This window comes from Drosophila yakuba, chromosome X (assembly GCF_016746365.2).
Source record: "Drosophila yakuba strain Tai18E2 chromosome X, Prin_Dyak_Tai18E2_2.1, whole genome shotgun sequence".
NCBI lineage: Eukaryota > Metazoa > Arthropoda > Insecta > Diptera > Drosophilidae > Drosophila > Drosophila yakuba.
In genome coordinates, this window is record NC_052526.2 from 21,997,635 (window position 1) to 22,069,723 (window position 72,089).

At 40.2% G+C, this 72,089-nt stretch overlaps 1 protein-coding gene across 1 annotated transcript; it reads right to left on the reverse strand.

The window, feature by feature from the left end:
• Positions 1-20,804: 20,804 nt before the first annotated feature.
• On the reverse strand, positions 20,805-35,186 carry LOC120320467. Its single transcript, XM_039370186.2, has 2 exons — positions 34,850-35,186; positions 20,805-22,748 (listed from the first exon to the last, which is right to left on the reverse strand). The coding sequence occupies exon 2, from the start codon at positions 22,211-22,213 to the stop codon at positions 21,665-21,667; it is 549 nt and encodes a 182-aa protein (XP_039226120.1). The 5' UTR covers positions 22,214-22,748; positions 34,850-35,186; the 3' UTR covers positions 20,805-21,664.
• Between the last annotated feature and the right edge of the window lie 36,903 nt (positions 35,187-72,089).

Below are 72,089 nucleotides of genomic sequence, written 5' to 3' on the forward strand. Positions count from 1 at the left end.
TTTCTTTGTCACTACTTGCTCATCCTCTCCAGAGTACTAAGATCAGAGAACATACCTAAGTTAATTGATTATATTTTCAAATTAGGAATTAGCACCCCAGTTGCAACAGTTGGAGGAATGTGCCTACTTCTGTTTGGAGGCCAAAATGGCGTTTGAACGACCAAGTACGTGGCAGGTGAAAATTAAAATTAAATTTTTAAGAATCGACTGTGTTTAATGAAAAATTTTCTTTGCGCTGAATGCGACCAAAATATTAGCAATATATGCATTGACTTCTATAAAAGCCAGCCTGCATTTCGTAACTGTTTTATTTGCAAATCAATAGAAAAGAGGATGTAGCCCAAATGGCTGAGGAATTGGGAATTAGGAATTAGTAACCCAGTTGCAACAGTTTGAGGAAGGTGCCTACTTCTGTTTGGAGGCCAAAATGGCGTTTGAACGACCAAGTACGTGGCAGGTGAAAATTAAAATTAAATTTAAAAAAGGAATAATTGGAAAATTTTATGAATATGTAAATATGTTGTCATCTAAATCGCAACAAAACAATATTGACAACCAAACCTCATTTAAGAATGTTGTAAAATGTCAATCAAATTTAAATTGAAGCAAGAGAGATCGATATAGTCGAGTTTCTCGACTGTCAGACCCCTTACTAAGCTAAAGCGATCGAGAAAGTAAAACATTCTTTTAACAATCCATAAAAAGAGTTTTCAATGAAGAATCACACAGACACTAACTTCGCGCCCAAATTTAAGCACAGTGTAGCCCTGGGATTCCCACGCAGTTGGCCACACTAAGCATAATAATTGATTCGTGCAGCCCTGGAATATCGATAACACGTTATCGGCCACACTAAACATACCAGCTGACCAAGGCAACTGGACGTTCTCGACAGCGCGTCGGAAGGTGCCCACAATCCAATAGTACGACCTGGGCACACTAGCTGTGGGCTATATAATCAGCGCAAAAATCCAATCTAAGCTTAGTCACGTTTGTACGGCAGTCGAGGAACATTAGAAGTAGCAGTTGTGAAGATATGTAATCGTATCGATGATATATTATATCTGCATGTCTAATCTAATCTTTTTATCTTTAATAGTTTCCGAAATCTCGACGTTCATGCGAACATGGCGAGATCGACTTGGCTATTGCTCCTGATTTTTATAAAAGGATTTAAATTCTATAAGAACTAAAATAAAAAAAAATTAAAAATTAGTTCCACACAATCACTTTTTAAATTAGATCACTTCGGATAAGCTTTTACAAACTATTTCAAAGTGTGTGGCTTAAATAATTGGAATCGCCGATGCTCAGATCAGCCCGGTAGTCATTAATTTTTTTTATTTCGAAAGTTGCAGATCGGCAGAATTTTTCGACATCCTCAGAATAAGAAATTCGACATTTATAAAATAAATATTATAATAGGAAAGAACTTCTGGGATATTTTTCTAATAGTTTTCTTTGTAAATGTAACAAGAAATCTCTTAATAATTTCATCAAACATTTTATGAGAAATGATGTTTTATATAATGATAAATTAATACTTGAAATGTTAATGTTAAAAAGTCTAATTTAAAAAAAAATTAAATGCAAAATATTTAAGAAAATCTATTTGGTTTATTATTTGAGTCGGTGCTATACAACTCTTTTGTTTAACTCATTTTTTTTTTTTTTTCAGGTCCTAAAATCGTTCGTACACACTCTACATCCACCGAAATTATAAACCTTTCAAGCAGGCCAAAAATAAAGACGTATCACTTACATTCTGAAATCCGACAACTCAAGCGAGGCGGCATGGTTACTCGCGTGGCAGTTGTCGCCAGAGTAATAAAATTAGGTTGGTTTTTACTGAACACAAAGATACCGTGAACATAAATAAATTCAGGTATCGTTAACTGCTGTGGAGTATTATTATATATTTCGTCCGTAAATAATTCTTGATAGAACTCTTTCCGTCCGGTAGTTAACATAACGCGTATTTTAATTATTAATGATTCTATAGTTGAGTCAGATAATGAATCTAGCCATATGAATCGGAAACGGGTATCCCGAAGTATTGCATTAGCGATTATAATACGTATATTCAATGAAATCGTTTTGTCAAGTAAATAAGGACTGGCAATCGTAACTATCTCAAAAGTGTTATGATTACTTGACATAGCCAATGTTGTCAATTTTGACAACAAATCTGATTTACGAAAAGTAATTTGTATCTGTAATTCTGACATGTACTGCTATTTGATTTATTCACATATTGCGGAATCATTAATGAAAACTTGGAGACTCCCGTCGGAACATGAACAGAGAGTAATTGATTGGAAAAGCATATAATGCTACATGTAGATTTTCCAATTGATTATCTGGTATATGTATAACTAACGTACGCGATGTATCCCTCCTAAAATTGAATATTTTAACATTTAAATATGATCTTAATAACAGCGTTAGTAATTTAACACTATATGAATAATCAAATATATTTACATTTTCGTTATCTGCTATAATTTGCAACCCGTTGCTTTTTGTAATTTGACTGTTATGCATAACGATCATGGATGTTCCCAAACATTCGAGAGCATCGTTTAAAGGTACATTAATATTACTTTTATATGAATTGTGTATGATATAGTAAGTGTTCAAACTGAATATTAAAACAAAAGCATAAATACTCAAGCATTTGTAACAACTCTGGTCTACTGAGCCATTCAAATGACTCTGATAAGCTTCATGTTCAACTAAATTAATTATCACCGTACTTCTAAATAAATTAAGGCGAAAATCATGTGCGGGACATTCAATATAATGAAATGTGAGCAACACACGTGCGATGCTAAATATCGATTCTTGACATAACCGATGCAAGAATAATTCAGTAATATGACTGCCATCAAGCAATACTGGTGATTGCATCATGGCAGGAAATATAGTATTTGAAGTATTATAGCAGTCATCAATAAGTTGAGCTCGATGCATTAATATTAAAGTAGGTTGAATTTTTGCAAAGAATGTTCTGACAGATACTTCTAATTGCTCAATATGATTTTTCGGAAATAGTCGAAATACGTCATATTCATGGAATTGTATTTGAAAATGATTTTTTGTTAAATCTTCAACGTAGATTTCCGGACATATTATCTTGGTATCTACTGAAATTCTGAAGTTTATAATGTCATCGATCAATACGTCATCAGCGTAAAGAACGCTTTAATTCGCATTTATATTGTCACTTTCATTTGAACTTAAATAAGTAGATAACGTGCTTTTGACGTCTTGTTTTTTGTCATCTCTGTTTTTCGCAATGTGCGGTTTTCCATTTCTATTATTCACTCTTTTAGCATCATTAGCCATTTTTTTGATGCTAATTATTCTATCTATCAGGTTTGGAGTGAGTTGGGGTTACTCATGACGGCGTTTCCAGTTTATAAATCGTTGCCCTGTGCGGATTAGATTGTGCTGTAGTAGTATTTTTCACTTTTTTTTTTTAACATAATATTGAAGGCCTCGTCTCATAGAATCGAAAGCCTATGACACTGGCACGTAGAGTGGATGTCCTCCCAATCCTCGAGAGTGCTCTTCAAATATATAAGCTGCGTTACGTGTTCCTCAAATATCATGTCTTCGAACTGCATCAAGAAGAGCTCAAGAATTTAAAAATCGGACTGAATCTATGTATCTTATTTTATATCTTCTTGTAGCATTGATTTTGATAGTCTGCGTAATTGCTCTTTATTGCAAGGTATGGGACTTAAGTCCCCCTTTTATTTATTAATAAATAAATGGATATCATATTTAGACAAATTATGGAACACTACAGGAACGAAAGGGTCATTTAATCTAAACTTGGGCTTACAATACTTATGAATAGGACCTAGGTACATATACTCCAGAAAATTGGTCGAAGAATTTGTTCAGATCGTTCGCATTTATCTCTTTCTCACAGGCACAACAATTACCATTTTGAAGCTGTTCATCAAATTAGTCATCCATCGGTTTCTTGGAGTTGGCCCAATATTTGTAATACAGACTCAACGTTTTTTCTTTAAGAGTTTTACAAATATTTGTATACATTTGTTAAATATAACTTCATAAAATGTTGTTTTATTCACCTTTGTAGGTCCATATCTCATTAAGATTAGTATAATCTTTATGGGCAACATAAATAGATACTGCACATGCCGTATGCTTTTGTACTTGCGTGGTTGACGAGGAAGCAGAAGAATTCAAGCATGTTTTGTAATTTTCAAGAACAGCCTCAATGTCTGCATAAATTACCACTGGAAGAGATAATTTTTTGTGATATCCTTTAAACGATGTTGTCGTATTAGGATCAGGATAAAATGAGGACACTTTTCCGCATTGTTTGTTCTGAGTAGTGCTTTTCACGTGATAACACTGAAGACAGTTCTCACAAAAATATCCTCCCGGTTTTCCTTTAGAAAATTGTGAAGAGCATAATGTATAAAGATTTGTTATATACGCATAATGCATAATGTTTTGGGTAATATATATTAATGTGGTTCCGTTTTCTTTCTTTTGTTTTAATCGTGGGACCAAACAATTTTTTCACCTGCTTCATCAATTTCATAAATATTTATGCTAAAGTTGACATTGTTTTTCTCAAAATGCCGAACTCCTATTTTTTCGATTGGAAATTTAATTCCCGAAAAATCAAAGGTCATTCCGCCATACACAATAGTTTCATCATTAATATTAATGTTATAGCTTTGAGGCTTTGTCATCCTTTCTCTAGAATATTTCCTTTGCTGGGGGGTTGTAAAAGTCCTATTTTCATGGTTTTGATTAGCTATAAATGCTAGTATGCACCACTTGAAACAAAATACGTCGGCATTCTGCACGTTTATAAGCGCATCACGGGCTCTTATTTTTTTATCCGCTGGCAGGATTATAGTATAGTTTTCCAGTTGTATTATAGTAGTTTCAAAATACTTGAAATGTTAATGTTAAAAAGTCTAATTTAAAAAAAAATTAAATGCAAAATATTTAAGAAAATCTATTTGGTTTATTATTTGAGTCGGTGCTATACAACTTATAATATCTTAACATAATATTGAAGGCCTCGTCTCTTAGAATCGAAAGCCTATGACACTGGCACGTAGAGTGGATGTCCTCCCAATCCTCGAGAGTGCTCTTCAAATATATAAGCTGCGTTACGTGTTCCTCAAATATCATGTCTTCGAACTGCATCAAGAAGAGCTCAAGAATTTAAAAATCGGAATGAATCAATGTATCTCATTTGATATCTGTAGTAATGGCTCTGTATCAAGAGCTCAAGAATTTTAAAATCGGAATGAATCAATGTATCTTATTTTATATCTGTAGTAATGACGCTGCTGGGGGTTGTTGCGGCTGAGAACTGGATTGTTCTGACTTGAATTGAAAACGAAGAGGCGAGGGTTGTGGTTTCTCCAAAAGATAGTCTTTACTCAGTGGTTATATATGTGTATAAAAAAGGTTGCTCCAAAATCGTGTCTTCGTGTTCTTGTAGAAAAAAAAAGTAAGTAAAAAAAAGAAAAGGTGTGGCCAGCGGTCCCTTTTTCAAAAGAGAGTGGGTGGATTCCCTTCTCCATTTAGAGACGCGTGGAACTGGCACACGGGAGCTGGAGTAAACATCCCGCCCGCCTTGCAATGCCACAGATTGCAAAAGAATCCGCGATGCATCAGTAGGTGTATGTTCCGGAGAGCATCCATCCTAGAACCGTGCTCTGTGCTATGATCCATGACACCAGGTTGGATGAGCGTGAGATACACATCCGCACCTAGCACGACGGAGGTACCAGCCGGCCTGTGGAAACTGGGGTCCTACAGGATGAGGTTGGTGAACACTGTTTTGGCGGCGTCAGGCAGCTCTCGGGCAGAAGTCCGCATTCGCAGCTGCTCCTCGACGTGGAACACCACCTCAATCCGTGGCGTCTCTGTATGAATCGGGATGAGAGTGGCTCTGCACACCCTCTCATCACCGACTCCCAGGATAGGGAGGGCCATGGCCTCGGCCAGTGATCCGTCAATGCGGCTCGAAGTAAAGCACTCATCTACCATGGCTCGCACATCAAAGCGCTTGTCCCCGATGTCGAACCGCAGATTGACGGATGGCCGTTGCAGTGTGGGAGAGCACTGCCGAGAGGCGGGGTTGCTCGATGTTGGCCTTCGGCTCTGGCGTCTCGATGGGCCTGTCCGCGCTAGCAGACCGCTCTCGCTTTTCCCGCCGATGGAAATGTAGCAAGGTGTGATGAGCGTCCCCACATACTCGGCAGCGACACTCACTCCGGCACGAGCCTCCGGAATGCTGGTGCGCCAAGCAGTTCGGGCAATATTTATTGATGAGGACCGCACGGAGCCGCCGCTCTGCATCTAGCCGGAGAAACCGCGAACACGTCCAAAGCGGGTGAATCCCCTGACAGACTCGGCATCGGAACGATCGAGTTCCTCGAGAACATCTGTCGATGACCTGGCGATGTTGGTTGCGATGGGACGGCATGGCTGGCGCAAAGAGATGAGAAAAGCAGAGCGAAAAAGAACGACTGGAGGATAGAACAAAAAAAATAATAATTAGTGGATACGCTTTACTCTCACAGTTATGGACATTGAACGCATAGACATTGGACATGTTTGTCTACGGGAAGGAAAACTAATTTGGAAATTGGCTGTTTGAGGATACCACGGGCCGTGCGGACGTCTACGACGAGAACTTTGTCATCAGAGCCAGGATAAACCCTTTGAACACGCCCTAACCTCCATCCATACGATGGAACGTGGTCTTCCTTGATAATTACTAATGAATTTATTATTATCATTCACGTTTATGTTTATTATAATCCAGCCCTTCAGCCAATTAGTGAAAACGCATTTATTTTATTCTTGTTTGACACTTCATTTATTAAGCCACCGAACCGCACTCATTAGTAGTCTCCAAGCGAATAGAACGATAACTTTATAATAAGCTCTCCAAGATCTCCCATCACTATCGCATACACACAGATTTGCATAAGTGTGTATCAAAAATCACACTGATACAAACTGATTTAAAATTAAATGAAATAAAAAATTACTTTCAGACGAGTGCGTTTCTAATGGCTGTATTTTTATTCTTTTCCTTTTTCTCTGGGGCTACTTTTATTGAACCAGCATTTGCTGCAAAGAATTGGGGAAACCCAGTAAAACCCAATCAGTTCAATCAAATAATTTACACTTTTCAAATTTTACAAGTTTCAATTAAATAAACATAGTAATAGTTAGTCTAACAATTGTTTTGGTTTGGTTATGAGTAGCTGGAATATACGGGAACGACGGTTTTTTAACGGTTTTATGATTATATGATTTTTTATATATACGTATACACGACCCTATAACCAGTTTGTTTGATATTTCTAAATATTTCTCAACTAATAATCCAACCACCAGTTACCTTCCCAGAAAATTGAGGACATAGTAAGGTGCATAGCCTTGAACAGCAATCTCACCCCCACCCTTGCGATCATCCTTATGACTGCTTGTGCGCGCAGGTACACCCCCTTCCAAGATTGCTTGTGCGCACCCCCTTCCAAGATTGCTTGTGCGCGAAGAAGTGCAATTGTAATTTTGAGAGTTTTTATGAAAAGTCGTATTTTTAATTTCAGAATCGTGAAAAGCATACCATTGGAAAGGGCTTGAAAAATCCTTTCCAATGACAATAGATCTGAAGTCATAGCGACTTTCAGCTTGAGGCTATCCACGTTTTAAATGTATGCCTTGCAAAATGTTACTTATAAAGTAACAATGACTAGTAGTCACCAATAATTTCATGATCCCTGACTGCGGTCATCCGAAATAATTCCCTACAGAGATATGTATTTCAGATTATCTGTGATCTGTCTCCATTTTCATTATGCTAGGAGACCCCATAAAATAAAATATTTGTGACTCTTTGAACCTTTTATCGAGAAAGCCAAGCGGCTATTTACCTACATCCAAACCCATAGCTCGCCCTCCTTTTCTGACTTCTCCATTGCAGTCTGTGCAGTCTGCAGTCTGTGAAGGCTCCTTAAAATCGAGAACCAATCAGGTGGATTCTAAGAGTAGACACCCCCTGTAGATGTCAAACTCTCTAATCCTCGTGTATAAAAATGGATCCCCTTAAATTGCTCAGGATCAGGTCTTATAATACCTCAGCACTGCATACCAATGGATCTTACTGTAGAGTTTGTTGACTCAGTAAATGGAATAAATGTTCCATTAACTCAAGACTCTGATGTCGAAATAATTGAAGGCTCGAAGGAAGGTTATGTGGAGGCTATCGACACAGAGGATTCGATAGATCGCTTCTTTAGAGGAGTATTTCACCCTTCTATGTCATCTACCCCCACTACACAAATTGGAAGTGAATTTGCGTCTCTTGAGTGGAGCGATTTTCCTTTTAGAGCGACAACGCAGGACGTTTTAAATGATCTTATACGAGGCAATACGAGACGATCAAGAAATGCAATGTGCACAGCATTTCGATATGGATATACTGCACACAGATCCTATAATCTATGAGTTTCCTCATGATGATCATATCTTTGATCAGTTCATCGAGCCAAGTCAACCCAACATTTATTTACGAATAATGAAGGATGAAGATGACCATTCATTACTAGACGTTGTATTTGATCTAGGTTTTTAATTTGTCTATATTATACAGAAATTTATTAAATAAAACTATTTTACAAAATTAAATTCTCAAACTTGTTTTATCTTTATTTGATAACTTTCCATTGATTTACGCATACTCTTTAATTCTGCATCGTGCATCAGCAAGAGATGAACATTGTAATTATATCGCAACCAGAATTTTCGTTCATGGGGACAGAAAAAGCAACAATAATAAGAAGAAGAACAATAATAATAAGAAGAAGCTGAAAAAGACACCTTATGGAACTAAGGTAGCTCTTTATTTAGCAGACAAGGACGAAAAAGATGTTTGAATTTTTCTACCTAAGAGTTATGTAAACAAATTCTGTACTAAGGCACCTTTTAGGAAATTAAATGAGAATGGTGTTACCCATATGGTATATAAGGGGAAGGATGTAAATAGATATAGTTCTGCACGAATTGAATTTTTATCAGTAAATAAATAAGTAAATGAAATTTTCCAATATAAAGGTTTGAGTTTTCTAAATCCAACATCAGTCTTTAAAAAACTTTAAAAGAACCTTAACGAAAATGGACTCCAAACAAATTGAGCTCTTCTTGATGCAGTTCGAAGACATGATATTTGAGGAGCACGTAACGCAGCTTACATATTTGAAGAGCACTCTGGAGGACTTGGAGGATAAAGAACCATTCTAAATCCATTCTAAATATGGATTCCACTACAAGCTTTGTCCCTGGAGTGATGATGACGTTTCGGAAGGACCCGATACGTGCCAGTGTCATAGGCTTCCGATTCTGAGAGACGAGGCCTTCAATATTATGTTAAAATATTATAAGTTAAACAAAAGAGTTGTATAGCACCGACTCAAATAATAAACCAAATAGATTTCCTTAAATATTTTGCATTTAATTTTTTTTTAAATTAGACTTTTTAACATTAACATTTCAAGTATTAATGTATCATTATATAAAAAGTCATTTCTCTTAAGATGTTTGATGAAATTTGTTGGAGCAGTAGAATTAGAATTAATTGAAAGGAAATAGTTGGTAAAGCATTGGCTCAGACAGTAAGACTACTAAAGTTTATGTTAAGCACAATACTGCAGAAAAAGTAATTTTTTAAGCATTAATATTATATTTAAGCGATATTTGCGCGTTGTACAGATCTAAATTAGGGTGCTCATCTGGCATCTCTGTGACTATCGTCTAACTCTAGCTAAAACTGTGCTAAAAACTCTAGCTAATTTGTGGGGAGTTTTAAGACTCCTCACACACTTTGCAGCTCAAGTGGTCAGGCTATACATAACATATGCATGCCTTCTGCATAAATATGTATATGTATATGCATGCCTTCTGCATGCTTATTGTTATATATGTTAATTCAAATATACATCTCACCACTCTGTTGAAATTACTCTACTTATCCTCTTAATATCTACGATATACAACACTAACCCTAGTATACCAAAAATCATTCCTGATCAGCAAAGCAAAATAAAAAAGTCAGTTGTTGTCTCACCCTAAAGCAGAACGCGTCGTTTCTAATATGCACACATACACAACAATTATTGGCGACGAGTAAAAAAAAACAGAAATTCGTGTCGGTAGTCTATTGCAAGAGATCGAACGAAAAAACAATGGAGAATCAAAGTAATTTACAAGAGTTGTTGGCTCAACAGCAACAATTACTTCAGCAGCAACAACAATGGATGCAAGCATTTCTTGAAAGGGAACGTAACTTTCCCGTAGCAGGAGAACAAATCGTTGTGTGTCCGCCGTTCCCAAGTTTTAGTAAGGATAGCCAAAATTGGGAGACGTATTTACAACAGCTAACGCAACATTTTAAAGCGTACTCAGTTCTAGCCGAAGAGAAGAAAAAAGCCTATTTTCTTTCTTGGGTAGGTACACATGTTTTCGAACTAGTGAAAAATCTATTCGGCATGTTGTCGCTGCTCGTTATGAATTTTTCAAACGGCAAATGCGGGACTCACAAACACACAAGGAGTGGGTAGCTGATCTACGTGGCATAGCTCGCGAATGCCAATTTGTATGCCAATCAGAAGGGTGTACATTAAACTATGTAAATGAGATGATCCGCGATCAAATAATAGTGCATACGCCATACGACGCAATTCGCACAGCAGCTTTGCAAAAGCTTCAGCCATCGCTAGAAGATGTAATTTCTATTGCCGAAACATACGAGGCAACAATGAAAACAGTAGCTGTTATCAAAGAAAGTGACATGAAATCAGTAGACATGAACGCAGTTTACGTACACAAAAACAATCACAAACACCGTAACAGTGGGGATGGAAAAGGAGGCAAGATCGCGCTCAAATCTTGCTCCGGCTGTGGAAACTCACACATGCGCGAAAAATGTAAATTTCGTGATGCCATTTGCCATACATGTGGAAGAAAGGGACACATAGCTGTTGTATGCATGTCAAAACAGTGCAAAATGAAGATGGAAAATAGTGACAAAAAGAACCAAAACAAAAACACCGATACTATCCAAACGGTATACACTGTGGAAAAATTAGCTAGGTTTGAAATCAATAAAACCATGATTGATGTTCAAATTCTAATTACAATCGTTCCGTTTCAAATGGATTCAGGTGCAACTGTGTCGGTGATGAATTTGCAAACATACCGCCAAGTTGGCAGCCCTAAATTAGCAAAATGTATTCGTATTTTGCATGCGTTTGGCCAAAGCGAAATTCCAGTTTTGGGTGAACTGCACACTGAGGCAAAGTGTGGCAACAAATCAGCAAACGTAACGATCATCGTGGCAAACGTGGAAAATTCAAACAATCTTTTTGGTTTGGATTTGTTCAAAACATTCAATTTCGAAATTCAGCAAATTTCAAATGTAAGCGAAGCACAGCTGTCTCAAATGACTGACCTTTGCACCAAATATAAGGAAGTATTTGAACCTGCTATCGGAACTATAAAAAACTTTAAGGCAAGCATATACTTAAAGCCAAATTCGGTTCCAAAATTCTACAAAAGCCGACAGATTCCGTTTGCACAAATGGACAAATTTAAAGAGGAAGCGCAGCGTCTCACAAATGCAGGTATTTGGAAACCCATTAAATTCAGCAATTGGGCATCTCCGATAGTACTAGCACCCAAGCCGGGTGGAGCACTACGTATTTGTGGCGACTTTAAACAAGGTGTCAATTCCCAATTGGACATCGAGCAATACCCATTGCCAACGCGAGAAACTCTATTTCATGCCATTCGCCATGGAAAACATTTTTCCAAAATCGATCTGAAGGACGCATACCTACAAATGGAACTGGATGATGCAACGAAGAAAATTATGGTTGTCAACACGCCGTTAGGACTTTTCCAGTACCAACGTTTACCGTATGGAATAGCCAGCGCTCCAGCTATATTCCAACGGCATCTCGAGCAACTTCTAAATGGCATAGAAGGTTGTGGGAATTACCTCGACGACATAATTATCTCAGCGCCTACGACTGAGCAACACCTTGCTCGCCTTGAAAGAATTTTAGGTATTCTACAAGAGAATGGTATAAAATGTAAGAAAGAAAAATGTTTCTTCCTCAAAGAAGAAATCGAATATTTGGGGAGAAGAGTGAGCAGTAAGGGCATCCTTCCGGATACCTCAGGACTAGAAGCTGTCAAGGAATTGAAGCCGCCCACTAATCTACAACAGTTAGATGCGTTTATGGGTAAAGTAAACTATTATTGCAATTTTATCCCAAATTATTCACAAGTAGCAGCTCCGCTGAATCAGCTGCGCAGAAAAAACACACTATTCAAGTTTGGAACAGACCAGCAACGGGCATTCACAGCACTTAAAACACATATTTTAAACGCTACAGAGCTAGTACATTTTAACGAGGACCTTCCGCTCGTTTTAGCTACCGACGCTTCTTCATTCGGTATAGGAGTCGTGTTGTCACACCTGCATCCGGGTAACAGAGAAAAGCCAATCGCTTTTGCATCTAAAACTCTAGATGTGCACCAAGTCAGGTACAGCCAAATAGAAAAGGAAGCACTTTCTATTATATTTGGAGTACAAAAGTTTCATCAGTATACGGTAGAAAATTTATCCTAATCACTGATCATAAGCCTTTAGTTACGATATTTTCACCAAGCAAGCATCTACCAACGATGACTTCAAACCGACTCCAGCGCTGGGCTATAATTCTGATGGCCTATCAGTACGATATAAAATATCGTTCGACAACCGCACATGGAAATGCAGACGCACTCTCACGTCTTCCAGTCAACTCTGATGATAAATTTGATCAGGAGGAGGCATGCTATAACATAGTCGAAGTATCTTGCCCGATAAATGTCGATGTAGTCAAGCGAAACATTGAACACGATTATATTCTAAAGGAAGTTTATAAATACGTTTACAATGGCTGGCCTGAACAGGTAGAAAGAGAATTAATGCCATATTTTAACCGAAGATTTGCCTTCACGTTCAACAGCAGCCTTCTTTGCCTTCATTCTGAAGTAAACCGAGTTATTATTCCAAGCAAGCTACGTAAAACGATTCTTAATTTCCTACATGATGGTCATTGGGGAATCGTACGTATGAAACAACTAGCACGTCAACATGTGTGGTGGCCAGGGATCGACGAGGATATCAACCAATTAGCAAAAGATTGTAACATCTGCAAAGTGGCTAATCCAGCTCCTGCAAAAGAGTTTTTTAGCTGGCCAAACACTACATCCGCCTGGGAAAGAATACATATCGACTTTGCGGGTCCGATTTTTAATTCAATGTGGTTAATTTGCGTTGACGCTTACTCTCAGTTCCCATTTATAACGCAAATGTCGTCCACCACAACAGAAAATACTATTTCAGCACTCACAACAATATTTGCCATCGAAGGTTATCCGAAAACCTTAGTTAGCGATAATGGTCCCCAGCTAACAGCAGAAAGTTTCAAGGTATTTTGCAAGAACTTTGGAATAAACCACATCACCACTGCACCATTTCATCCAGCATCAAATGGTCTTGCTGAGCGATTCGTACAATCATTCAAAACAGCAGTGGGCAAAAATATCAGAGATGGGTTATCTGTCAGAGCAGCCGTTACGAAATATTTAAGTTCGTATCGTTTTACACCAAATGCAGAAGGTAAATCTCCAGCAGAACTTCTACACGGTCGCCCAGTTCGCACTATTTTAAGCCAACTATTAGAGAAGAAATCTGATAGTAAGCCACTAGCATCTACGAAGTATTTTCCAAGCCAGAAAGTATTTGCTCGAAACTACGCAAGAGGGGAAAAGTGGATAGAAGCTGTCATCGACCGGCCTGTAGGACATATGCTATTCATCCTTCGTACCAAAACAGGTGTCATCAAGCGTCACATCAATCAAATCAAGCCAAGATTTGGTCCAGATGCCATCAAGGATTCTAAGGAAGAAAACACTACATATTGGTGGGCACCTGATCTCCCAAATCAGCCCACAACTCAGCTGGAAGCTCAGTCAGCGGCTACACAACAAGAAGATCCGATATCCGAACCGTCACAGGATGTTCAGCCAAGCCGAGTTTCTGAAGAGTCACAGCCCAACGTTCAGAAGAATCCTCAGCCTCGCCGTTCAGGTATTCCGATTCGTAGAAGCTCTCGGACACGCCAAGAAGTCAACCGCTATCAGACCACGAACTTCAGGAAGCGCCATACTAACAAAAAAATGCCATTAAATTAAGGGGAGAGATGTGTTATATATGTTAATTCAAATATACATCTCACCACTCTGTTGAAATTACTCTACTTATCCTCTTAATATCTACGATATACAACACTAACCCTAGTATACCAAAAATCATTCCTGATCAGCAAAGCAAAATAAAAAAGTCAGTTGTTGTCTCACCCTAAAGCAGAACGCGTCGTTTCTAATATGCACACATACACAACACTTATGAATACGTATATGAAACTATATGTATATAGAATAAGTATTTTATGTACGGGTTAGCTCAGTCCAAGATGAGCGCATAAGAAACATTCGAATAAAGTAACTCTAACAGAGCAGACGCTCTGCCTCTACAAAATATCAAACCCTTTGGAACATCATATTATAGTCACATAATTGTCGGGTACAACAAAAATTATAATTCTTCTTCTATGCTTTGAAAATTAAGTTTAACAAACATTTTTCCAAATGTATTGATTTGAGATCCATTAACACCACAATATTCTGTTGGACTCAATAAGTTATTAAACTCCTTAAATGTATTAAATTAATGACGCTGCCGGTATCAAGCATGGCAGAAAGAACCGTCATATTACTATTTTGTCTTTGATCAGTGCAAAAATATACTCCTACCTGATTTAATATAGGGATAAACATCTCGTTCTCCTCCTCCACGATAACTCCATCGTGGTGAGTATCGGTGGAGTTGCCAGAGATAAAAGGTGATAAGAAGGTGGGAAGTTCAAATACGGAGCTGGAGACGAGAAGCAGACGGCAACAGATGAAGGGAGCTGGAGAAGGGCGCAAGGATGTTCGAGATGACAAGTCAAAACGCTAAACGATGTGGCTTAATAGGTTGAGACTGCCAGGCTGAGAACGAAGGGCGCAGGTCGACGAGAGTAGTCAGGAGCGATGTATTTCGAGGATCAAGACGCCACGACGAGATATTAAGCGACAAAGATACCAAGGCTGCGATCAGAAAGGCGAAGGATAATGGAAGGAGGCTAGATAAGGGCGCAGGATGTTCGAGAAGTCAAGTCAAGACGCTAAACGACGGGGCACAGAGGTCGAACGGTAACGGTGTGGACGCACCGTAAACTACCCGAGCGAGCCGAGCGCAAAAAGGGAAATAGCGGGATTTTCACGGCCTATAAAAGGGTGGCGCAGGCGTAGCTCGGGACAGTCAGTCAGTAAAAGTACGCGGACATCCATACGGTCAGTCAGTGAAAGTACGCGGAGGTCGACAACGAGATAGTGAATCTTTGTGAATCTGAATTTGGTCATTTTCGTTGAGACACGTTTACCTGCCTATGTGATGATGTCTAAATCCACATTTGATATGTTTAAGACACGTTTCCAGGGTTAGGTGACGTACTGGCTTTTCTTTGTCACTACTTGCTCATCCTCTCCAGAGTACTAAGATCAGAGAACATACCTAAGTTAATTGATTATATTTTCAAATTAGGAATTAGCACCCCAGTTGCAACAGTTGGAGGAATGTGCCTACTTCTGTTTGGAGGCCAAAATGGCGTTTGAACGACCAAGTACGTGGCAGGTGAAAATTAAAATTAAATTTTTAAGAATCGACTGTGTTTAATGAAAAATTTTCTTTGCGCTGAATGCGACCAAAATATTAGCAATATATGCATTGACTTCTATAAAAGCCAGCCTGCATTTCGTAACTGTTTTATTTGCAAATCAATAGAAAAGAGGATGTAGCCCAAATGGCTGAGGAATTGGGAATTAGGAATTAGTAACCCAGTTGCAACAGTTTGAGGAAGGTGCCTACTTCTGTTTGGAGGCCAAAATGGCGTTTGAACGACCAAGTACGTGGCAGGTGAAAATTAAAATTAAATTTAAAAAAGGAATAATTGGAAAATTTTATGAATATGTAAATATGTTGTCATCTAAATCGCAACAAAACAATATTGACAACCAAACCTCATTTAAGAATGTTGTAAAATGTCAATCAAATTTAAATTGAAGCAAGAGAGATCGATATAGTCGAGTTTCTCGACTGTCAGACCCCTTACTAAGCTAAAGCGATCGAGAAAGTAAAACATTCTTTTAACAATCCATAAAAAGAGTTTTCAATGAAGAATCACACAGACACTAACTTCGCGCCCAAATTTAAGCACAGTGTAGCCCTGGGATTCCCACGCAGTTGGCCACACTAAGCATACCAATTGATCCGTGCAGCCCTGGAATATCGATAACACGTTATCGGCCACACTAAACATACCAGCTGACCAAGGCAACTGGACGTTCTCGACAGCGCGTCGGAGGGTGCCCACAATCCAATAGTACGACCTGGGCACACTAGCTGTGGGCTATATAATCAGCGCAAAAATCCAATCTAAGCTTAGTCACGTTTGTACGGCAGTCGAGGAACATCAGAAGTAGCAGTTGTGAAGATATGTAATCGTATCGATGATATATTATATCTGCATGTCTAATCTAATCTTTTTATCTTTAATAGTTTCCGAAATCTCGACGTTCATGCGAACATGGCGAGATCGACTTGGCTATTGCTCCTGATTTTTATAAAAGGATTTAAATTCTATAAGAACTAAAATAAAAAAAAATTAAAAATTAGTTCCACACAATCACTTTTTAAATTAGATCACTTCGGATAAGCTTTTACAAACTATTTCAAAGTGTGTGGCTTAAATAATTGGAAACGCCGATGCTCAGATCAGCCCGGTAGTCATTAATTTTTTTTATTTCGAAAGTTGCAGATCGGCAGAATTTTTCGACATCCTCAGAATAAGAAATTCGACATTTATAAAATAAATATTATAATAGGAAAGAACTTCTGGGATATTTTTCTAATAGTTTTCTTTGTAAATGTAACAAGAAATCTCTTAATAATTTCATCAAACATTTAATGAGAAATGATGTTTTATATAATGATAAATTAATACTTGAAATGTTAATGTTAAAAAGTCTAATTTAAAAAAAAATTAAATGCAAAATATTTAAGAAAATCTATTTGGTTTATTATTTGAGTCGGTGCTATACAACTCTTTTGTTTAACTCATTTTTTTTTTTTTCAGGTCCTAAAATCGTTCGTACAACACTCTACATCCACCGAAATTATAAACCTTTCAAGCAGGCCAAAAATAAAGACGTCTCACTTACATTCTGAAATCCGACAACTCAAGCGAGGCGGCATGGTTACTCGCGTGGCAGTTGTCGCCAGAGTAATAAAATTAGGTTGGTTTTTACTGAACACAAAGATACCGTGAACATAAATAAATTCAGGTATCGTTAACTGCTGTGGAGTATTATTATATATTTCGTCCGTAAATAATTCTTGATAGAACTCTTTCCGTCCGGTAGTTAACATAACGCGTATTTTAATTATTAATGATTCTATAGTTGAGTCAGATAATGAATCTAGCCATATGAATCGGAAACGGGTATCCCGAAGTATTGCATTAGCGATTATAATACGTATATTCAATGAAATCGTTTTGTCAAGTAAATAAGGACTGGCAATCGTAACTATCTCAAAAGTGTTATGATTACTTGACATAGCCAATGTTGTCAATTTTGACAACAAATCTGATTTACGAAAAGTAATTTGTATCTGTAATTCTGACATGTACTGCTATTTGATTTATTCACATATTGCGGAATCATTAATGAAAACTTGGAGACTCCCGTCGGAACATGAACAGAGAGTAATTGATTGGAAAAGCATATAATGCTACATGTAGATTTTCCAATTGATTATCTGGTATATGTATAACTAACGTACGCGATGTATCCCTCCTAAAATTGAATATTTTAACATTTAAATATGATCTCAATAACAGCGTTAGTAATTTAACACTATATGAATAATCAAATATATTTACATTTTCGTTATCTGCTATAATTTGCAACCCGTTGCTTTTTGTAATTTGACTGTTGTGCATAACGATCATGGATGTTCCCAAACATTCGAGAGCATCGTTTAAAGGTACATTAATATTACTTTTATATGAATTGTGTATGATATAGTAAGTGTTCAAACTGAATATTAAAACAAAAGCATAAATACTCAAGCATTTGTAACAACTCTGGTCTACTGAGCCATTCAAATGACTCTGATAAGCTTCATGTTCAACTAAATTAATTATCACCGTACTTCTAAATAAATTAAGGCGAAAATCATGTGCGGGACATTCAATATAATGAAATGTGAGCAACACACGTGCGATGCTAAATATCGATTCTTGACATAACCGATGCAAGAATAATTCAGTAATATGACTGCCATCAAGCAATACTGGTGATTGCATCATGGCAGGAAATATAGTATTTGAAGTATTATAGCAGTCATCAATAAGTTGAGCTCGATGCATTAATATTAAAGTAGGTTGAATTTTTGCAAAGAATGTTCTGACAGATACTTCTAATTGCTCAATATGATTTTTCGGAAATAGTCGAAATACGTCATATTCATGGAATTGTATTTGAAAATGATTTTTTGTTAAATCTTCAACGTAGATTTCCGGACATATTATCTTGGTATCTACTGAAATTCTGAAGTTTATAATGTCATCGATCAATACGTCATCAGCGTAAAGAACGCTTTAATTCGCATTTATATTGTCACTTTCATTTGAACTTAAATAAGTAGATAACGTGCTTTTGACGTCTTGTTTTTTGTCATCTCTGTTTTTCGCAATGTGCGGTTTTCCATTTCTATTATTCACTCTTTTAGCATCATTAGCCATTTTTTTGATGCTAATTATTCTATCTATCAGGTTTGGAGTGAGTTGGGGTTACTCATGACGGCGTTTCCAGTTTATAAATCGTTGTGCTGTAGTAGTATTTTTCACTTTTTTTTTTAACATAATATTGAAGGCCTCGTCTCATAGAATCGAAAGCCTATGACACTGGCACGTATCTGGTCCTTCCGAAGTGTCATCATCACTCTAGGGACAAAGCTTGAAGTGGAATCCATACATAGAGTTAATTAGTTCCTTATCCTCCCAATCCTCGAGAGTGCTCTTCAAATATATAAGCTGCGTTACGTGTTCCTCAAATATCATGTCTTCGAACTGCATCAAGAAGAGCTCAAGAATTTAAAAATCGGACTGAATCTATGTATCTTATTTTATATCTTCTTGTAGCATTGATTTTGATAGTCTGCGTAATTGCTCTTTATTGCAAGGTATGGGACTTAAGTCCCCCTTTTATTTATTAATAAATAAATGGATATCATATTTAGACAAATTATGGAACACTACAGGAACGAAAGGGTCATTTAATCTAAACTTGGGCTTACAATACTTATGAATAGGACCTAGGTACATATACTCCAGAAAATTGGTCGAAGAATTTGTTCAGATCGTTCGCATTTATCTCTTTCTCACAGGCACAACAATTACCATTTTGAAGCTGTTCATCAAATTAGTCATCCATCGGTTTCTTGGAGTTGGCCCAATATTTGTAATACAGACTCAACGTTTTTTCTTTAAGAGTTTTACAAATATTTGTATACATTTGTTAAATATAACTTCATAAAATGTTGTTTTATTCACCTTTGTAGGTCCATATCTCATTAAGATTAGTATAATCTTTATGGGCAACATAAATAGATACTGCACATGCCGTATGCTTTTGTACTTGCGTGGTTGACGAGGAAGCAGAAGAATTCAAGCATGTTTTGTAATTTTCAAGAACAGCCTCAATGTCTGCATAAATTACCACTGGAAGAGATAATTTTTTGTGATATCCTTTAAACGATGTTGTCGTATTAGGATCAGGATAAAATGAGGACACTTTTCCGCATTGTTTGTTCTGAGTAGTGCTTTTCACGTGATAACACTGAAGACAGTTCTCACAAAAATATCCTCCCGGTTTTCCTTTAGAAAATTGTGAAGAGCATAATGTATAAAGATTTGTTATATACGCATAATGCATAATGTTTTGGGTAATATATATTAATGTGGTTCCGTTTTCTTTCTTTTGTTTTAATCGTGGGACCAAACAATTTTTTCACCTGCTTCATCAATTTCATAAATATTTATGCTAAAGTTGACATTGTTTTTCTCAAAATGCCGAACTCCTATTTTTTCGATTGGAAATTTAATTCCCGAAAAATCAAAGGTCATTCCGCCATACACAATAGTTTCATCATTAATATTAATGTTATAGCTTTGAGGCTTTGTCATCCTTTCTCTAGAATATTTCCTTTGCTGGGGGGTTGTAAAAGTCCTATTTTCATGGTTTTGATTAGCTATAAATGCTAGTATGCACCACTTGAAACAAAATACGTCGGCATTCTGCACGTTTATAAGCGCATCACGGGCTCTTATTTTTTTATCCGCTGGCAGGATTATAGTATAGTTTTCCAGTTGTATTATAGTAGTTTCAAAATACTTGAAATGTTAATGTTAAAAAGTCTAATTTAAAAAAAAATTAAATGCAAAATATTTAAGAAAATCTATTTGGTTTATTATTTGAGTCGGTGCTATACAACTTATAATATCTTAACATAATATTGAAGGCCTCGTCTCTTAGAATCGAAAGCCTATGACACTGGCACGTAGAGTGGATGTCCTCCCAATCCTCGAGAGTGCTCTTCAAATATATAAGCTGCGTTACGTGTTCCTCAAATATCATGTCTTCGAACTGCATCAAGAAGAGCTCAAGAATTTAAAAATCGGAATGAATCAATGTATCTCATTTGATATCTGTAGTAATGGCTCTGTATCAAGAAGAGCTCAAGAATTTTAAAATCGGAATGAATCAATGTATCTCATTTGATATCTGTAGTAATGGCTCTGTATCAAGAAGAGCTCAAGAATTTTAAAATCGGAATGAATCAATGTATCTTATTTTATATCTGTAGTAATGACGCTGCTGGGGGTTGTTGCGGCTGAGAACTGGATTGTTCTGACTTGAATTGAAAACGAAGAGGCGAGGGTTGTGGTTTCTCCAAAAGATAGTCTTTACTCAGTGGTTATATATGTGTATAAAAAAGGTTGCTCCAAAATCGTGTCTTCGTGTTCTTGTAGAAAAAAAAAGTAAGTAAAAAAAAGAAAAGGTGTGGCCAGCGGTCCCTAATGGAAGAATACTCCCTTTTTCAAAAGAGAGTGGGTGGATTCCCTTCTCCATTTAGAGACGCGTGGAACTGGCACACGGGAGCTGGAGTAAACATCCCGCCCGCCTTGCAATGCCACAGATTGCAAAAGAATCCGCGATGCATCAGTAGGTGTATGTTCCGGAGAGCATCCATCCTAGAACCGTGCTCTGTGCTATGATCCATGACACCAGGTTGGATGAGCGTGGGATACACATCCGCACCTAGCACGACGGAGGTACCAGCCGGCCTGTGGAAACTGGGGTCCTACAGGATGAGGTTGGTGAACACTGTTTTGGCGGCGTCAGGCAGCTCTCGGGCAGAAGTCCGCATTCGCAGCTGCTCCTCGACGTGGAACACCACCTCAATCCGTGGCGTCTCTGTATGAATCGGGATGAGAGTGGCTCTGCACACCCTCTCATCACCGACTCCCAGGATAGGGAGGGCCATGGCCTCGGCCAGTGATCCGTCAATGCGGCTCGAAGTAAAGCACTCATCTACCATGGCTCGCACATCAAAGCGCTTGTCCCCGATGTCGAACCGCAGATTGACGGATGGCCGTTGCAGTGTGGGAGAGCACTGCCGAGAGGCGGGGTTGCTCGATGTTGGCCTTCGGCTCTGGCGTCTCGATGGGCCTGTCCGCGCTAGCAGACCGCTCTCGCTTTTCCCGCCGATGGAAATGTAGCAAGGTGTGATGAGCGTCCCCACATACTCGGCAGCGACACTCACTCCGGCACGAGCCTCCGGAATGCTGGTGCGCCAAGCAGTTCGGGCAATATTTATTGATGAGGACCGCACGGAGCCGCCGCTCTGCATCTAGCCGGAGAAACCGCGAACACGTCCAAAGCGGGTGAATCCCCTGACAGACTCGGCATCGGAACGATCGAGTTCCTCGAGAACATCTGTCGATGACCTGGCGGCGTTGGTTGCGATGGGACGGCATGGCTGGCGCAAAGAGATGAGAAAAGCAGAGAGAAAAAGAACGACTGGAGGATAGAACAAAAAAAATAATAATTAGTGGATACGCTTTACTCTCACAGTTATGGACATTGAACGCATAGACATTGGACATGTTTGTCTACGGGAAGGAAAACTAATTTGGAAATTGGCTGTTTGAGGATACCACGGGCCGTGCGGACGTCTACGACGAGAACTTTGTCATCAGAGCCAGGATAAACCCTTTGAACACGCCCTAACCTCCATCCATACGATGGAACGTGGTCTTCCTTGATAATTACTAATGAATTTATTATTATCATTCACGTTTATGTTTATTATAATCCAGCCCTTCAGCCAATTAGTGAAAACACATTTATTTTATTCTTGTTTGACACTTCATTTATTAAGCCACCTGTAATTAATATATTATCGCCATGTAATTAATATAATATATCTTTGTCAAAAAGAGAGAGAGCGATCCGGTCACTTCATGGTTCTTTATTTGAATGAATCTTCTGAGCTGATTTTGGGTTCAGCTAACCCGCACATATATTGCTTATCTCTATATATTTCTGAATTGCATTTATACATATACATATGTATGCAGAAGGCATGCATATGTTTATGTATGGCTTGACCACTTGAGCTGCAAAGTGCATGCTCAGCATTCCCAGGCTCCGCGATCGGCTTATGTATAAGCGTTCGATCATATTTCTTGGACGCTGGAATGCTTATATTATTGTTGTTGGTCATTTTGGGTATTTGTATGTCTTTATTTAGTCTGGCACAATGTGACTATGTACAAACGTTAAGACATACCCATTCTTTGATATATGGAAGGGTAGATATGCTACACCTCCCTTTTTAAAGAAATGACGTAATACATGTAGTCATTTAGTTTTAGTGTGAATTTATTGTGTTTTTTTTTTTTTAATTATATATTGAAATGAAATTTATTTGTTTCTTATTATATACTTAATTATTAGTAATGCTCTGTCTCGAGGGTAAAGGCATTTGTGTGTAATGACAAGTAAAGTTTTAAATTGAATTACGTTATGTTTTAAGTTTAAATTTCTTAGAAGAATATATATATTTTTTTGTATTTTTATGTATTTTTTTTTTTTTTGGGGTTGATCAGACCTTTTCTTTAATGAAACGTTTCATCGATTATATATTTTTAACCTATCCTTATGTACTTTTTGTTTCTTATTCTTGTTATCTTTAATTATAATGTTATCCCTATCTTCTATGGTTTCTACCGTATAAGGACCTAAATATGCTGGATCTAACTTATGACCCGCTTCGTTTCTTAGACTTACTTTATCTCCTACTTTTAATTCAAAATCTAACGATTTCTTATCGTAGTTTTGTTTCCTATAAGACTTAGCTTTTTCTAACATAAGTCTAGCTCTGTTGTATGCTATTTCTAATCTAAATTTTATTTCCTTAGAGTAATCTTCTACATTATAAAGTGGTTCTACTCTATTTATTTTATTAAAATCTGCGAACTGTCTTGGTAATCTACCAAAGACTAGTTCATATGGACAGTACTCATGCATGACTGATGGTGTTGTGTTGAAACAATATGTGAAATATTGTATCCAAACGTCCCAATCAGTTTTATCAGCAGAAATGTACGAACGAATGTATTCATTGAATGTTCTATGACTTCGTTCTATTGTCCCTAAAGTCTGGTGACGATATGCTGTGGATGTGAGATTTTCAATCTTCATATATTTACACATGTCTAAAATTACTTTGTTTTTATACTCGGTACCCATGTCCGAAATGAACGTCTTCATTGGACCGTACTTTAGTATAAAATTTTCGAATATAGCTTTTGCGACTGTATTTGCGCTCTTGTTCGCAACAGGTATGGCTACCAGATATTTCGTTAAATCACATATTAGTGTGACGATGTATTCATTGTTATATTCTGATTTCGGTAGTGGACCAACGGTGTCCACTATCACTATATCGAAAGCATTTGCTGGGGTTTCTGTTTTAGTCATTGGGGTCTTTGTGTGTGTCGTTGTCTTCGACATTTGGCATTTATGACATCTACGTATGTACTCTTTTATATGACGAGTCATATTTTTCCAATAGTAGTGTCTTTTAATTTTTGCTAGCGTTCTTGTAATGCCTGTATGACCTCCTTGAATTGGATCGTCATGGAATGTAGACAGTATTGATTGTATCTCTTTTTCATTTTGTATAATGGTCACCGGCTGGAGTAGCGCTACTCTCAATGATTTTAATTTCTTGTTGCCCATCTGCTTGAAAGCATCTATTGAAATGGATTCAAAGATTTTTTCACTCGGTGCCAATTTGAGTTGGCTGATCTTTAGTATACCGGCTTGCGTTTCAAGCCTTTGGAAGAACTGATCTAAATCTAGAATTCCATTGGTATATAAATCGTCAACTTCAATTCTTGCAATAACTTTATTTCCTCGTTTTAGTAAACAAATAGATTCAGTTATTCGCAAGGTCACTACTTTTCGTACTTCATCATTTGTTATGACTTCATGTACGTTGGGCTTGGATACATTTTGGATACTTTGCCTAGGCAATAGTTCCTTATTTGATACTGTACAGTTTTTATCCTGTCTACTTTGTTGCCTGGTAGTGACTTTCAGGACTTTATGTTGCATGTCTTTTAATTCTTTTATATTTATACGCGAAAGTGCGTCTGCTACGAAATTATCTTTCCCCTTTAGGTATTCTACAGTGAAGTCGTATTCTTCAAGCTCTAGCCGCATGCGAGTTAATTTGGAACTGGGATTAGTCATAGAGAATAGATACGTTAATGGTCTATGGTCCGTTTTAATAGTGAAATGTTTGCCATAAATGTAAGGCATTAAAGCCAGTTTATTAATAGAATTATGCTGGATGTGTAACAAAAGCTTGCGGGATGACAATTAACTGAGATGGCGCCTCCTCGGCACTGCTGGCGATGGCTGCAACTTGAAGACTCAACGACTCGACGACTTGACCCTCCGACACACCAACTTATATGCTCGGACTTGATCCCTCGACGACTACTTTCAACTTGACAACTGGACTCTAACTTTTTACGATCTTATGGTAATTTTCTGCTCTTCGTATGCCTTGCACTCGTTATGTTTTCTCGACGCTAGTGATGTTACTTCCTTAAAAACTATCGTAACGCTATCCCTTAGTGGGCACGTTGATAGCTATCGATAGCCAACTCTACTTTACATTCGGCCATCCTGATAATCTGAGTCTGACCCAGACGACGCAGCATCTTCGTTATCCGCTACATATTTCCAAAGCTTCATGTTATCAACACTGGTAGAAGTAAGAGCTGGTCCTTCACCGAATGCTGCCTTCTTAACATCGTAACGCCCATTTCGCTTCACCTTGGTTACTGTGTATGGACCGATGAACGAACTGGCCAATTTTTTACCAGCCACAAATTGAGTTCGCTTAATAGCAACCAGGTCACCTTCTTTGTAGAGCCTTTCCATGACTCGGTTCTTGTCGTAGTTCCTCTTGTACGTTTTTTGGGCTTCTTGAATTTGTCTTCGGGCCTCCATTCTCATCTGGTTTCTTTCTTGATCGAAATCATTGGCTATTTCTTCCTCCAGCAACGACAACACATTATCGCTCACTTTGTTGTGCATTTGTACCCCAAATAGTAACTGGAACGGGGTCTTCTTTGTGGAGCAGTGGACATGCGAATTTATAGCTCCTTGAACTTGCGCTACAAACTTATACCACTTGGATGGATCTTCAGCAGACAATTTAGCTATTATTGAGATAATGCATCTGTTTACACGTTCAATTTGTCCGTTTCCTCTGGCAACTCCTGTTGTAGTCCACACATGCTCAATTCCATTTGTGGTCATATGCTCTTGGAATTGATTTGACGTAAACGCGACTCCTCTATCGCTTATGAGACGAAGTGGGTGGCCAAAGACAGCTGACCATTCCTGCAACTTCTTCACGACCTCGTCGCTTCCAGTGCTTTTGGTTGGGAATAACCACACAAACTTGGTGAATGCATCCACGGCTGCAAAGATAAACCTATACTGCTTAGAAGTCGCATCCATCGGTTCGAGATGATCAACATGAAGAGTATGTAGTGGCTTATCTCCCTTGTCAATACAGAACAGCTGACCTTCTTTCTTTCCAACCTTCTTGTTTATCAGAATACATTTCACGCAGTTGTTGATGATTTGGCCTACTTTTTTCTCCATATGCGGGATCCAAAAATGTTGCTGCAAGGAATGCATAGTTTTCTGCAGGGCAAAATGCCCAATATCATGTGCTTCCTTTATTATTTCGTTCTCCATTGATTTAGGGACGACTATGACCTCATTACCATCCACTATTTTGAAAAGTAATCCTCCCTTTAATTGGAAGTCCTTGTAGGGCTGCGACTTGAGAACTTCGAGAACTGCTGAGATATAGTTATCTTTCTGCTGAGCTGCCTTTATTTGAACTGAGATCTCCGACGCTACTACAAAAACATCCATCGGATAGCGACTCAGACTGTCGACGTGTTTCATTTTATCTCCAGCACGATGCTCAACTTGGAATGTGAAATCTTCAAGATACAGAATCCATTCAGCTACTTCCCTGGGTACATCCTTCTTCTTCACCGTCTGAGAAAACGCTGAGCAATCGGTGAGCAACTTGAACTCGACTCCCAGTAAGTAATGGCGAAACTTCTTGACCGACAGATACGCAGCTTTAACTTCTAAAATATAACTGTGGCGCTTTGAATCTGCTGCTGAAGTTTTCTTGCTCCAATATGCAACTGGATGAAGTTCGCCTCCGAATCTCTGCATTAATATGCCACCAAATCCATTCATAGAAGCATCAGTATGTAGTTCGGTTGGTGCTTCTCTGTTATACAACTGCAGGACAGGTTCATTCGACAGTATATCCTTCAGCTGGTTCATTGCGCTCATTTGCTCGGCTTCGAATATAAACTCGGTGTCCTTCATTAACAAATTTGTTAGCGGTCGGGCTATTACTGCATACCCTCGTACAAATTTCCGGAAGAATCCTGTCAATCCTAAGAACGATTGGACATCTTTAATGTTTTTGGGTCGAGCAAACTTCTGAACAGCCTGTGTTTTTTCCTTTCCTGGCCAGATTTTGCCGTCCTCCACTGTGTGACCCAAAAAGCTGATCCTCTTTTCCAAGAAGGAACACTTTTTCCACTTAATGCGCAATCCATATTTAGCTGCCTCCTCCAGGACTTTCTTTAGCTTGACTATGCACTCCTCATTTGTTTGAGCGAATATGATTATATCGTCGACGTAGATCTGCATGACATCTTCTTGTATCAGGTTTTGAAAAATGGCATTGACAAAACGGTTAAACACGGCAGGTGAGTTGCAAAATCCAAACGGTGCTTTACAGAACTCAAATAAACCGTCTTTGGTGATAAACGCAGTGTAGCGACGACTAGACTCCTCGATCGGTACATGTAAGAAGCTGTTCTCGAGATCCATGACAGTGAATACTTTCGCAGATTGCAGCTTTTCTAGCACTTCATCAATTAAGGGTACAGGGAAACTGTCTCTGAGTACCATCCGGTTCAGCTGACGAAAATCAATACAAATTCGGTTTGTTCCGTCCTTCTTCTTCACAATGACAACTCGACTTGCGAAATTTGACGATGACTTCCGTACTACTTCATTCTTAAGCCAATCGTCCACTTGATCTCTAACGGCGGTCGCTTCCACAGCTGAATATCGGCTTGGTTGGTGACGAAATGGTTTTATTTGTTCGTCCGGTACGATCTTCATCTGAACAGGGCACTCGATAGGAGATTCAGCTGGCTTGTAACTGTCGACCAACGGCTGAATTATCGGCTTGAACTGTTCGGAAACGCATATGTTATTCTCGGTCTCGACAATATTGTAAATACTTAGCTCATTATGTCCAGCGCTGTCTGGTCGCGCTGACACCTTGGTGAAAGTGAATCCCTCTTCGTCCAACGTGACCCGGAACTTAGAAGCGAAGTCAAAACCAAGCAGTGCGTCATCTTCAATATTTTTATCCGGAACCACAAAAAATTTTTGTTCCACCTCAGCTCCATCGACGCTCACAGCTCCCGTAAATGTACCCAGCGGCATGGTTTTAACATTTCCTAGGCCTCGCAGTACAGTGAAACATTTTTCCAATTTCACGTCGGTCAGTTTCCTATAAACTGAGTTGCAAACGATTGACACATCCGCTCCAGTGTCCACCAGACAATTTATTTCAATTCCGTTCACGTTAATCACCTTATGTCGTTTTGAAGACTGAACCACCTGCACAGATCTGGATATTTGTGGACATTCTCTTGCAATATGTCCTACGCCTTCACATTTAAAGCACTTGGTATCCATCTTGCAATCCTTCCTTAGGTGCTCCGCTGACCCGCAATTAAAGCAACGAGTATTTCGGTGACTGGCACTGGATATGTTTTTCTTGCCACCACTGTACGACTTGGCTTGATTGGACATGCACTTGCGTTGATATATCTCGAATTTCTCTTTCAGTTCGTGAAATTCTTTACAGCTGTACAGGTTAAATTTGAATTCACTTGGTATATCTAACCCGTCCACAATGTATCCAATAAGAGACTCTTCATCAATCGTTCCTTGTGCTGCTATATTTTTCATTATCAAAATATACTCTTGGAAGCTCTCATCTTTCTTTTTCTTTCGATCTCCCAGTTGGGCATGTAAATCGGCACTTCTCATTGTACGCCTAAACTCTCCTATTAATACGTTTTTCAGCTGCTCAAACGTATTAACAACTTCCGAATCCAAGAACAGTTTTGCCAACTTTGAAATCTTTCCACGTGCTTGTACGTATTTCTGTTGTTCGCTCAGGCCATATGCCTCGGCATTTTGCTCAAAGTTATTGAACCACTTCTCCACAGGAATAGTCTCTCCGTCATAGTCCGGAACCACATTCGCAAAATTTTCAGCTGAAATTGTGGTTCTATTCCGCTCCCTGTCAGTGGCTTCGTCTGCTTGAATTTTCAGCGTTAGAAGCTGAATTATTTGTTGAAGACTCTCGTTATTCATCTCTTCCTGAGTTTGTATTTCCAGTTCACTTCTGTTTTTCTTTTGATTTTCTCCTTTTCCAACTTCCCTTCCGTTGCGCGTTTGCGATCGTGTTAAAGCATGCGTTCTCTCTTGCTCTCGCTCGTCGTCGCTCATGCTTAAGTACACGCTCTCTTCTGATGACGTACTGACGCTTTGAATTTCACCACGGATTGCAAATAGCTTATGTATCCAACTGATTTGACCGGATCGGGCCTCAAATGTAAGGCTTTAGACCGGGACGAGCCCCCAAATGTAAGGCATTAAAGCCAGTTTATTAATAGAATTATGCTGGATGTGTAACAAAAGCTTGCGGGATGACAATTAACTGAGATGGCGCCTCCTCGGCTCTGCTGGCGATGGCTGCAACTTGAAGACTCAACGACTCGACGACTTGACCCTCCGACACACCAACTTATATGCTCGGACTTGATCCCTCGACGACTACTTTCAACTTGACAACTGGACTCTAACTTTTTACGATCTTATGGTAATTTTCTGCTCTTCGTATGCCTTGCACTCGCTATGTTTTCTCGACGCTAGTGATGTTACTTCCTTAAAAACTATCGTAATGCTATCCCTTAGTGGGCACGTTGATAGCTATCGATAGCCAACTCTACTTTACATAAATGTATGGTCTAAAGTGGGTAATTGCCCAATGAATTGCCGTGAGTTCTTGTTCCGTTGTACTCTTGTTGCTTTCCCCTTTTGTAAATGAACGAGATGCATAAGCTATTGGGAGTTGAATCCCTTCACGGTTCTGAGTTAGAACCGCTCCGCAAGCTAGTTTACTAGCATCTGTTATAATGCAAAATTCTTTGCGAAAATCAGGATATTGTAATAACGTGGGGTGCATAAGCTTTTCTTTAAGGTATTCGAATGCGTTTTGGCATTCGTTTGACCATTCAAAAGGGACATTCTTTTTACATAATCTAGTTATGTGCCGTGAATAGTCGGCGAAGTTTTTTATAAATCGACGATAATAGTTGCAGAATGCTACAAATCGTCTTGCGCTCTCCGCATCATGAGGGACAGGATAATTTTTGATGACGTCAAATTTCTTGTCATCTGGCAAAACTCCTTTATCAGTGCATTTGTGGCCTAGGAAGGTCACTTCATGCATGAAAAATGAACATTTTTCTGGATGCAACTTTAGGTTATATTTCCTGCATACATTAAAAACATCAGTTAGGTTTTTAATCATGTGTTTTTCGGAACATCCTATCACCATTAAGTCATCCATATAAAGGAATGCCTGAGAAGGTTCCAAACCGGAGAATGATATGGTCATCATTCTCTGGAATGAATTTGGTGCTATTTTAAGTCCAAATGGTAATCGCGTGAAGCGATATGAGCCATTGCTTGTTGAAAATGATGTTATGTTTCTTGAGTTTTCTTCAAGTTCTATTTGATGAAAACCTGACATCAAGTCAAGGCATGAAAAGTATTTAGCTCGACCAAGTTGATCTAAAATGTCATCAATTCTTGGGAGTGGAAATTTATCAGAAAGAAGTTTTTTATTGATTTGACGATAGTCAATTACTAATCGCCATTTCTTTTGTTCTGAATTCGGTAATGATTTTTTCGGAACTAACAAGAGTGGGCTGTTGTACTCGGATACAGACGGTTCTACGATTTTGTCGTTTATTAATTTTCCTACTTGTTTTTGAATTTCATCAATATGGCTATGCGGACTTCTGTAGTTTTTTATATAAATGGGTTCATCATCTTTAAGTCTTAATGTTTGTTTATAAAAATTATTTGTTGATATTGGTTCGGTTTCCAGTCCGAACACATCACTATACTTTGTGCATAATTCAGTTAATTGGCTTTTAAATTGCTCTGGAAAATTTTTCTTTAGTTTGGAAAGTACTTGTTCGCTTCTATTTTCTGGATCGATTTTATGAATGTCGTAATCTTTTAGGTTTTCATATTGGATTTCGTTTACTTTGACCAATTGGTCGAAATTAGTTGTGTTTAGAAGTCGAATGTATACATGTTTGGATGCTGCTATTGTATTTGCAATATAAATTCCATGTGTAAATTCCATTATGTCTATTTTTCGAATAACTTGTGATCTGGCTGGCAGAAGGACTGTATTGTTGCCTGCGCTATATGTTATCGGAACGTATATTGGATATTTTAAATTTTGGGGTCTAATTATAAGCCAGTCTTCACTTGGTTTGAAATCTAGTTGGCAATTGAATTTTTTTATAAAGTCAATTCCTATTATTCCATCACATGGTATTGAAAAATTTGAGTCTACCAAATGAAATTCATGTGGAATAATATATTTTGTTGATCGAAGTTCTATTGAGGTTGTTCCATGAGATTTTATTACGCCTTGGCCTATGCCTTCGATGTTTATTATTTTTTTATCGTGAATTTTGAAGTTATCAGAATTTACTTTTAAAAGTGAGATTTCTGCACCCGTATCTATGAGGAATGTTAGTTTATTTTCAGTTGAATGATTATAGAAGGTTGCGAATGTATTAAGACTATAATTGATGGTATGAACTTTTGCATTTATTGATTGTTTCCTAAAGGGTTCTGTGAGTTTTCCGACGTATTTTGCAACATCCTCACATTGTTGTTGTTATTGCTCTGATTGGAGTTAACTCGGCCTCTTCCTTGGTTTTGACCTCGTCTTCCTCCACGGTAATTATAGTTATTATTGTTGTAACTGCTACCTCGGTTGTAATTGTTGTGGTAGTTATTTCTGTCACGATTATAACCTCGGCCTCCTCTATTATTGTTATTTGCACCTCGTCGATAATGGAGAACAGTGTTACTTTGACCTGTTATCTCGGTGCAAGAGTTGACAAATTTGGAGATGGCTTCATTCATGTTTGTGAATGTGCCTGCTTGCATGATAAGTTTAACTTTATCGATGGAGCAATTTTGTGTCATGGCCTTTACACCTGCTGTAGTGCTGTATTTATTTGCAATGGATTGGCTGATACCTTCACTGATATAGGCGCCTTCAAGGGCCTTCGTCAGTTTTTCCACCTCTTGGGTGTACTGGTTGGCCGTTTTGTTTTTCTGTTGCAGATTGAGGAGCTTGGCAGATATGACTTCTACCGATTCTCCTTTTACTGCAGTCGACAGTTGGGCAATAATTTCATTAATTGTTTGCTCATTACTGATGAGATTCCTAGCATGGCCTTTAAGTTTTGTTTTTATAAGGCTTACGGCTGTTGTCTCATGAGCGCCCTTTAAGCTGTCTAATAGACCTAGAGCGTCTAAGAAGCTTTGCAGATTTTCATGCCTACCATCAAACTCTGGTATCAGAGATGTGGCTAGCCTGATGAATTCTGTTACTGTCTGAGCCATTTCGGAAATTGTTATTGGTTCAGGCTTAAATTCGATTTGATCGCTTTCCTCTAGTGTTTCAATGTCACTATCGGATTCAGCGTCGCCTGTTTGAATAGATTCATCTAGCCCTTTGAACTGGTCAGGATCGAATTCCACCAATTGATCTAGGCTTTCTGGCACGTTAATTGCAATATGTCTCCTGTTTTTGATATTATTTAATCTTGTATTAAGGGATTTTATTACCCTTAGACATTTGTTGCAGTGCTCAGGTGTGAATCTATTTTTATAGTTATTTACTAAAGTAACTATATTATTATATTCGCCTACTACAATTTCTGTGTGGCTTTTTAGGGTCTCTGGTTTAATTACTGCATCTCTATTAATGCATTTGTAAGATTTGTCAAATCTATAGCGAAAGTCGTCAATGCGTTTCGCTATTTCGCTCCATTCCATTCTTAGATTGTAGCTTCTTGATCATTTCTTTTTTTTTTTAAACCAGATCTAGATGGTTGGCCCTGCTGACATATCTTTTTTTTATAATTTTATTATGCTTAACATAAAGTGTAAGCAAAAATTGTAGAACTAGAACTACTGTTATAATTAGTAGTAAAAGTCGCAAGGATTCAATATCTTCCCTATGATCGATTATTTTTACCTCATTTACTACATTGGCAGTGTTGTCACTTGCCTCCTTGCTAGAGCTAAACCATCCCATTTTAAATTATATATTCAATGGAACCCTTCATTAAAAGAAAAAAAAATTAGATATTCTATTTCTTCTACGAAATCAATGAAAATAAAATTAAAATTTTCTCTTTTTTTTTTTTATTTTACGCTTGTCATTGTACCAAAACCTTTTTTTTTTTTTGAGTGTGAAAAAGTTAGTGTGTGAGTTAATGTGGTTGGCTTACAGATTTAATTACAAATTTAAAAAAAAAAAAAAATTAAAAATCCAACCACATTTGTTAGTAAAAGCCTAACAGAGATTAGTATTTTTCAAGCAGCGGTTTCCCGCATCGGCTTGAATTTAGAAGTTAAAAACTAAGGCAAATTGGGGCATTGGCAAAATTTTGCAGCCCGTTTGCGTTATTTCGCACCTTGCGAAACTTGGAAACTTGTCTTCTTGGATGCGCTCTTTGTAGCGTTTTTCGGCTGCCTTGTTTAGGCAAATTGGGGCATTGGCAAAATTTGCAGCCCGTTTGCGTTACTTCGCACCAGTGCGAAGTTTTTCTTCAATTTGTTCCAAACGCTCTTTGTAGCGTTGCCGGTTCTCTTCATCTTTGGCGAGCTGGGTCATTTCTTTGACCAGCCGCCGTTGTTGGAGAAGCTTGACCCGACGGCCACTTCTTTTATGTTTTTTAATTATTTTCTTTTGCTGTCGAGCCCGATACTCAGCTATTGTGAGTGGGCGTGGTCCGTCTGTTGGGTTTTCTAAAGCTTCTTTTAATGTTGGCGGATCTTTCTGCCTTTTTGGCTCCCCTTTTTCGAATTCTGGCTCATCCGCCATTCATTTACACGGTATTTTTTTTTACACATTAAATCACTTCGGTCCGGGTTCTCTTCCGGATTGTACAAATTATTAATTTGCCGTTTATGATGTAGACGGCTGTGGCGGAGGTCTTCCCCTTCCGGGTGGTGCGCTGCATACACTGCCAGAAATCAAAATTTCACTCACAGTTTGGTTCTTTAAGTCACGGTCGCCATGTAATTAATATAATACATCTTTGTCAAAAGATAGAGAGCGATCCGGTCACTTCATGGTTCTTTATTTGAATGAATCTTCTGAGCTGATTTTGGGTTCAGCTAACCCGCACATATATTGCTTATCTCTATATATTTCTGAATTGCATTTATACATATACATATGTATGCAGAAGGCATGCATATGTTTATGTATGGCTTGACCACTTGAGCTGCAAAGTGCATACTCAGCATTCCCAGGCTCCGCGATCGGCTTATGTATAAGCGTTCGATCATATTTCTTGGGCGCTGGAATGCTTATATTATTGTTGTTGGTCATTTTGGGTATTTGTATGTCTTTATTTAGTCTGGCACAATGTGACTATGTACAAACGTTAAGACATACCCATTCTTTGACATATGGAAGGGTAGATATGCTACACACCGAACCGCACTCATTAGTAGTCTCCAAGCGAATAGAACGATAACTTTATAATAAGCTCTCCAAGATCTCCCATCACTATCGCATACACACAGATTTGCATAAGTGTGTATCAAAAATCACACTGATACAAACTGATTTAAAATTAAATGAAATAAAAAATTACTTTCAGACGAGTGCGTTTCTAATGGCTGTATTTTTATTCTTTTCCTTTTTCTCTGGGGCTACTTTTATTGAACCAGCATTTGCTGCAAAGAATTGGGGAAACCCAGTAAAACCCAATCAGTTCAATCAAATAATTTACACTTTTCAAATTTTACAAGTTTCAATTAAATAAACATAGTAATAGTTAGTCTAACAATTGTTTTGGTTTGGTTATGAGTAGCTGGAATATACGGGAACGACGGTTTTTTAACGGTTTTATGATTATATGATTTTTTATATATACGTATACACGACCCTATAACCAGTTTGTTTGATATTTCTAAATATTTCTCAACTAATAATCCAACCACCAGTTACCTTCCCAGAAAATTGAGGACATAGTAAGGTGCATAGCCTTGAACAGCAATCTCACCCCCACCCTTGCGATCATCCTTATGACTGCTTGTGCGCGCAGGTACACCCCCTTCCAAGATTGCTTGTGCGCACCCCCTTCCAAGATTGCTTGTGCGCGAAGAAGTGCAATTGTAATTTTGAGAGTTTTTATGAAAAGTCGTATTTTTAATTTCAGAATCGTGAAAAGCATACCATTGGAAAGGGCTTGAAAAATCCTTTCCAATGACAATAGATCTGAAGTCATAGCGACTTTCAGCTTGAGGCTATCCACGTTTTAAATGTATGCCTTGCAAAATGTTACTTATAAAGTAACAATGACTAGTAGTCACCAATAATTTCATGATCCCTGACTGCGGTCATCCGAAATAATTCCCTACAGAGATATGTATTTCAGATTATCTGTGATCTGTCTCCATTTTCATTATGCTAGGAGACCCCATAAAATCAAATATTTGTGACTCTTTGAACCTTTTATCGAGAAAGCCAAGCGGCTATTTACCTACATCCAAACCCATAGCTCGCCCTCCTTTTCTGACTTCTTCATTGCAGTCTGTGCAGTCTGCAGTCTGTGAAGGCTCCTTAAAATCGAGAACCAATCAGGTGGATTCTAAGAGTAGACACCCCCTGTAGATGTCAAACTCTCTAATCCTCGTGTATAAAAATGGATCCCCTTAAATTGCTCAGGATCAGGTCTTATAATACCTCAGCACTGCATACCAATGGATCTTACTGTAGAGTTTGTTGACTCAGTAAATGGAATAAATGTTCCATTAACTCAAGACTCTGATGTCGAAATAATTGAAGGCTCGAAGGAAGGTTATGTGGAGGCTATCGACACAGAGGATTCGATAGATCGCTTCTTTAGAGGAGTATTTCACCCTTCTATGTCATCTACCCCCACTACACAAATTGGAAGTGAATTTGCGTCTCTTGAGTGGAGCGATTTTCCTTTTAGAGCGACAACGCAGGACGTTTTAAATGATCTTATACGAGGCAATACGAGACGATCAAGAAATGCAATGTGCACAGCATTTCGATATGGATATACTGCACACAGATCCTATAATCTATGAGTTTCCTCATGATGATCATATCTTTGATCAGTTCATCGAGCCAAGTCAACCCAACATTTATTTACGAATAATGAAGGATGAAGATGACCATTCATTACTAGACGTTGTATTTGATCTAGGTTTTTAATTTGTCTATATTATACAGAAATTTATTAAATAAAACTATTTTACAAAATTAAATTCTCAAACTTGTTTTATCTTTATTTGATAACTTTCCATTGATTTACGCATACTCTTTAATTCTGCATCGTGCATCAGCAAGAGATGAACATTGTAATTATATCGCAACCAGAATTTTCGTTCATGGGGACAGAAAAAGCAACAATAATAAGAAGAAGAACAATAATAATAAGAAGAAGCTGAAAAAGACACCTTATGGAACTAAGGTAGCTCTTTATTTAGCAGACAAGGACGAAAAAGATGTTTGAATTTTTCTACCTAAGAGTTATGTAAACAAATTCTGTACTAAGGCACCTTTTAGGAAATTAAATGAGAATGGTATTACCCATATGGTATATAAGGGGAAGGATGTGAATAGATATAGTTCTGCACGAATTGAATTTTTATCAGTAAATAAATAAGTAAATGAAATTTTCCAATATAAAGGTTTGAGTTTTCTAAATCCAACATCAGTCTTTAAAAAACTTTAAAAGAACCTTAACGAAAATGGACTCCAAACAAATTGAGCTCTTCTTGATGCAGTTCGAAGACATGATATTTGAGGAGCACGTAACGCAGCTTACATATTTGAAGAGCACTCTGGAGGACTTGGAGGATAAAGAACTGATCCATTCTAAATATGGATTCCACTACAAGCTTTGTCCCTGGAGTGATGATGACGTTTCGGAAGGACCCGATACGTGCCAGTGTCATAGGCTTCCGATTCTGAGAGACGAGGCCTTCAATATTATGTTAAAATATTATAAGTTAAACAAAAGAGTTGTATAGCACCGACTCAAATAATAAACCAAATAGATTTCCTTAAATATTTTGCATTTAATTTTTTTTTAAATTAGACTTTTTAACATTAACATTTCAAGTATTAATGTATCATTATATAAAAAGTCATTTCTCTTAAGATGTTTGATGAAATTTGTTGGAGCAGTAGAATTAGAATTAATTGAAAGGAAATAGTTGGTAAAGCATTGGCTCAGACAGTAAGACTACTAAAGTTTATGTTAAGCACAATACTGCAGAAAAAGTAATTTTTTAAGCATTAATATTATATTTAACCGATATTTGCGCGTTGTACAGATCTAAATTAGGGTGCTCATCTGGCATCTCTGTGACTATCGTCTAACTCTAGCTAAAACTGTGCTAAAAACTCTAGCTAATTTGTGGGGAGTTTTAAGACTCCTCACACACTTTGCAGCTCAAGTGGTCAGGCTATACATAACATATGCATGCCTTCTGCATAAATATGTATATGTATATGCATGCCTTCTGCATGCTTATGAATACGTATATGAAACTATATGTATATAGAATAAGTATTTTATGTACGGGTTAGCTCAGTCCAAGATGAGCGCATAAGAAACATTCGAATAAAGTAACTCTAACAGAGCAGACGCTCTGCCTCTACAAAATATCAAACCCTTTGGAACATCATATTATAGTCACATAATTGTCGGGTACAACAAAAATTATAATTCTTCTTCTATGCTTTGAAAATTAAGTTTAACAAACATTTTTCCAAATGTATTGATTTGAGATCCATTAACACCACAATATTCTGTTGGACTCAATAAGTTATTAAACTCCTTAAATGTATTAAATTAATGACGCTGCCGGTATCAAGCATGGCAGAAAGAACCGTCATATTACTATTTTGTCTTTGATCAGTGCAAAAATATACTCCTACCTGATTTAATATAGGGATAAACATCTCGTTCTCCGCCTCCACGATAACTCCATCGTGGTGAGTATCGGTGGAGTTGCCAGAGATAAAAGGTGATAAGAAGGTGGGAAGTTCAAATACGGAGCTGGAGACGAGAAGCAGACGGCAACAGATGAAGGGCGCAAGGATGTTCGAGATGACAAGTCAAAACGCTAAACGATGTGGCTTAATAGGTTGAGACTGCCAGGCTGAGAACGAAGGGCGCAGGTCGACGAGAGTAGTCAGGAGCGATGTATTTCGAGGATCAAGACGCCACGACGAGATATTAAGCGACAAAGATACCAAGGCTGCGATTAGAAAGGCGAAGGATAATGGAAGGAGGCTAGATAAGGGCGCAGGATGTTCGAGAAGCCAAGTCAAGACGCTAAACGACGGGGCACAGAGGTCGAACGGTAACGGTGTGGACGCACCGTAAACTACCCGAGCGAGCCGAGCGCAAAAAGGGAAATAGCGGGATTTTCACGGCCTATAAAAGGGTGGCGCAGGCGTAGCTCGGGACAGTCAGTCAGTAAAAGTACGCGGACATCCATACGGTCAGTCAGTGAAAGTACGCGGAGGTCGACAGCGAGATAGTGAATCTTTGTGAATCTGAATTTGGTCATTTTCCGCCTTTAACTTCGTTGAGACACGTTTACCTGCCTATGTGATGATGTCTAAATCCACATTTGATATGTTTAAGACACGTTTCCAGGGTTAGGTGACGTACTGGCTTTTCTTTGTCACTACTTGCTCATCCTCTCCAGAGTACTAAGATCAGAGAACATACCTAAGTTAATTGATTATATTTTCAAATTAGGAATTAGCACCCCAGTTGCAACAGTTGGAGGAATGTGCCTACTTCTGTTTGGAGGCCAAAATGGCGTTTGAACGACCAAGTACGTGGCAGGTGAAAATTAAAATTAAATTTTTAAGAATCGACTGTGTTTAATGAAAAATTTTCTTTGCGCTGAATGCGACCAAAATATTAGCAATATATGCATTGACTTCTATAAAAGCCAGCCTGCATTTCGTAACTGTTTTATTTGCAAATCAATAGAAAAGAGGATGTAGCCCAAATGGCTGAGGAATTGGGAATTAGGAATTAGTAACCCAGTTGCAACAGTTTGAGGAAGGTGCCTACTTCTGTTTGGAGGCCAAAATGGCGTTTGAACGACCAAGTACGTGGCAGGTGAAAATTAAAATTAAATTTAAAAAAGGAATAATTGGAAAATTTTATGAATATGTAAATATGTTGTCATCTAAATCGCAACAAAACAATATTGACAACCAAACCTCATTTAAGAATGTTGTAAAATGTCAATCAAATTTAAATTGAAGCAAGAGAGATCGATATAGTCGAGTTTCTCGACTGTCAGACCCCTTACTAAGCTAAAGCGATCGAGAAAGTAAAACATTCTTTTAACAATCCATAAAAAGAGTTTTCAATGAAGAATCACACAGACACTAACTTCGCGCCCAAATTTAAGCACAGTGTAGCCCTGGGATTCCCACGCAGTTGGCCACACTAAGCATAATAATTGATTCGTGCAGCCCTGGAATATCGATAACACGTTATCGGCCACACTAAACATACCAGCTGACCAAGGCAACTGGACGTTCTCGACAGCGCGTCGGAGGGTGCCCACAATCCAATAGTACGACCTGGGCACACTAGCTGTGGGCTATATAATCAGCGCAAAAATCCAATCTAAGCTTAGTCACGTTTGTACGGCAGTCGAGGAACATCAGAAGTAGCAGTTGTGAAGATATGTAATCGTATCGATGATATATTATATCTGCATGTCTAATCTAATCTTTTTATCTTTAATAGTTTCCGAAATCTCGACGTTCATGCGAACATGGCGAGATCGACTTGGCTATTGCTCCTGATTTTTATAAAAGGATTTAAATTCTATAAGAACTAAAATAAAAAAAAATTAAAAATTAGTTCCACACAATCACTTTTTAAATTAGATCACTTCGGATAAGCTTTTACAAACTATTTCAAAGTGTGTGGCTTAAATAATTGGAAACGCCGATGCTCAGATCAGCCCGGTAGTCATTAATTTTTTTTATTTCGAAAGTTGCAGATCGGCAGAATTTTTCGACATCCTCAGAATAAGAAATTCGACATTTATAAAATAAATATTATAATAGGAAAGAACTTCTGGGATATTTTTCTAATAGTTTTCTTTGTAAATGTAACAAGAAATCTCTTAATAATTTCATCAAACATTTAATGAGAAATGATGTTTTATATAATGATAAATTAATACTTGAAATGTTAATGTTAAAAAGTCTAATTTAAAAAAAAATTAAATGCAAAATATTTAAGAAAATCTATTTGGTTTATTATTTGAGTCGGTGCTATACAACTCTTTTGTTTAACTCATTTTTTTTTTTTTCAGGTCCTAAAATCGTTCGTACAACACTCTACATCCACCGAAATTATAAACCTTTCAAGCAGGCCAAAAATAAAGACGTCTCACTTACATTCTGAAATCCGACAACTCAAGCGAGGCGGCATGGTTACTCGCGTGGCAGTTGTCGCCAGAGTAATAAAATTAGGTTGGTTTTTACTGAACACAAAGATACCGTGAACATAAATAAATTCAGGTATCGTTAACTGCTGTGGAGTATTATTATATATTTCGTCCGTAAATAATTCTTGATAGAACTCTTTCCGTCCGGTAGTTAACATAACGCGTATTTTAATTATTAATGATTCTATAGTTGAGTCAGATAATGAATCTAGCCATATGAATCGGAAACGGGTATCCCGAAGTATTGCATTAGCGATTATAATACGTATATTCAATGAAATCGTTTTGTCAAGTAAATAAGGACTGGCAATCGTAACTATCTCAAAAGTGTTATGATTACTTGACATAGCCAATGTTGTCAATTTTGACAACAAATCTGATTTACGAAAAGTAATTTGTATCTGTAATTCTGACATGTACTGCTATTTGATTTATTCACATATTGCGGAATCATTAATGAAAACTTGGAGACTCCCGTCGGAACATGAACAGAGAGTAATTGATTGGAAAAGCATATAATGCTACATGTAGATTTTCCAATTGATTATCTGGTATATGTATAACTAACGTACGCGATGTATCCCTCCTAAAATTGAATATTTTAACATTTAAATATGATCTCAATAACAGCGTTAGTAATTTAACACTATATGAATAATCAAATATATTTACATTTTCGTTATCTGCTATAATTTGCAACCCGTTGCTTTTTGTAATTTGACTGTTGTGCATAACGATCATGTTCCCAAACATTCGAGAGCATCGTTTAAAGGTACATTAATATTACTTTTATATGAATTGTGTATGATATAGTAAGTGTTCAAACTGAATATTAAAACAAAAGCATAAATACTCAAGCATTTGTAACAACTCTGGTCTACTGAGCCATTCAAATGACTCTGATAAGCTTCATGTTCAACTAAATTAATTATCACCGTACTTCTAAATAAATTAAGGCGAAAATCATTCAATATAATGAAATGTGAGCAACACACGTGCGATGCTAAATATCGATTCTTGACATAACCGATGCAAGAATAATTCAGTAATATGACTGCCATCAAGCAATACTGGTGATTGCATCATGGCAGGAAATATAGTATTTGAAGTATTATAGCAGTCATCAATAAGTTGAGCTCGATGCATTAATATTAAAGTAGGTTGAATTTTTGCAAAGAATGTTCTGACAGATACTTCTAATTGCTCAATATGATTTTTCGGAAATAGTCGAAATACGTCATATTCATGGAATTGTATTTGAAAATGATTTTTTGTTAAATCTTCAACGTAGATTTCCGGACATATTATCTTGGTATCTACTGAAATTCTGAAGTTTATAATGTCATCGATCAATACGTCATCAGCGTAAAGAACGCTTTAATTCGCATTTATATTGTCACTTTCATTTGAACTTAAATAAGTAGATAACGTGCTTTTGACGTCTTGTTTTTTGTCATCTCTGTTTTTCGCAATGTGCGGTTTTCCATTTCTATTATTCACTCTTTTAGCATCATTAGCCATTTTTTTGATGCTAATTATTCTATCTATCAGGTTTGGAGTGAGTTGGGGTTACTCATGACGGCGTTTCCAGTTTATAAATCGTTGCCCTGTGCGGATTAGATTGTGCTGTAGTAGTATTTTTCACTTTTTTTTTTAACATAATATTGAAGGCCTCGTCTCATAGAATCGAAAGCCTATGACACTGGCACGTATCTGGTCCTTCCGAAGTGTCATCATCACTCTAGGGACAAAGCTTGAAGTGGAATCCATACATAGAGTTAATTAGTTCCTTATCCTCCCAATCCTCGAGAGTGCTCTTCAAATATATAAGCTGCGTTACGTGTTCCTCAAATATCATGTCTTCGAACTGCATCAAGAAGAGCTCAAGAATTTAAAAATCGGACTGAATCTATGTATCTTATTTTATATCTTCTTGTAGCATTGATTTTGATAGTCTGCGTAATTGCTCTTTATTGCAAGGTATGGGACTTAAGTCCCCCTTTTATTTATTAATAAATAAATGGATATCATATTTAGACAAATTATGGAACACTACAGGAACGAAAGGGTCATTTAATCTAAACTTGGGCTTACAATACTTATGAATAGGACCTAGGTACATATACTCCAGAAAATTGGTCGAAGAATTTGTTCAGATCGTTCGCATTTATCTCTTTCTCACAGGCACAACAATTACCATTTTGAAGCTGTTCATCAAATTAGTCATCCATCGGTTTCTTGGAGTTGGCCCAATATTTGTAATACAGACTCAACGTTTTTTCTTTAAGAGTTTTACAAATATTTGTATACATTTGTTAAATATAACTTCATAAAATGTTGTTTTATTCACCTTTGTAGGTCCATATCTCATTAAGATTAGTATAATCTTTATGGGCAACATAAATAGATACTGCACATGCCGTATGCTTTTGTACTTGCGTGGTTGACGAGGAAGCAGAAGAATTCAAGCATGTTTTGTAATTTTCAAGAACAGCCTCAATGTCTGCATAAATTACCACTGGAAGAGATAATTTTTTGTGATATCCTTTAAACGATGTTGTCGTATTAGGATCAGGATAAAATGAGGACACTTTTCCGCATTGTTTGTTCTGAGTAGTGCTTTTCACGTGATAACACTGAAGACAGTTCTCACAAAAATATCCTCCCGGTTTTCCTTTAGAAAATTGTGAAGAGCATAATGTATAAAGATTTGTTATATACGCATAATGCATAATGTTTTGGGTAATATATATTAATGTGGTTCCGTTTTCTTTCTTTTGTTTTAATCGTGGGACCAAACAATTTTTTCACCTGCTTCATCAATTTCATAAATATTTATGCTAAAGTTGACATTGTTTTTCTCAAAATGTCGAACTCCTATTTTTTCGATTGGAAATTTAATTCCCGAAAAATCAAAGGTCATTCCGCCATACACAATAGTTTCATCATTAATATTAATGTTATAGCTTTGAGGCTTTGTCATCCTTTCTCTAGAATATTTCCTTTGCTGGGGGGTTGTAAAAGTCCTATTTTCATGGTTTTGATTAGCTATAAATGCTAGTATGCACCACTTGAAACAAAATACGTCGGCATTCTGCACGTTTATAAGCGCATCACGGGCTCTTATTTTTTTTATCCGCTGGCAGGATTATAGTATAGTTTTCCAGTTGTATTATAGTAGTTTCAAAATACTTGAAATGTTAATGTTAAAAAGTCTAATTTAAAAAAAAATTAAATGCAAAATATTTAAGAAAATCTATTTGGTTTATTATTTGAGTCGGTGCTATACAACTTATAATATCTTAACATAATATTGAAGGCCTCGTCTCTTAGAATCGAAAGCCTATGACACTGGCACGTAGAGTGGATGTCCTCCCAATCCTCGAGAGTGCTCTTCAAATATATAAGCTGCGTTACGTGTTCCTCAAATATCATGTCTTCGAACTGCATCAAGAAGAGCTCAAGAATTTAAAAATCGGAATGAATCAATGTATCTCATTTGATATCTGTAGTAATGGCTCTGTATCAAGAGCTCAAGAATTTTAAAATCGGAATGAATCAATGTATCTTATTTTATATCTGTAGTAATGACGCTGCTGGGGGTTGTTGCGGCTGAGAACTGGATTGTTCTGACTTGAATTGAAAACGAAGAGGCGAGGGTTGTGGTTTCTCCAAAAGATAGTCTTTACTCAGTGGTTATATATGTGTATAAAAAAGGTTGCTCCAAAATCGTGTCTTCGTGTTCTTGTAGAAAAAAAAAGTAAGTAAAAAAAGAAAAGGTGTGGCCAGCGGTCCCTAATGGAAGAATACTCCCTTTTTCAAAAGAGAGTGGGTGGATTCCCTTCTCCATTTAGAGACGCGTGGAACTGGCACACGGGAGCTGGAGTAAACATCCCGCCCGCCTTGCAATGCCACAGATTGCAAAAGAATCCGCGATGCATCAGTAGGTGTAGGTTCCGGAGAGCATCCATCCTAGAACCGTGCTCTGTGCTATGATCCATGACACCAGGTTGGATGAGCGTGGGATACACATCCGCACCTAGCACGACGGAGGTACCAGCCGGCCTGTGGAAACTGGGGTCCTACAGGATGAGGTTGGTGAACACTGTTTTGGCGGCGTCAGGCAGCTCTCGGGCAGAAGTCCGCATTCGCAGCTGCTCCTCGACGTGGAACACCACCTCAATCCGTGGCGTCTCTGTATGAATCGGGATGAGAGTGGCTCTGCACACCCTCTCATCACCGACTCCCAGGATAGGGAGGGCCATGGCCTCGGCCAGTGATCCGTCAATGCGGCTCGAAGTAAAGCACTCATCTACCATGGCTCGCACATCAAAGCGCTTGTCCCCGATGTCGAACCGCAGATTGACGGATGGCCGTTGCAGTGTGGGAGAGCACTGCCGAGAGGCGGGGTTGCTCGATGTTGGCCTTCGGCTCTGGCGTCTCGATGGGCCTGTCCGCGCTAGCAGACCGCTCTCGCTTTTCCCGCCGATGGAAATGTAGCAAGGTGTGATGAGCGTCCCCACATACTCGGCAGCGACACTCACTCCGGCACGAGCCTCCGGAATGCTGGTGCGCCAAGCAGTTCGGGCAATATTTATTGATGAGGACCGCACGGAGCCGCCGCTCTGCATCTAGCCGGAGAAACCGCGAACACGTCCAAAGCGGGTGAATCCCCTGACAGACTCGGCATCGGAACGATCGAGTTCCTCGAGAACATCTGTCGATGACCTGGCGGCGTTGGTTGCGATGGGACGGCATGGCTGGCGCAAAGAGATGAGAAAAGCAGAGAGAAAAAGAACGACTGGAGGATAGAACAAAAAAAATAATAATTAGTGGATACGCTTTACTCTCACAGTTATGGACATTGAACGCATAGACATTGGACATGTTTGTCTACGGGAAGGAAAACTAATTTGGAAATTGGCTGTTTGAGGATACCACGGGCCGTGCGGACGTCTACGACGAGAACTTTGTCATCAGAGCCAGGATAAACCCTTTGAACACGCCCTAACCTCCATCCATACGATGGAACGTGGTCTTCCTTGATAATTACTAATGAATTTATTATTATCATTCACGTTTATGTTTATTATAATCCAGCCCTTCAGCCAATTAGTGAAAACACATTTATTTTATTCTTGTTTGACACTTCATTTATTAAGCCACCTGTAATTAATATATTATCGCCATGTAATTAATATAATACATCTTTGTCAAAAGATAGAGAGCGATCCGGTCACTTCATGGTTCTTTATTTGAATGAATCTTCTGAGCTGATTTTGGGTTCAGCTAACCCGCACATATATTGCTTATCTCTATATATTTCTGAATTGCATTTATACATATACATATGTATGCAGAAGGCATGCATATGTTTATGTATGGCTTGACCACTTGAGCTGCAAAGTGCATGCTCAGCATTCCCAGGCTCCGCGATCGGCTTATGTATAAGCGTTCGATCATATTTCTTGGGCGCTGGAATGCTTATATTATTGTTGTTGGTCATTTTGGGTATTTGTATGTCTTTATTTAGTCTGGCACAATGTGACTATGTACAAACGTTAAGACATACCCATTCTTTGATATATGGAAGGGTAGATATGCTACACCTCCCTTTTTAAAGAAATGACGTAATACATGTAGTCATTTAGTTTTAGTGTGAATTTATTGTGTTTTTTCTGGCACAATGTGACTATGTACAAACGTTAAGACATACCCATTCTTTGATATATGGAAGGGTAGATATGCTACACCTCCCTTTTTAAAGAAATGACGTAATACATGTAGTCATTTAGTTTTAGTGTGAATTTATTGTGTTTTTTTTTTTTAATTATATATTGAAATGAAATTTATTTGTTTCTTATTATATACTTAATTATTAGTAATGCTCTGTCTCGAGGGTAAAGGCATTTGTGTGTAATGACAAGTAAAGTTTTAAATTGAATTACGTTATGTTTTAAGTTTAAATTTCTTAGAAGAATATATATTTTTTTTGTATTTTTATGTATTTTTTTTTTTTTTGGGGTTGATCAGACCTTTTCTTTAATGAAACGTTTCATCGATTATATATTTTTAACCTATCCTTATGTACTTTTTGTTTCTTATTCTTGTTATCTTTAATTATAATGTTATCCCTATCTTCTATGGTTTCTACCGTATAAGGACCTAAATATGCTGGATCTAACTTATGACCCGCTTCGTTTCTTAGACTTACTTTATCTCCTACTTTTAATTCAGAATCTAACGATTTCTTATCGTAGTTTTGTTTCCTATAAGACTTAGCTTTTTCTAACATAAGTCTAGCTCTGTTGTATGCTATTTCTAATCTAAATTTTATTTCCTTAGAGTAATCTTCTACATTATAAAGTGGTTCTACTCTATTTATTTTATTAAAATCTGCGAACTGTCTTGGTAATCTACCAAAGACTAGTTCATATGGACAGTACTCATGCATGACTGATGGTGTTGTGTTGAAACAATATGTGAAATATTGTATCCAAACGTCCCAATCAGTTTTATCAGCAGAAATGTACGAACGAATGTATTCATTGAATGTTCTATGACTTCGTTCTATTGTCCCTAAAGTCTGGTGACGATATGCTGTGGATGTGAGATTTTCAATCTTCATATATTTACACATGTCTAAAATTACTTTGTTTTTATACTCGGTACCCATGTCCGAAATGAACGTCTTTATTGGACCGTACTTTAGTATAAAATTTTCGAATATAGCTTTTGCGACTGTATTTGCGCTCTTGTTCGCAACAGGTATGGCTACCAGATATTTCGTTAAATCACATATTAGTGTGACGATGTATTCATTGTTATATTCTGATTTCGGTAGTGGACCAACGGTGTCCACTATCACTATATCGAAAGCATTTGCTGGGGTTTCTGTTTTAGTCATTGGGGTCTTTGTGTGTGTCGTTGTCTTCGACATTTGGCATTTATGACATCTACGTATGTACTCTTTTATATGACGAGTCATATTTTTCCAATAGTAGTGTCTTTTAATTTTTGCTAGCGTTCTTGTAATGCCTGTATGACCTCCTTGAATTGGATCGTCATGAAATGTAGACAGTATTGATTGTATCTCTTTTTCATTTTGTATAATGGTCACCGGCTGGAGTAGCGCTACTCTCATTGATTTTAATTTCTTGTTGCCCATCTGCTTGAAAGCATCTATTGAAATGGATTCAAAGATTTTTTCACTCGGTGCCAATTTGAGTTGGCTGATCTTTAGTATACCGGCTTGCGTTTCAAGCCTTTGGAAGAACTGATCTAAATCTAGAATTCCATTGGTATATAAATCGTCAACTTCAATTCTTGCAATAACTTTATTTCCTCGTTTTAGTAAACAAATAGATTCAGTTATTCGCAAGGTCACTACTTTTCGTACTTCATCATTTGTTATGACTTCATGTACGTTGGGCTTGGATACATTTTGGATACTTTGCCTAGGCAATAGTTCCTTATTTGATACTGTACAGTTTTTATCCTGTCTACTTTGTTGCCTGGTAGTGACTTTCAGGACTTTATGTTGCATGTCTTTTAATTCTTTTATATTTATACGCGAAAGTGCGTCTGCTACGAAATTATCTTTCCCCTTTAGGTATTCTACAGTGAAGTCGTATTCTTCAAGCTCTAGCCGCATGCGAGTTAATTTGGAACTGGGATTAGTCATAGAGAATAGATACGTTAATGGTCTATGGTCCGTTTTAATAGTGAAATGTTTGCCATAAATGTATGGTCTAAAGTGGGTAATTGCCCAATGAATTGCCGTGAGTTCTTGTTCCGTTGTACTCTTGTTGCTTTCCCCTTTTGTAAATGAACGAGATGCATAAGCTATTGGGAGTTGAATCCCTTCACGGTTCTGAGTTAGAACCGCTCCGCAAGCTAGTTTACTAGCATCTGTTATAATGCAAAATTCTTTGCGAAAATCAGGATATTGTAATAACGTGGGGTGCATAAGATTTTCTTTAAGGTATTCGAATGCGTTTTGGCATTCGTTTGACCATTCAAAAGGGACATTCTTTTTACATAATCTAGTTATGTGCCGTGAATAGTCGGCGAAGTTTTTTATAAATCGACGATAATAGTTGCAGAATGCTACAAATCGTCTTGCGCTCTCCGCATCATGAGGGACAGGATAATTTTTGATGACGTCAAATTTCTTGTCATCTGGCAAAACTCCTTTATCAGTGCATTTGTGGCCTAGGAAGGTCACTTCATGCATGAAAAATGAACATTTTTCTGGATGCAACTTTAGGTTATATTTCCTGCATACATTAAAAACATCAGTTAGGTTTTTAATCATGTGTTTTTCGGAACATCCTATCACCATTAAGTCATCCATATAAAGGAATGCCTGAGAAGGTTCCAAACCGGAGAATGATATGGTCATCATTCTCTGGAATGAATTTGGTGCTATTTTAAGTCCAAATGGTAATCGCGTGAAGCGATATGAGCCATTGCTTGTTGAAAATGATGTTATGTTTCTTGAGTTTTCTTCAAGTTCTATTTGATGAAAACCTGACATCAAGTCAAGGCATGAAAAGTATTTAGCTCGACCAAGTTGATCTAAAATGTCATCAATTCTTGGGAGTGGAAATTTATCAGAAAGAAGTTTTTTATTGATTTGACGATAGTCAATTACTAATCGCCATTTCTTTTGTTCTGAATTCGGTAATGATTTTTTCGGAACTAACAAGAGTGGGCTGTTGTACTCGGATACAGACGGTTCTACGATTTTGTCGTTTATTAATTTTCCTACTTGTTTTTGAATTTCATCAATATGGCTATGCGGACTTCTGTAGTTTTTTATATAAATGGGTTCATCATCTTTAAGTCTTAATGTTTGTTTATAAAAATTATTTGTTGATATTGGTTCGGTTTCCAGTCCGAACACATCACTATACTTTGTGCATAATTCAGTTAATTGGCTTTTAAATTGCTCTGGAAAATTTTTCTTTAGTTTGGAAAGTACTTGTTCGCTTCTATTTTCTGGATCGATTTTATGAATGTCGTAATCTTTTAGGTTTTCATATTGGATTTCGTTTACTTTGACCAATTGGTCGAAATTAGTTGTGTTTAGAAGTCGAATGTATACATGTTTGGATGCTGCTATTGTATTTGCAATATAAATTCCATGTGTAAATTCCATTATGTCTATTTTTCGAATAACTTGTGATCTGGCTGGCAGAAGGACTGTATTGTTGCCTGCGCTATATGTTATCGGAACGTATATTGGATATTTTAAATTTTGGGGTCTAATTATAAGCCAGTCTTCACTTGGTTTGAAATCTAGTTGGCAATTGAATTTTTTTATAAAGTCAATTCCTATTATTCCATCACATGGTATTGAAAAATTTGAGTCTACCAAATGAAATTCATGTGGAATAATATATTTTGTTGATCGAAGTTCTATTGAGGTTGTTCCATGAGATTTTATTACGCCTTGGCCTATGCCTTCGATGTTTATTATTTTTTTATCGTGAATTTTGAAGTTATCAGAATTTACTTTTAAAAGTGAGATTTCTGCACCCGTATCTATGAGGAATGTTAGTTTATTTTCAGTTGAATGATTATAGAAGGTTGCGAATGTATTAAGACTATAATTGATGGTATGAACTTTTGCATTTATTGATTGTTTCCTAAAGGGTTCTGTGAGTTTTCCGACGTATTTTGCAACATCCTCACATTGTTGTTGTTATTGCTCTGATTGGAGTTAACTCGGCCTCTTCCTTGGTTTTGACCTCGTCTTCCTCCACGGTAATTATAGTTATTATTGTTGTAACTGCTACCTCGGTTGTAATTGTTGTGGTAGTTATTTCTGTCACGATTATAACCTCGGCCTCCTCTATTATTGTTATTTGCACCTCGTCGATAATGGAGAACAGTGTTACTTTGACCTGTTATCTCGGTGCAAGAGTTGACAAATTTGGAGATGGCTTCATTCATGTTTGTGAATGTGCCTGCTTGCATGATAAGTTTAACTTTATCGATGGAGCAATTTTGTGTCATGGCCTTTACACCTGCTGTAGTGCTGTATTTATTTGCAATGGATTGGCTGATACCTTCACTGATATAGGCGCCTTCAAGGGCCTTCGTCAGTTTTTCCACCTCTTGGGTGTACTGGTTGGCCGTTTTGTTTTTCTGTTGCAGATTGAGGAGCTTGGCAGATATGACTTCTACCGATTCTCCTTTTACTGCAGTCGACAGTTGGGCAATAATTTCATTAATTGTTTGCTCATTACTGATGAGATTCCTAGCATGGCCTTTAAGTTTTGTTTTTATAAGGCTTACGGCTGTTGTCTCATGAGCGCCCTTTAAGCTGTCTAATAGACCTAGAGCGTCTAAGAAGCTTTGCAGATTTTCATGCCTACCATCAAACTCTGGTATCAGAGATGTGGCTAGCCTGATGAATTCTGTTACTGTCTGAGCCATTTCGGAAATTGTTATTGGTTCAGGCTTAAATTCGATTTGATCGCTTTCCTCTAGTGTTTCAATGTCACTATCGGATTCAGCGTCGCCTGTTTGAATAGATTCATCTAGCCCTTTGAACTGGTCAGGATCGAATTCCACCAATTGATCTAGGCTTTCTGGCACGTTAATTGCAATATGTCTCCTGTTTTTGATATTATTTAATCTTGTATTAAGGGATTTTATTACCCTTAGACATTTGTTGCAGTGCTCAGGTGTGAATCTATTTTTATAGTTATTTACTAAAGTAACTATATTATTATATTCGCCTACTACAATTTCTGTGTGGCTTTTTAGGGTCTCTGGTTTAATTACTGCATCTCTATTAATGCATTTGTAAGATTTGTCAAATCTATAGCGAAAGTCGTCAATGCGTTTCGCTATTTCGCTCCATTCCATTCTTAGATTGTAGCTTCTTGATCATTTTTTTTTTTTTTTAAACCAGATCTAGATGGTTGGCCCTGCTGACATATCTTTTTTTTATAATTTTATTATGCTTAACATAAAGTGTAAGCAAAAATTGTAGAACTAGAACTACTGTTATAATTAGTAGTAAAAGTCGCAAGGATTCAATATCTTCCCTATGATCGATTATTTTTACCTCATTTACTACATTGGCAGTGTTGTCACTTGCCTCCTTGCTAGAGCTAAACCATCCCATTTTAAATTATATATTCAATGGAACCCTTCATTAAAAGAAAAAAAAATTAGATATTCTATTTCTTCTACGAAATCAATGAAAATAAAATTAAAATTTTCTCTTTTTTTTTTTATTTTACGCTTGTCATTGTACCAAAACCTTTTTTTTTTTTTTGAGTGTGAAAAAGTTAGTGTGTGAGTTAATGTGGTTGGCTTACAGATTTAATTACAAATTTAAAAAAAAAAAAAAATTAAAAATCCAACCACATTTGTTAGTAAAAGCCTAACAGAGATTAGTATTTTTCAAGCAGCGGTTTCCCGCATCGGCTTGAATTTAGAAGTTAAAAACTAAGGCAAATTGGGGCATTGGCAAAATTTTGCAGCCCGTTTGCGTTATTTCGCACCTTGCGAAACTTGGAAACTTGTCTTCTTGGATGCGCTCTTTGTAGCGTTTTTCGGCTGCCTTGTTTAGGCAAATTGGGGCATTGGCAAAATTTGCAGCCCGTTTGCGTTACTTCGCACCAGTGCGAAGTTTTTCTTCAATTTGTTCCAAACGCTCTTTGTAGCGTTGCCGGTTCTCTTCATCTTTGGCGAGCTGGGTCATTTCTTTGACCAGCCGCCGTTGTTGGAGAAGCTTGACCCGACGGCCACTTCTTTTATGTTTTTTAATTATTTTCTTTTGCTGTCGAGCCCGATACTCAGCTATTGTGAGTGGGCGTGGTCCGTCTGTTGGGTTTTCTAAAGCTTCTTTTAATGTTGGCGGATCTTTCTGCCTTTTTGGCTCCGCTTTTTCGAATTCTGGCTCATCCGCCATTCATTTACACGGTATTTTTTTTTACACATTAAATCACTTCGGTCCGGGTTCTCTTCCGGATTGTACAAATTATTAATTTGCCGTTTATGATGTAGACGGCTGTGGCGGAGGTCTTCCCCTTCCGGGTGGTGCGCTGCATACACTGCCAGAAATCAAAATTTCACTCACAGTTTGGTTCTTTAAGAGTTGACAAATTTGGAGATGGCTTCATTCATGTTTGTGAATGTGCCTGCTTGCATGATAAGTTTAACTTTATCGATGGAGCAATTTTGTGTCATGGCCTTTACACCTGCTGTAGTGCTGTATTTATTTGCAATGGATTGGCTGATACCTTCACTGATATAGGCGCCTTCAAGGGCCTTCGTCAGTTTTTCCACCTCTTGGGTGTACTGGTTGGCCGTTTTGTTTTTCTGTTGCAGATTGAGGAGCTTGGCAGATATGACTTCTACCGATTCTCCTTTTACTGCAGTCGACAGTTGGGCAATAATTTCATTAATTGTTTGCTCATTACTGATGAGATTCCTAGCATGGCCTTTAAGTTTTGTTTTTATAAGGCTTACGGCTGTTGTCTCATGAGCGCCCTTTAAGCTGTCTAATAGACCTAGAGCGTCTAAGAAGCTTTGCAGATTTTCATGCCTACCATCAAACTCTGGTATCAGAGATGTGGCTAGCCTGATGAATTCTGTTACTGTCTGAGCCATTTCGGAAATTGTTATTGGTTCAGGCTTAAATTCGATTTGATCGCTTTCCTCTAGTGTTTCAATGTCACTATCGGATTCAGCGTCGCCTGTTTGAATAGATTCATCTAGCCCTTTGAACTGGTCAGGATCGAATTCCACCAATTGATCTAGGCTTTCTGGCACGTTAATTGCAATATGTCTCCTGTTTTTGATATTATTTAATCTTGTATTAAGGGATTTTATTACCCTTAGACATTTGTTGCAGTGCTCAGGTGTGAATCTATTTTTATAGTTATTTACTAAAGTAACTATATTATTATATTCGCCTACTACAATTTCTGTGTGGCTTTTTAGGGTCTCTGGTTTAATTACTGCATCTCTATTAATGCATTTGTAAGATTTGTCAAATCTATAGCGAAAGTCGTCAATGCGTTTCGCTATTTCGCTCCATTCCATTCTTAGATTGTAGCTTCTTGATCATTTCTTTTTTTTTTTAAACCAGATCTAGATGGTTGGCCCTGCTGACATATCTTTTTTTTATAATTTTATTATGCTTAACATAAAGTGTAAGCAAAAATTGTAGAACTAGAACTACTGTTATAATTAGTAGTAAAAGTCGCAAGGATTCAATATCTTCCCTATGATCGATTATTTTTACCTCATTTACTACATTGGCAGTGTTGTCACTTGCCTCCTTGCTAGAGCTAAACCATCCCATTTTAAATTATATATTCAATGGAACCCTTCATTAAAAGAAAAAAAAATTAGATATTCTATTTCTTCTACGAAATCAATGAAAATAAAATTAAAATTTTCTCTTTTTTTTTTATTTTACGCTTGTCATTGTACCAAAACCTTTTTTTTTTTTTTGAGTGTGAAAAAGTTAGTGTGTGAGTTAATGTGGTTGGCTTACAGATTTAATTACAAATTTAAAAAAAAAAAAAAATTAAAAATCCAACCACATTTGTTAGTAAAAGCCTAACAGAGATTAGTATTTTTCAAGCAGCGGTTTCCCGCATCGGCTTGAATTTAGAAGTTAAAAACTAAGGCAAATTGGGGCATTGGCAAAATTTTGCAGCCCGTTTGCGTTATTTCGCACCTTGCGAAACTTGGAAACTTGTCTTCTTGGATGCGCTCTTTGTAGCGTTTTTCGGCTGCCTTGTTTAGGCAAATTGGGGCATTGGCAAAATTTGCAGCCCGTTTGCGTTACTTCGCACCAGTGCGAAGTTTTTCTTCAATTTGTTCCAAACGCTCTTTGTAGCGTTGCCGGTTCTCTTCATCTTTGGCGAGCTGGGTCATTTCTTTGACCAGCCGCCGTTGTTGGAGAAGCTTGACCCGACGGCCACTTCTTTTATGTTTTTTAATTATTTTCTTTTGCTGTCGAGCCCGATACTCAGCTATTGTGAGTGGGCGTGGTCCGTCTGTTGGGTTTTCTAAAGCTTCTTTTAATGTTGGCGGATCTTTCTGCCTTTTTGGCTCCGCTTTTTCGAATTCTGGCTCATCCGCCATTCATTTACACGGTATTTTTTTTTACACATTAAATCACTTCGGTCCGGGTTCTCTTCCGGATTGTACAAATTATTAATTTGCCGTTTATGATGTAGACGGCTGTGGCGGAGGTCTTCCCCTTCCGGGTGGTGCGCTGCATACACTGCCAGAAATCAAAATTTCACTCACAGTTTGGTTCTTTAAGAGTTGACAAATTTGGAGATGGCTTCATTCATGTTTGTGAATGTGCCTGCTTGCATGATAAGTTTAACTTTATCGATGGAGCAATTTTGTGTCATGGCCTTTACACCTGCTGTAGTGCTGTATTTATTTGCAATGGATTGGCTGATACCTTCACTGATATAGGCGCCTTCAAGGGCCTTCGTCAGTTTTTCCACCTCTTGGGTGTACTGGTTGGCCGTTTTGTTTTTCTGTTGCAGATTGAGGAGCTTGGCAGATATGACTTCTACCGATTCTCCTTTTACTGCAGTCGACAGTTGGGCAATAATTTCATTAATTGTTTGCTCATTACTGATGAGATTCCTAGCATGGCCTTTAAGTTTTGTTTTTATAAGGCTTACGGCTGTTGTCTCATGAGCGCCCTTTAAGCTGTCTAATAGACCTAGAGCGTCTAAGAAGCTTTGCAGATTTTCATGCCTACCATCAAACTCTGGTATCAGAGATGTGGCTAGCCTGATGAATTCTGTTACTGTCTGAGCCATTTCGGAAATTGTTATTGGTTCAGGCTTAAATTCGATTTGATCGCTTTCCTCTAGTGTTTCAATGTCACTATCGGATTCAGCGTCGCCTGTTTGAATAGATTCATCTAGCCCTTTGAACTGGTCAGGATCGAATTCCACCAATTGATCTAGGCTTTCTGGCACGTTAATTGCAATATGTCTCCTGTTTTTGATATTATTTAATCTTGTATTAAGGGATTTTATTACCCTTAGACATTTGTTGCAGTGCTCAGGTGTGAATCTATTTTTATAGTTATTTACTAAAGTAACTATATTATTATATTCGCCTACTACAATTTCTGTGTGGCTTTTTAGGGTCTCTGGTTTAATTACTGCATCTCTATTAATGCATTTGTAAGATTTGTCAAATCTATAGCGAAAGTCGTCAATGCGTTTCGCTATTTCGCTCCATTCCATTCTTAGATTGTAGCTTCTTGATCATTTCTTTTTTTTTTTAAACCAGATCTAGATGGTTGGCCCTGCTGACATATCTTTTTTTTATAATTTTATTATGCTTAACATAAAGTGTAAGCAAAAATTGTAGAACTAGAACTACTGTTATAATTAGTAGTAAAAGTCGCAAGGATTCAATATCTTCCCTATGATCGATTATTTTTACCTCATTTACTACATTGGCAGTGTTGTCACTTGCCTCCTTGCTAGAGCTAAACCATCCCATTTTAAATTATATATTCAATGGAACCCTTCATTAAAAGAAAAAAAAATTAGATATTCTATTTCTTCTACGAAATCAATGAAAATAAAATTAAAATTTTCTCTTTTTTTTTTATTTTACGCTTGTCATTGTACCAAAACCTTTTTTTTTTTTTTGAGTGTGAAAAAGTTAGTGTGTGAGTTAATGTGGTTGGCTTACAGATTTAATTACAAATTTAAAAAAAAAAAAAAATTAAAAATCCAACCACATTTGTTAGTAAAAGCCTAACAGAGATTAGTATTTTTCAAGCAGCGGTTTCCCGCATCGGCTTGAATTTAGAAGTTAAAAACTAAGGCAAATTGGGGCATTGGCAAAATTTTGCAGCCCGTTTGCGTTATTTCGCACCTTGCGAAACTTGGAAACTTGTCTTCTTGGATGCGCTCTTTGTAGCGTTTTTCGGCTGCCTTGTTTAGGCAAATTGGGGCATTGGCAAAATTTGCAGCCCGTTTGCGTTACTTCGCACCAGTGCGAAGTTTTTCTTCAATTTGTTCCAAACGCTCTTTGTAGCGTTGCCGGTTCTCTTCATCTTTGGCGAGCTGGGTCATTTCTTTGACCAGCCGCCGTTGTTGGAGAAGCTTGACCCGACGGCCACTTCTTTTATGTTTTTTAATTATTTTCTTTTGCTGTCGAGCCCGATACTCAGCTATTGTGAGTGGGCGTGGTCCGTCTGTTGGGTTTTCTAAAGCTTCTTTTAATGTTGGCGGATCTTTCTGCCTTTTTGGCTCCGCTTTTTCGAATTCTGGCTCATCCGCCATTCATTTACACGGTATTTTTTTTTACACATTAAATCACTTCGGTCCGGGTTCTCTTCCGGATTGTACAAATTATTAATTTGCCGTTTATGATGTAGACGGCTGTGGCGGAGGTCTTCCCCTTCCGGGTGGTGCGCTGCATACACTGCCAGAAATCAAAATTTCACTCACAGTTTGGTTCTTTAAGAGTTGACAAATTTGGAGATGGCTTCATTCATGTTTGTGAATGTGCCTGCTTGCATGATAAGTTTAACTTTATCGATGGAGCAATTTTGTGTCATGGCCTTTACACCTGCTGTAGTGCTGTATTTATTTGCAATGGATTGGCTGATACCTTCACTGATATAGGCGCCTTCAAGGGCCTTCGTCAGTTTTTCCACCTCTTGGGTGTACTGGTTGGCCGTTTTGTTTTTCTGTTGCAGATTGAGGAGCTTGGCAGATATGACTTCTACCGATTCTCCTTTTACTGCAGTCGACAGTTGGGCAATAATTTCATTAATTGTTTGCTCATTACTGATGAGATTCCTAGCATGGCCTTTAAGTTTTGTTTTTATAAGGCTTACGGCTGTTGTCTCATGAGCGCCCTTTAAGCTGTCTAATAGACCTAGAGCGTCTAAGAAGCTTTGCAGATTTTCATGCCTACCATCAAACTCTGGTATCAGAGATGTGGCTAGCCTGATGAATTCTGTTACTGTCTGAGCCATTTCGGAAATTGTTATTGGTTCAGGCTTAAATTCGATTTGATCGCTTTCCTCTAGTGTTTCAATGTCACTATCGGATTCAGCGTCGCCTGTTTGAATAGATTCATCTAGCCCTTTGAACTGGTCAGGATCGAATTCCACCAATTGATCTAGGCTTTCTGGCACGTTAATTGCAATATGTCTCCTGTTTTTGATATTATTTAATCTTGTATTAAGGGATTTTATTACCCTTAGACATTTGTTGCAGTGCTCAGGTGTGAATCTATTTTTATAGTTATTTACTAAAGTAACTATATTATTATATTCGCCTACTACAATTTCTGTGTGGCTTTTTAGGGTCTCTGGTTTAATTACTGCATCTCTATTAATGCATTTGTAAGATTTGTCAAATCTATAGCGAAAGTCGTCAATGCGTTTCGCTATTTCGCTCCATTCCATTCTTAGATTGTAGCTTCTTGATCATTTCTTTTTTTTTTTAAACCAGATCTAGATGGTTGGCCCTGCTGACATATCTTTTTTTTATAATTTTATTATGCTTAACATAAAGTGTAAGCAAAAATTGTAGAACTAGAACTACTGTTATAATTAGTAGTAAAAGTCGCAAGGATTCAATATCTTCCCTATGATCGATTATTTTTACCTCATTTACTACATTGGCAGTGTTGTCACTTGCCTCCTTGCTAGAGCTAAACCATCCCATTTTAAATTATATATTCAATGGAACCCTTCATTAAAAGAAAAAAAAATTAGATATTCTATTTCTTCTACGAAATCAATGAAAATAAAATTAAAATTTTCTCTTTTTTTTTTATTTTACGCTTGTCATTGTACCAAAACCTTTTTTTTTTTTTGAGTGTGAAAAAGTTAGTGTGTGAGTTAATGTGGTTGGCTTACAGATTTAATTACAAATTAAAAAAAAAAAAAAAATTAAAAATCCAACCACATTTGTTAGTAAAAGCCTAACAGAGATTAGTATTTTTCAAGCAGCGGTTTCCCGCATCGGCTTGAATTTAGAAGTTAAAAACTAAGGCAAATTGGGGCATTGGCAAAATTTTGCAGCCCGTTTGCGTTATTTCGCACCTTGCGAAACTTGGAAACTTGTCTTCTTGGATGCGCTCTTTGTAGCGTTTTTCGGCTGCCTTGTTTAGGCAAATTGGGGCATTGGCAAAATTTGCAGCCCGTTTGCGTTACTTCGCACCAGTGCGAAGTTTTTCTTCAATTTGTTCCAAACGCTCTTTGTAGCGTTGCCGGTTCTCTTCATCTTTGGCGAGCTGGGTCATTTCTTTGACCAGCCGCCGTTGTTGGAGAAGCTTGACCCGACGGCCACTTCTTTTATGTTTTTTAATTATTTTCTTTTGCTGTCGAGCCCGATACTCAGCTATTGTGAGTGGGCGTGGTCCGTCTGTTGGGTTTTCTAAAGCTTCTTTTAATGTTGGCGGATCTTTCTGCCTTTTTGGCTCCGCTTTTTCGAATTCTGGCTCATCCGCCATTCATTTACACGGTATTTTTTTTACACATTAAATCACTTCGGTCCGGGTTCTCTTCCGGATTGTACAAATTATTAATTTGCCGTTTATGATGTAGACGGCTGTGGCGGAGGTCTTCCCCTTCCGGGTGGTGCGCTGCATACACTGCCAGAAATCAAAATTTCACTCACAGTTTGGTTCTTTAAGTCACGGTCGCCATGTAATTAATATATTATCGCCATGTAATTAATATAATACATCTTTGTCAAAAGATAGAGAGCGATCCGGTCACTTCATGGTTCTTTATTTGAATGAATCTTCTGAGCTGATTTTGGGTTCAGCTAACCCGCACATATATTGCTTATCTCTATATATTTCTGAATTGCATTTATACATATACATATGTATGCAGAAGGCATGCATATGTTTATGTATGGCTTGACCACTTGAGCTGCAAAGTGCATGCTCAGCATTCCCAGGCTCCGCGATCGGCTTATGTATAAGCGTTCGATCATATTTCTTGGGCGCTGGAATGCTTATATTATTGTTGTTGGTCATTTTGGGTATTTGTATGTCTTTATTTAGTCTGGCACAATGTGACTATGTACAAACGTTAAGACATACCCATTCTTTGACATATGGAAGGGTAGATATGCTACACACCGAACCGCACTCATTAGTAGTCTCCAAGCGAATAGAACGATAACTTTATAATAAGCTCTCCAAGATCTCCCATCACTATCGCATACACACAGATTTGCATAAGTGTGTATCAAAAATCACACTGATACAAACTGATTTAAAATTAAATGAAATAAAAAATTACTTTCAGACGAGTGCGTTTCTAATGGCTGTATTTTTATTCTTTTCCTTTTTCTCTGGGGCTACTTTTATTGAACCAGCATTTGCTGCAAAGAATTGGGGAAACCCAGTAAAACCCAATCAGTTCAATCAAATAATTTACACTTTTCAAATTTTACAAGTTTCAATTAAATAAACATAGTAATAGTTGGTCTAACAATTGTTTTGGTTTGGTTATGAGTAGCTGGAATATACGGGAACGACGGTTTTTTAACGGTTTTATGATTATATGATTTTTTATATATACGTATACACGACCCTATAACCAGTTTGTTTGATATTTCTAAATATTTCTCAACTAATAATCCAACCACCAGTTACCTTCCCAGAAAATTGAGGACATAGTAAGGTGCATAGCCTTGAACAGCAATCTCACCCCCACCCTTGCGATCATCCTTATGACTGCTTGTGCGCGCAGGTACACCCCCTTCCAAGATTGCTTGTGTGCACCCCCTTCCAAGATTGCTTGTGCGCGAAGAAGTGCAATTGTAATTTTGAGAGTTTTTATGAAAAGTCGTATTTTTAATTTCAGAATCGTGAAAAGCATACCATTGGAAAGGGCTTGAAAAATCCTTTCCAATGACAATAGATCTGAAGTCATAGCGACTTTCAGCTTGAGGCTATCCACGTTTTAAATGTATGCCTTGCAAAATGTTACTTATAAAGTAACAATGACTAGTAGTCACCAATAATTTCATGATCCCTGACTGCGGTCATCCGAAATAATTCCCTACAGAGATATGTATTTCAGATTATCTGTGATCTGTCTCCATTTTCATTATGCTAGGAGACCCCATAAAATCAAATATTTGTGACTCTTTGAACCTTTTATCGAGAAAGCCAAGCGGCTATTTACCTACATCCAAACCCATAGCTCGCCCTCCTTTTCTGACTTCTCCATTGCAGTCTGTGCAGTCTGCAGTCTGTGAAGGCTCCTTAAAATCGAGAACCAATCAGGTGGATTCTAAGAGTAGACACCCCCTGTAGATGTCAAACTCTCTAATCCTCGTGTATAAAAATGGATCCCCTTAAATTGCTCAGGATCAGGTCTTATAGGTCTCAGGTCAGCACTGCATACCAATGGATCTTACTGTAGAGTTTGTTGACTCAGTAAATGGAATAAATGTTCCATTAACTCAAGACTCTGATGTCGAAATAATTGAAGGCTCGAAGGAAGGTTATGTGGAGGCTATCGACACAGAGGATTCGATAGATCGCTTCTTTAGAGGAGTATTTCACCCTTCTATGTCATCTACCCCCACTACACAAATTGGAAGTGAATTTGCGTCTCTTGAGTGGAGCGATTTTCCTTTTAGAGCGACAACGCAGGACGTTTTAAATGATCTTATACGAGGCAATGGAGACGATCAAGAAATGCAATGTGCACAGCATTTCGATATGGATATACTGCACACAGATCCTATAATCTATGAGTTTCCTCATGATGATCATATCTTTGATCAGTTCATCGAGCCAAGTCAACCCAACATTTATTTACGAATAATGAAGGATGAAGATGACCATTCATTACTAGACGTTGTATTTGATCTAGGTTTTTAATTTGTCTATATTATACAGAAATTTATTAAATAAAACTATTTTACAAAATTAAATTCTCAAACTTGTTTTATCTTTATTTGATAACTTTCCATTGATTTACGCATACTCTTTAATTCTGCATCGTGCATCAGCAAGAGATGAACATTGTAATTATATCGCAACCAGAATTTTCGTTCATGGGGACAGAAAAAGCAACAATAATAAGAAGAAGAACAATAATAATAAGAAGAAGCTGAAAAAGACACCTTATGGAACTAAGGTAGCTCTTTATTTAGCAGACAAGGACGAAAAAGATGTTTGAATTTTTCTACCTAAGAGTTATGTAAACAAATTCTGTACTAAGGCACCTTTTAGGAAATTAAATGAGAATGGTATTACCCATATGGTATATAAGGGGAAGGATGTAAATAGATATAGTTCTGCACGAATTGAATTTTTATCAGTAAATAAATAAGTAAATGAAATTTTCCAATATAAAGGTTTGAGTTTTCTAAATCCAACATCAGTCTTTAAAAAACTTTAAAAGAACCTTAACGAAAATGGACTCCAAACAAATTGAGCTCTTCTTGATGCAGTTCGAAGACATGATATTTGAGGAGCACGTAACGCAGCTTATATATTTGAAGAGCACTCTGGAGGACTTAGAGGATAAAGAACTGATCCATTCTAAATATGGATTCCACTACAAGCTTTGTCCCTGGAGTGATGATGACGTTTCGGAAGGACCCGATACGTGCCAGTGTCATAGGCTTCCGATTCTAAGAGACGAGGCCTTCAATATTATGTTAAAATATTATAAGTTAAACAAAAGAGTTGTATAGCACCGACTCAAATAATAAACCAAATAGATTTTCTTAAATATTTTGCATTTAATTTTTTTTTAAATTAGACTTTTTAACATTAACATTTCAAGTATTAATGTATCATTATATAAAAAGTCATTTCTCTTAAGATGTTTGATGAAATTTGTTGGAGCAGTAGAATTAGAATTAATTGAAAGGAAATAGTTGGTAAAGCATTGGCTCAGACAGTAAGATTACTAAAGTTTATGTTAACCACAATACTGCAGAATAAGTAATTTTTTAAGCATTAGTATTATATTTAAGCGATATTTGCGCGTTGTACAGATCTAAATTAGGGTGCTCATCTGGCATCTCTGTGACTATCGTCTAACTCTAGCTAAAACTGGTGGCAACGCGTCTAGAATCAATGTGAGGAGTCTTAAAACTCCCCACAAATCCGGGTGCAGGAGATCGGCGTAGCAACAGCGAAGACGGCTGGAATGCGAGAAGAGTCAAGGGCGGTCAGGTCAAACGGTAAATAATGGACCTTGGACCCCGGCAAAGCGGAGAGACCGTGAATTAACGGTACCGCGCTGGACCTTGGACTCGAACCCGCCAAGGGCGTAGAGGTCATACGGTAACGGTGCGGACTTTGGACAGGCACAAAGAGGACGCACCGTGAACTAACGGGACATGTTTGGACCTTGTACCCGAGCGAGCCGTGTGCAAAACGGGAAATAACGGGATTCCCGCAGCCGATATAAGGGACGGCGCCGGCGCAGCCCGGGATTGAAGGAAGAAAGTGCCATACAGACGGACAGTCAATGAAGAAAGTGCCATACAGACGGACAGTCAATAAAGAAAGTCCCATACAGACGGACAGTCAATGAAGAAAGTGCCATACAGACGGACAGTCAATAAAGAAAGTGCCATACAGACGGACAGTCAATGAAGAAAGTGCCATACAGACGGACAGTCAATGAAGAAAGTGCCATACAGTAGACAGTCAATGAAGGAAGTGCCATACAGTAGACAGTCAATAAAGAAAGTGCCATACAGACAGTAAATGAGAAGTGCGCGGAGAGCCATACAGCTTCACAGTCGATCGGGGAAAACTACGCGGAGTACACAGTCATTCAATAAGAATGTACGCGGAGTACCACACGGGCAGACAGCCGATCCGAAACAGTGCGTGGAGAGCTACACAGTGACGCTCACAAGTGAAAGTACAACTGCGTCGAAGTGAGCATCCAAAAGGATCCCCGCAAGGAAGGACCAGCGAAGGAGAAGCCATCAACAGGACCTGGCGTGGTCAGAAAGGGACGGTGGAGTCAGTGGTCGCAAAGGTGGTTCGGGGAGCAGCTCCAGCTGATCTTTCGGACGATACATCTTGCCCCATAACATCCTAAGCCCCGGCCAAGCCCGCAGGTTGGTCCTTTGGCAAGGGCGACGAGTGCCTGGCTTACGCAACAAGGGACGGTGGAGTCAGTGGGTGCAAAGGTGGTTCGGGGAGAAGCTCTAGCTGATCTTTCGGACGATACATCCTGCCCCATAACATCCTAAGTCCAGTCGAGCCGGCACGGATACGCCGTCGAGGGCGACGCGGGACCAGCTAAGAAGGACGACGAAGGAGAGACGACACGCGTCCGAAGGCGAGGATCACAGGATTCTCTGTATCAAGTCACTGAATAAAGGTGGTTTAAATCTAAAACTCTGTCTTCTCTTGGTCGGGCAATCACACAAATCATAAATTTGGTGGGACGAACAAACAAACTCTCTGAGCTAGCCGTTGCATTTCGTAGCGAGCAGAAACAAGGAAAACAGTTCGTTACATCTGGCGCCCAACCGTGATTGTCCTGACCAAAAAAACAGAGGGGAAGATATTGAAATCGTGGAAGGAGACCGGTCGTAGAAGTCGGAGTCACCTACGTGAGTGTCCTGATCAAGGAGCCAGCATGGAGGAGACCGACGTTATGCCCAAGGAGCTTGAGAAGCTCGGGTCGAAGACACGGGAAGCGCAGGGTTAGATGCAGAGCTTAAGGACAGTCTCTAAAAGAGGAAAGGAAGACGATACAGGGTATCGTAACGCCCAACCGAGGTTCAGAAGGAGGAGTTCGAACAGGGAGCGGAGGCGAAAAGGAGCAGCTCGCAACAGTACCACAACTACACACGCGCAGAAGAAAGAGTTCAACCAAGAGATCCATGGCTGAGAGTCCCATTAGACGAAAGCCGACGACAAGTGGGTATGAACAGCGTGAACGAGGCAGGGTGCAAAGGGTGGACCCAACATCAGGAAGCAAGGATGACACCATAAAGCTGCTTTAAAGGAAAACAAACCATATCAGCTGTTGGCATCAAAACAAGAGAAAACCGGGAAGCGCGGGCGCCGGCGGGCCAGAGGACAACGAGAGCGACACCCAACAATAAAACCCTTTCGCGAAGAAGGGGGAAGACGATACAGGGTATCGAAACGTCGGAAGTCGCAGTTAATCACACACTCACACACACACACAAAAGGCCCGTTGTAGCGCGAGAGCGGGACAGGGAGGGTACACAGCCGGAAAACCGTTAACGGCTAACGCACACGATTGCGAATTCCGTAGGAGGCAGGTGCACGGAGGAGAATCCCGTTACCGGTACAGGCCCCGCGGAATAACGGCGGAAAGGAGTAAATCGAAAACCGAGGTTTCGTCGCGGCGGGAAAAGCTAGAGGCTTTCTTTTAAAATCAAGTCGGCACGAGATGAGCAGCAACGCGGAGAACAACCGGGAGGTGAGGGTGACCGGCACCGGGGAACAGCCCGGAGCGATATGGAGGGCGGACTCCGAGTCCTACCTCCAGCGATCCCCATCTCCGGTCCAGGAGGACACGGAGGAGGTGCCCGACACGGAGCTGTCGGAGGACGAGGCGATGGAGGCGATCCACGAAGAACCCGTGGGTTATGTGTCCCTCTCTTCAGAGAGCGAGGAGGACGACGGGGGTGAGACCGTCACCCCGGTGGTATCCTCGGAGGAGGACGAAGGAGGCCGGAGCGCGAAGGCGAGGATGGCCTACCGCAGCGTGCGGCGGGCGACGCAGGGCCACGGGCGGATCCGGCTGGGAGACGCGATGCCGTCGGAGGACCTGCGGGAGATGCGCGAGTTCGCGGACGCGCGGAACGCCACGCTGCGACGGTTCGAGCAGATGGTGGTGGAGCGGAAGGCAGCCGCCGCCAAGGCCGCGTGGCAAAAACGCCTGGCGGAATGGCAGGAGGAGGAGGAGGCGCTGTGGGTACCGCAGCCACCGACGCCGCAGCCACAGCCGCCGCCACCGGCGCAGTCGCAGCCACCGTTGCCACCGTCACCACCGCCGACGTCGCAGCCACCGCCACCACGGCAGCCGCCGTTGCCACCGACACCACCGCCGCCGTCGCAGCCATCGCCACCGCCACCACCAATGCAGCAGCAGCAGGAGCAGCCGCAGCCGCCACCACGCACGCCAACACCGCCGCCAGCACCACCGACGCCGCCACCCCAGGATGAGGAGGGGCCCCGGTGCGAGCGGCAGCAGTCCTGGGAAGTGGACCAGGCGCACGTCGCGCAGACGCTGCGCACGATCGGCCTGGGCGGCCGCCGGTGGCACCAGCAAACGGTGACCTGGACATGGCCGGCACCGCCGGAGGACACGCCGGAGGCCCGCGTGTGGGAGGAGGTGGGCGCGGTCGGATGGAGGCCGGTGGAGAAGCGGGCGCGCGACCCGCAAGTTCGCGCACGGGTAGAGGTCGGAGACGCGGGAGAGAACCCGGAGAAGGGTCCGTGGGTGTGGCCCGTACCACCACCACCGAAGCTCGCACGGCAGGAGTCGTGCCCCGAGGCAAGGCAGCCACCGCAGCGACCATGCCTCCGCAGGCAGCAGTCGCTGTGCGGGAAGCCATGGAAGGAACTCGAGCGCGCGGAGTGCCCACCCAGAGTGGTCGAGGAGGCCGAGGCCCAGGCGAGCAGAAGCCACAAGGACCGCTGGGCCAAGCTGTTCGTGCTGGACGGCCAGCGGTTCCGGCTGAAGGTGCGTCGCGGCGGGGGCATTCAAGTATATGTGCCTGAATAAACACGAAAAAGCGAAAACGACATAATGAGAGTTGTGGGTCAGAGGAGGGTAAGGGCACATGTTGCTCACAGTAAAAAATAGGTGCAAGTCATCTGCAGCAGCCAACAGGCACGCGGGCCAGCGAGCGGACGCGGGGCCAGGCACGCGGGCCAGCAATCGGACGCGGGGCCAGGCACGCGGGCCGGCAAATCGACGCGAGGCTGCCGCAAGCGCGGAGACGGAAGAGGAGGCCTCCAGGGCGCTTGAGGACCAGGGGCAGCCGCCCGGAGCATGTGGGGGCATTCATCCGAGATCCCTGAAGAAGGGCCTCCAGGGTGCCCGTGTCCAGGGCCGGCAACCCTGAAGCATCAAGGGGCTTCATGGCATGTCCGAGGAGCTGGAAAAAGAGAGGATGAGTAAATATGGCGGTTTTTACACTAAATTCCGTAACTTACCTCCATTGAGCTGCAACTCCGAAATCCACGTGTCTGGAGAAAATCGGGATAATAGCGGTCGATCTATCGATAGGGAACAACAAATACTGGATTTTATATTGATTTTCAACACGCTGTCACACTATAGCAATCGGCACGACATCGGAACATCGGAATTACGGAACATGAAGTGGCAACGCCGGTCGCCAATATCGATAACTCGATCGCGCACTCAGCGATGGGACAACATCGGTAGGAATCGGAAGTGGCAACGCCGGTCGCCAACATCGATAACTCGATCATGGTGAGTATCGGTGGAGTTGCCAGAGATGGAAAGCGCTCATCGGCGGGAAATTTAAATGCGGAGCTGGCGACCAGAGGCAGATGGCAACAAATACAGGAAGCTGGAGAAGGGCGCGAGGATCAAGATGCCGAGTCAAGATGTCGAACGACAGGGTCTACTAGGCTGAGGCTGTCGGGCTGAGATCAAGGAGGCGCCGGTCGACGTGAGGAGTAAGGAACGGTGAGGATCAAGATGCCACGTCGAGATGCTCGAGCAGGCTGAGACGTAGAGGCTGCGATCAGGAAGGCGCAAGGGTGTTTAAGATGCCAAGTCAAGACGCTGAACGACGGGGTCTAATAAGCTGCGACTGCCAGGCTGAGAACGAAGGGCGCAGGGTCGACGAGTGGAGATCGAGGAAGTTGCCTATGCAAGGAGGAGCCAAAGTAGAGGACCGCCGGAAGCAACATCCTTTTCAAAAGCTTCCGAAGAAAGGGGGAGATGTGAGGAGTCTTAAAACTCCCCACAAATCCGGGTGCAGGAGATTGGCGTAGCAACAGCGAAGACGGCTGGAATGCGAGAAGAGTCAAGGGCGGTCAGGTCAAACGTTAAATAATGGACCTTGGACCCCGGCAAAGCGGAGAGACCGTGAATTAACGGTACCGCGCTGGACCTTGGACTCAAACCCGCCAAGGGCATAGAGGTCATACGGTAACGGTGCGGACTTTGGACAGGCACAAAGAGGACGCACCGTGAACTAACGGGACATGTTTGGACCTTGGACCCGAGCGAGCCGTGTGCAAAAGGGGAAATAACGGGATTCCCGCAGCCGATATAAGGGACGGCGCCGGCGCAGCCCGGGATTGAAGGAAGAAAGTGCCATACAGACGGACAGTCAATGAAGAAAGTGCCATACAGACGGACAGTCAATAAAGAAAGTGCCATACAGACGGACAGTCAATGAAGAAAGTGCCATACAGACGGACAGTCAATGAAGAAAGTGCCATACAGTAGACAGTCAATGAAGGAAGTGCCATACAGTAGACAGTCAATAAAGAAAGTGCCATACAGACAGTAAATGAGAAGTGCGCGGAGAGCCATACAGCCTCACAGTCGATCGGGGAAAACTACGCGGAGTACACAGTCATTCAATAAGAATGTACGCGGAGTACCACACGGGCAGACAGCCGATCCGAAACAGTGCGTGGAGAGCTACACAGTGACGCTCACAAGTGAAAGTACAACTGCGTCGAAGCGAGCATCCAAAAGGATCCCCGCAAGGAAGGACCAGCGAAGGAGAAGCAAACAACAGGACCTGGCGTGGTCAGAAAGGGACGGTGGAGTCAGTGGTCGCAAAGGTGGTTCGGGGAGCAGCTCCAGCTGATCTTTCGGACGATACATCTTGCCCCATAACATCCTAAGCCCCGGCCAAGCCCGCAGGTTGGTCCTTTGGCAAGGGCGACGAGTGCCTGGCTTACGCAACAAGGGACGGTGGAGTCAGTGGGTGCAAAGGTGGTTCGGGGAGAAGCTCTAGCTGATCTTTCGGACGATACATCCTGCCCCATAACATCCGAAGTCCAGTCGAGCCGGCACGGATACGCCGTCGAGGGCGACGCGGGACCAGCTAAGAAGGACGACGAAGGAGAGACGACGCGCGTCCGAAGGCGAGGATTCTCTGTATCAAGTCACTGAATAAAGGTGGTTTAAATCTAAAATTTGGTGGGACGAACAAACAAACTCTCTGAGCTAGCCGTTGCATTTCGTAGCGAGCAGAAACAAGGAAAACAGTTCGTTACATCTGGCGCCCAACCGTGATTGTCCTGACCAAAAAAACAGAGGGGAAGATATTGAAATCGTGGAAGGAGACCGGTCGTAGAGGAGCCAGCATGGAGGAGACCGACGTTATGCCCAAGGAGCTTGAGAAGCTCGGGTCGAAGACACGGGAAGCGCAGGGTTAGATGCAGAGCTTAAGGACAGTCTCTAAAAGAGGAAAGGAAGACGATACAGGGTATCGTAACGCCCAACCGAGGTTCAGAAGGAGGAGTTCGAACAGGGAGCGGAGGCGAAAAGGAGCAGCTCGCAACAGTACCACAACTACACACGCGCAGAAGAAAGAGTTCAACCAAGAGATCCATGGCTGAGAGTCCCATTAGACGAAAGCCGACGACAAGTGGGTATGAACAGCGTGAACGAGGCAGGGTGCAAAGGGTGGACCCAACATCAGGAAGCAAGGATGACACCATAAAGCTGCTTTAAAGGAAAACAAACCATATCAGCTGTTGGCATCAAAACAAGAGAAAACCGGGAAGCGCGGGCGCCGGCGGGCCAGAGGACAACGAGAGCGACACCCAACAATAAAACCCTTTCGCGAAGAAGGGGGGAAGACGATACAGGGTATCGAAACGTCGGAAGTCGCAGTTAATCACACACTCACACACACACACAAAAGGCCCGTTGTAGCGCGAGAGCTACACAGCCGGAAAACCGTTAACGGCTAACGCACACGATTGCGAATTCCGTAGGAGGCAGGTGCACGGAGGAGAATCCCGTTACCGGTACAGGCCCCGCGGAATAACGGCGGAAAGGAGTAAATCGAAAACCGAGGTTTCGTCGCGGCGGGAAAAGCTAGAGGCTTTCTTTTAAAATCAAGTCGGCACGAGATGAGCAGCAACGCGGAGAACAACCGGGAGGTGAGGGTGACCGGCACCGGGGAACAGCCCGGAGCGATATGGAGGGCGGACTCCGAGTCCTACCTCCAGCGATCCCCATCTCCGGTCCAGGAGGACACGGAGGAGGTGCCCGACACGGAGCTGTCGGAGGACGAGGCGATGGAGGCGATCCACGAAGAACCCGTGGGTTATGTGTCCCTCTCTTCAGAGAGCGAGGAGGACGACGGGGGTGAGACCGTCACCCCGGTGGTATCCTCGGAGGAGGACGAAGGAGGCCGGAGCGCGAAGGCGAGGATGGCCTACCGCAGCGTGCGGCGGGCGACGCAGGGCCACGGGCGGATCCGGCTGGGAGACGCGATGCCGTCGGAGGACCTGCGGGAGATGCGCGAGTTCGCGGACGCGCGGAACGCCACGCTGCGACGGTTCGAGCAGATGGTGGTGGAGCGGAAGGCAGCCGCCGCCAAGGCCGCGTGGCAAAAACGCCTGGCGGAATGGCAGGAGGAGGAGGAGGCGCTGTGGGTACCGCAGCCACCGACGCCGCAGCCACAGCCGCCGCCACCGGCGCAGTCGCAGCCACCGTTGCCACCGTCACCACCGCCGACGTCGCAGCCACCGCCACCACGGCAGCCGCCGTTGCCACCGACACCACCGCCGCCGTCGCAGCCATCGCCACCGCCACCACCAATGCAGCAGCAGCAGGAGCAGCCGCAGCCGCCACCACGCACGCCAACACCGCCGCCAGCACCACCGACGCCGCCACCCCAGGATGAGGAGGGGCCCCGGTGCGAGCGGCAGCAGTCCTGGGAAGTGGACCAGGCGCACGTCGCGCAGACGCTGCGCACGATCGGCCTGGGCGGCCGCCGGTGGCACCAGCAAACGGTGACCTGGACATGGCCCGCACCGCCGGAGGACACGCCGGAGGCCCGCGTGTGGGAGGAGGTGGGCGCGGTCGGATGGAGGCCGGTGGAGAAGCGGGCGCGCGACCCGCAAGTTCGCGCACGGGTAGAGGTCGGAGACGCGGGAGAGAACCCGGAGAAGGGTCCGTGGGTGTGGCCCGTACCACCACCACCGAAGCTCGCACGGCAGGAGTCGTGCCCCGAGGCAAGGCAGCCACCGCAGCGACCATGCCTCCGCAGGCAGCAGTCGCTGTGCGGGAAGCCATGGAAGGAACTCGAGCGCGCGGAGTGCCCACCCAGAGTGGTCGAGGAGGCCGAGGCCCAGGCGAGCAGAAGCCACAAGGACCGCTGGGCCAAGCTGTTCGTGCTGGACGGCCAGCGGTTCCGGCTGAAGGTGCGTCGCGGCGGGGGCATTCAAGTATATGTGCCTGAATAAACACGAAAAAGCGAAAACGACATAATGAGAGTTGTGGGTCAGAGGAGGGTAAGGGCACATGTTGCTCACAGTAAAAAATAGGTGCAAGTCATCTGCAGCAGCCAACAGGCACGCGGGCCAGCGAGCGGACGCGGGGCCAGGCACGCGGGCCAGCAATCGGACGCGGGGCCAGGCACGCGGGCCGGCAAATCGACGCGAGGCTGCCGCAAGCGCGGAGACGGAAGAGGAGGCCTCCAGGGCGCTTGAGGACCAGGGGCAGCCGCCCGGAGCATGTGGGGGCATTCATCCGAGATCCCTGAAGAAGGGCCTCCAGGGTGCCCGTGTCCAGGGCCGGCAACCCTGGAGCATCAAGGGGCTTCATGGCATGTCCGAGGAGCTGGAAAAAGAGAGGATGAGTAAATATGGCGGTTTTTACACTAAATTCCGTAACTTACCTCCATTGAGCTGCAACTCCGAAATCCACGTGTCTGGAGAAAATCGGGATAATAGCGGTCGATCTATCGATAGGGAACAACAAATACTGGATTTTATATTGATTTTCAACACGCTGTCACACTATAGCAATCGGCACGACATCGGAACATCGGAATTACGGAACATGAAGTGGCAACGCCGGTCGCCAATATCGATAACTCGATCGCGCACTCAGCGATGGGACAACATCGGTAGGAATCGGAAGTGGCAACGCCGGTCGCCAACATCGATAACTCGATCATGGTGAGTATCGGTGGAGTTGC

Bases quoted from the DNA above. Each gene is read 5' to 3' on its own strand.
- LOC120320467 (XM_039370186.2), bottom strand. From the start codon at position 22,213: ATGCAGAGCGGCGGCTCCGTGCGGTCCTCATCAATAAATATTGCCCGA.